This window comes from Mercenaria mercenaria, chromosome 12 (assembly GCF_021730395.1).
Source record: "Mercenaria mercenaria strain notata chromosome 12, MADL_Memer_1, whole genome shotgun sequence".
NCBI classification, from domain to species: domain Eukaryota; kingdom Metazoa; phylum Mollusca; class Bivalvia; order Venerida; family Veneridae; genus Mercenaria; species Mercenaria mercenaria.
The window spans coordinates 63,365,963-63,436,493 of record NC_069372.1 but is presented as its reverse complement, the minus strand read 5'-3'; the positions used below and the strand labels follow the sequence as shown (position 1 = coordinate 63,436,493).

The following is a 70,531-nucleotide window of genomic DNA, read 5'->3' as shown; positions in this document are numbered from 1 at the left end:
GTATGCGTGTGCGTGCGTTTGTGTGTGTGTGATTTTCCTTATAAAATCATATTTAATATTTTCATCCTAGCATATGTATTTTTTTTAAATAAACTATAGCTTGTTAATTTGTATGTTTCATTGTTAATTTTCTCAAATGTCACAGATGCTGAATTACATCGTTTGTCAATTATTATTATAGCATATGCACTGTCCATTTAATTATGCACATGTGATTACAAAACAATAGGAAAATAAAAGCAACACCGGATTTGACTAAATTTAAAAATACTATAAGTACCACACAGTATTATGGCGTTTTTATTTTTAGCAACATGTAAATAAACAATCAATTCTTAAACTCTCTTTTAAAATAAAAGATATAGGAATAAGTTACATATTTGGCTTGATGGCGCAGTAGGTTGAGTGTAATCATTTTACAGTGATAGTTTTGATGGTTCGAATCTTGCATCTGTCCAATATTTTTTAACTTGCATTTTATTTTACATAGAAATCTACTTTGTGTAAGTTTGGTTTTCTTTAGTTTCTAATTCATTCACGAAACAAAAATGTTAGATCATGTTACAGATGAAGCGTATTTCAACATAATTACGTGTTAACAGTGATATTTATAAGTTAGTGTACAAGTTAGTACTTGATTCACCAACTCATGTTGTTTTCGTTGAACTGGAAAAAAAGAAATTAAATACAGTTTTAAAAATATTTTTACGGGTATGGGAATCGAACTCCCGACGAACAAGTATAACACGGCCAACGAGGAACTAATGTTTTCATCATAAACGTAGTGTATTGGCATAAATTTATGCTATTGTTTTTGTTTGTTTACATTTCAAAGCGCCTTATTACTGTACGATACCTATAGATATGTCAATACATCAATACGTGTACCATAATTAATTCCAATGTTTTGGCTATATTTACATAAAAATCATTCTTCTCGTTGATAAGAGATCAATTTTCATCTTGTTGTATAATTTCATTTGTTTATTTGTATTGTTATTTTTCTGACAGAAAGGGTTTTACAGTTTGCAAGAAGTCCTTTGATTTAAGTCCTTTATTCATCAAATTACACGGTCATTTATTTCACTCTTGTTTACCTTGAAGACTTTTTATGGATCCATTTTGAACAGTATGAAGACACTAGTGTGTAGTGGTTCGAATTAACTGTCTTTGCACATAAAGAGAACAGATAATTTTCTACCATCAGTACTGGGTTCGAGATTAAATTAGAGATTTCTGGGTCCTGGGTTAATCTCAATATCACTGCCTAATAAAGTACCCAAGTCAAACAATACATCAAGTATATTGATACAAAGTAAACTGAATTATATTTCAAAATAATTGCATGACAAACTTTGGATTTGGAATCCAAAATGTCGGAAAATACAATTATATGAACACATAAAGTTCCATAAGACTTTAATTTTTGTCGAGCCCGCTTGCGGAAGCGAAGACATAGTTGTCCAAATGGCTGTTCGGTGTATGTGCGTGCGTCCCTCCGTGCGTGCTTCCGTCCGGATTTGTTTGTCCGGGCCATAACTTTGACATGCATGGAGCAATCTTGTTTATATTTGACATGAATGTTAACCTCAGTGAGACGGAGTGTCATGCGCAAACCACTTTGTTATTCGAAAGGGTGTTCACTGAAAATTAACTGACTAAATAGCAAACAGTGCAGAAAAAGATCACCATGCACGAATTTTGAGGCTGACCAGTGGCTTTACTGGTCGCAAAGTCAGTATTACTTGCTGCCAGAAGTCTTAAAGTTAAAGACTTGATGATGATTAATATCTACGAATATTTTTTTTTATTCGCAAGTGGCGAAATCCGTGAATATTAGCGAAAAAAGAAACATCGTGCATCTGACCAAGTCTACAGTTTCTGGGAGATCAATACATGTCTGATTAACTTTGTTAAATTAAAAAGATTAAAAAAAAACATATATTGCTGTGCATCATGTTATAATTGAGGTCACTTTAATGCAAGACTTAACATCTTATAAAGATAATATGTCCAAGAAATATTGCAAAAGTTGCAAAATATATTCATTCAAACATCTTCCATAGGGAAGTAGATATAATAATTCTTGTTAAATATCATTCTTTAAAATTTCAGTTTACTACAAACGTGATAGAACATGACATATTTTGTTGCTATTTACGTGTATATGCTTAATCATATTTACATTGGTTTACGATAAATTGTTGGGACGTGTAGAATGGTCATTATATTGGATACACAATTTTAGCCTGTATAAACGGCCACATTTTTAGTTTTTAACAAGTTTTAAAACTATAATAAATTATTGAAAACTTTCTATACTCATATGTGTATTGAAATGACACAATATTTTGAACATGTCCCCTTTAAACGTTTTACTACGCCTATGTTAGGCATGAATATTTTCATCTCGAACATATAAGTTAAGCTAACAAACTTTCATTACGAGAGAGCTCGCCTTTGTGTTGTTATTGAGAATTCTGTTTTCAATTTAGTTCGAGCACTCTGAGAAATATGTTGCTCTTTGTGCATCTGGTAATAGCAAGAGTTATCTAGATATTTATCAATATATTGAATATTAAAGGTAGAATAGACTATAAAAGTCAAATGTAAAATACCATCAGAATATATCTTAACTATGATCAAACATCACAAATTCAACTTTCTCCGAATAGGTGGACTTCATTACAGGCCAAAGAAGACCAACGAAACCGAGTTTCTCAGAAAACTATACAATGTCGGCTGAAACAAATACAATCAACGTGTTCGGAAAACTCTTAAGGAACCTTTAAGTCTAATAAAAATGGACACTAAAATAAAAGCAAATTTGGAATCTTGTCATTATTATTATTATTATAATTATGTAGCGTAGCCGCTCCTTAAGTCCTCTGGATAAATAACTCAATACACTGTTTTTCGTTTCTATCTATTTTATTTTCCGTCACCAATGGTATAACTTCTAACTGACAGAGCTAACAAAATTCCGTCTAGCACAAAATAGCCTTTAAGCGTTTTATAACTCTCTGTCTCCGTCTCTTCAGTCCTTTTCGGGCTGTGCACAGCGCAAGGCCTTAGCCCTGGCCGGTTTCCGAGCCACCACGTGATTGCTGTGTGAGCGGGCGTCCCCTTTCAGCTTAGTCCGACAATACACAATTTATCTCCATATTTATACAGATTGGTCAAATACATCATTTACATAAGCAAAATTAATGAATTCTGGTACAAACCGAAAGTAATAAACAATAAAAATATTTCTCGTAAAATATAGATAAATTGTCACTCAAGTTACACCCAAATGTCCATCATTTTACTGCAAAATAACACTTATATGACCTGACTAATAACTTTAGATGCATTTTATGTGCACTTCGTTAGAAAAACATGTTTCCCTATAGTGACACTTATTAATTAACCTTGATATTAACCTGTGTAGTCTCGCCTTTTTGTAAGAAAAGTGTTTCTTAACTTATGAAAAGATATAAGGAGAGTGTGTTTTCTTTCAACAAAAAGAAATTATATCAATTTCTTTACATCTCCCATTGAAACAAAGATTTTAAGTTCATTTAAATGAAGTTAAATTCTAAGCCAGTTAAACTGTTACCTAATGTGCCGTTCTTAGTCCCATCCTTTAGCTGAAAGGAATATTATTGACCTATGTAAAATTGGAAGTGTTTTATAAAGAAACTGTACTCATTTCTTTACATATATTATACCAGATTTATATAGCGCCTTTTTCATGATCAATTTCACGTTCAAAGGCGCTTTACATAGTTCAAATGCAGCCACACAGGGCGCATAATTCATCCTTTACTAGTACAGACACAGAGCGATCTGACCAGAGGGACAGAGTGAGACAAAGCCCCCATGACAGAGAGATCAGAAATCAGATACAGGCATGTCCGGCTAACTTAGCCTAGCTCGTTGCGAATAGACAGTCTGGTTCTTTAACGTGCCCAGTGTATAGCACTGATACACGCAAGGATTGCCTGGGTTCCTGACCAGTACACCTCTAGTTGGGTGGGAAACACTGAAAAGCGTTTCTGAAAATTCCCGAGTAACTGCCGGGTATCGAACCCCCGACCTCAGGATTGGAAGGCCAGTGTGCAAACCACTGAGCTATCCGTCATTAATCGAACAGGCACTAATCAAGCAATGATATTAAAATGATTAAATTTGGAGAATTCGAATTTATAAATTTACATTATTGTTACGGGATGTAAAACAGTTTAACTTTCCTATGGTGTATACAGATAAAAGGTCAAGAAATACCGAGTCAGCTGTCGTCAAGATATCGCTATATGACTCAAGGGAGTGCCTACGCCTGTTATTTCTTGAGTAATGAAACGGGTGCTGTCGTTTAGATGACGAGCTGGTTAGAACTATTTACCTGATAAATAGCCTAGCGTTAATAATTCCGATACCGATGATTTTCAAATGATTGTGAACTCAATAATTTCAGGCAAATCGCTAAATATTTTAAACTACAAATAATACAAGTAATCAATGATGTTCATTTTATTATTTATTTTTGAAATTCTAGTCAGACGATGTCTTTAAATAAATATCATGCGATTCATATCGTATGGATGTTCTGCCATTCTCTTCTTATTTAAAGTTGCAACTAATAGATTTACATTTACCCTGTCTCCTTGACGCTTAGCTCATTTATGCTATCACTTAGACCATTCAAGTACCATGGTATGTCCACGATGCCCTTGGCTGCACTTCGCCAATAATGTTGAACCTTTTATCCTTTGACCACCGGACATATTTTATACACGATCGCAAGACATGTGTATGTTTATGACAAACACAATATTACGTTAGACGACCTTCATCCTTCACGGGAAGTAATGAAAATGAAAGTAAACAAGCTAAACTTGAAAACGAAAGTATGATCTTTATAAATTTACCTGAAGTTTATGCGCAGGGGTCTTCTTTTTTGTTTGCTGAGGAGTCAACTTTAAGCGCGTTCTTACGCTTAAAAATATCTTGGTTGAGCACGACATGTTAGCTTTTAATCTATGAAAAATATTTTGCACGCGGAAAAATGTACAAAAAGGGTCCGTAACTGAAAAAGGTTGTATGGAGACTTTTGAAACCTCGTCCAGTCGTTCTTAAAGCTCTTTTTGATGTTGCCGAAAAGTGTCAGCATATGCGTTTCTGTATTTGAGGGCCACCGACCTATACATCTCAACCAAATTTTCAAACTGACTTTCATATCATAAATGTTGATTCTACGGTTGCGTGAACGGGTCATCAATTCGCGTTATACGTTTAATTACGTTACAGGTGCGGAAAGGATATATAAAAGCTATCCTAAATGATTGAAATCCCTTCATCTTGTCTACGCTATCGCTTATAGCATTTTAATAGCAAATATGTCTGGTCTTACGACGTCTCACATTAGTGATGGATCTATCACTCACAATGTTGGATATCTGCTATAAGAAGCTACACGATTCTATTATGTCATGTTTACAACAAAGTTTGTTTTAGGTTGACACTCTACAGTCAGGGTTCCGAATACTTCCAAGTATCAAGTTTCTATTACCTTTACGATTAAAGTGACCAGTTTCGTACTGACTGTGGCGCGGGTAGATGTATTTTGAAGGCATTTATATTCAACTTGTTATTTATCATGTTTATACAAGTAAGACTTGCCACGGACTAGTACCGGTAATTGTACATGAAATATTTTGATCAATTTTCCTAGCTCTGTGTAGACGGTTTGGTTTAAATTGGAAGTCAGGCGAAATGAAAATGGTTACCAATCTTTCTAGATTCAACCTTAATTTGCGAAAAAAAGTAAACGGTTATGAGACATTTTTCTCACAACCATTGTTTTCGTCTGGTCACATGCGTCAAGGATACATACGTTTCAGGATAAGAATTGGACAGGCCTCGATACTGGCTAGCGACCACCAAATCCGGACGACTATCAAACCGGACAGTCCCGTAAATACTTTATTTCGATCTTTAACCTTGTCCATCTGTTTACAATCAAATGGACGCTTGATTTTCAACAACACAGCGACATTACAACGGTTAAATTCAAGTATTTTACAATAAATGCTACATTTCATTTCGTTTGCATTCAAGAAGCACATTTACATGTTGGGGAACGTCGGAAGTTGCGTGATGCGCATGTGCAGTATTTCCGTAAGGTCCCGCCATTAAATCTAAAGGTCCCATGCAAATTTGAGGTAATTTTATAAGCAGACGAGACGTTAAGTAAACATATAAACCGGAGAAACTTTGATAATTTAGTGTTTAATACAGCCTAAATCACATTTTCATATCAAAATATCCACTTCGAAAAGTGATTTTTAAAAGATTCAGTCGGGAGAGATACGATCAAATTATCGATTCAGGAGATTTCTTTGTACAATTCTATGACTCAGACACTGTACCACTCCTTTCCCTTTGTTGAAAATAACTTTAATTCAATATTGAACGTAAATTAAAAGTCAATGAAGTGACAACTCGCTGCCCATATATGGTCCGGAAACATGGTAGTGTTAGACCTTAAAACAACGTGATTCGATGGCCCTACATTAGGGCCTCGAAAAAGTACTTGACCTAAATTCAGAAGTAAACAAATTAGCTCTTTAGTTGGGAGGAGAACCCAGCTTAGTTCACGTAAAATTCCAACCATTAGATATATCTATTTCCCGAGTTATCGTGAAAAATATTACATAAGTGTCCGGTTGTAGGACTCTAGCCAGTAAATGTGTAATTTTTATGCAATACTTGCGCTCTACTCTTTCTTGACATTTCTCAAAATTGTATTTTTTTCTGATGTTTTCTTTCGCACTGGTATCGACGCAAATTTGTGGAAATTTTAAAATTGGCTGTCCTATGGCCCCTAAATCAAATTCAAACTTTGGCCAAACGTACCGACTATGGCAACAGATCATGACCCTTGAACAATATTTATTCATATACCTGAGCTTACTTTCCATTGTAAAATTAAGAATTGATATGACTTCGCCTGTCGCTGGAAACCGAATTATAAATAATACACCTGTTTCTTTATATGAAAGGGCGACTCCTCCAAAAGTCTGTTAGTAATGTTAGTGGGTGGATAGTGCAAGAAACAGAAGACGCTCCAGTTCCATAAGCTTTGATGTAAAACACCCATACAACGGACTCTTATCCCAATGCTAGTTATGTTAGTTGGAGGCTTAGGCTCGAACTTTCGACCCTGATTCGTAGTAAGACTGGAGTACCGCTGGACCACTGCACCCGCTCTAATGATACACCTGGCGGCTATCCTCCTTCTGTGCTATCAAAAGAATTGCGTTCTGATTGATGTTATTTACAGAAGATGTTTCGGTTTGGTTTAATTTCGTAAATAGTATTTTGCAACAAGTATGTTCTCCAACACTTGGTTGATAAACTGAAACTTATGTATTTAAAATCATTGGGCTTGTTTACGAAACAATAAACCTCTCTGCAGGAGGCTCGACTTTATATTTTCCTCGGCTCAACTTACAAATTTAATTTCATAACAACATAATATTCTCATCGCTGGTTGCTGTTACGTTGTTTGGTTGCGTTGTATGCTTCCATATGATCTTTTCACATATTTTATTATCTAACATAAGAGCAGTTTTAAGTGCTGTACAAGGTCACCCCGTCCTTGGACAGAATACTTTCTTGTCTTTTGTTTGTTTGTTTTGGGGTAAACGCCGTTTTTCAACAGTATTTCAGTTATGTAACACGCGTTCCTGGATTTTATACCAGTACAAACCTGTTCTCCGCAAGTAATTGCCAACTTCCCCACATGAATCAGAGATGGAGGACTAATAATTTCAAACACAATGTCTTTTATCAAGTCGTCACGGAGAACACGCGCGCCGCCCAGTGATCGAACTCACGACCTCTGCGCTCTCCCTATTCAGCTAAGCGGTCTTGACCTTTCGGATTAGTGAGAACATTCATTTTCACTATAATAGAGTTTCTCTAAAACTGGTGCTTGGAAATGGGACGTGGGAGACTTTCTTTCTGATACGAAAATTAACAGAGACATTCGATCAGAACCTAGTTGCGTTATATGCTTCTGAATGACCTTCTTATAGATTTTATTAATCCGAGCGATTTTATGTAAAAATATGCGAAATATTTACTAAAGTAAAGAGAAAACACTAATAAAATAATTAATTCAAGAAAATCGGATCATACCAGAGTGTGCACCTTGATAGAACCATCGGCCTTCCGTAAACCAGCTGGATGGCTACCTCACATGACGAATTTCTACGCCACAAGTAAGGCTCGAAACCACATAGTAGAGAGACAAGTAATTTAAAGCACTTGGCCGTGGAGGCCCCTATTTTTTATGTAAAACGCCTCCAGGCCAATAAAACACTTGAAATATATAGCCTGAAAACACTTTTCGTTTCACACTGCTGTTTTATTCTACAGCATAAAACCGTCTCGGTAGCCTAGAGGTAGAGCGTCCTGTTTGTGTACGGGAGGTCGTGGGTTCACTCCTTGGCTGCGATATACCAAAGACGTAAAAATGGTACTAGTGGCGCTAAGCTATAAGACGAGAGTACCAGGACTGGTCAGCATGGTGTTAGTATAATGTGACGGATGGGGGTATCATGTTACGTGTCTACGACGTGATATTCAAATGAGGCAGCACTATAATACTCACTGCTATAAATAGAAAACTTCATTTATAAGCCCGAAAACTTGCTGAAAATGACGCTAAACCCGAACACACTCGCACCCACGCACGCACACGGTACAATTTAAACATTTGTATCTATTCACATCTTTATTTTTCTAGCTAAAGATAGGAAAATTACATTGCACAAAAGTGATTGTTGTGATCATTGACTTACTAATAACTTACCCTGGATGGGCTTTTTCTTCTGCACACGAATATGCAAAACGCTCATTCAAGTTAATCCTAAAAAGATAGCTACTGTGCGTTTTTAAATTTTTTAAAAAGACGGCGGGCTGGTTTCTGCCACGTGGGAAACCCACTTGTGGCTCTCATGGGGACATAATGTGGCTGTGGAAGACAAATTAAATGCCTCCAGAACCTTAAAATAGCCCATGGTAAAATATTTGGGGGCCGCGATCGACACTGGTCGCAACTTTTGTCTATGCTCGATCTTAGTGGTTTCTCGGAAGGCTTGCTTACGGAGGAAAAGGTGCCTGCTACGAGAGAGACGACTGGCGCCGGACCAAGGGATGGCTATCCTGCTCATTTCTTAATATTCTCTTAAATTGATAGTCATAACATTAGTCGCGTTTTCATTAAATATTGTTATCAGAGACAGGCCGCGAAGTCTGGTGTGCATCCACGCTGGTCGCAAACCCACTATGTTGGTTTTCTTCATGGCGGGGCTCACTCGTATGTTGGTTTTCTCGTGGCGCAAGGCTTCATTTCTTAGCCATTTAAGAAATGCAGCCGTTTGCCACGAGAAATCCGGCATAAAGAAATGAGCCCCGCAATGAGGGAAGGAAAACCAACATAGTGGGTTGTGCGACCAGCGTGGATCCAGGATCCAGCCTGCGATCCTGCTCAAGTTTTTTTGTAGCACTCATTTGAACCTTTCAGATTGCTGTCAGCGAATAGGAACATGCATCGCCGTAAACTGGGACTGGCTGGCCTGCTGACGAGGAGAAGACGGACTGGCTGGCCTGCTGACCGGGGGAGAAGACGGACTGGCTGGCCTGCTGACCGACTGGTGGAGGAGATGATAATAGCACCCTGCTGGCACATGATGGTAGAAACACAATAATAATATCCTGCTCATTTCTTAAGTAATTCTCTTAAATGATAGTCATAACATTAGTCGCGTTTTCATTAAATATTGTTATCAGAGACAGGCCGCGAAGTCTGGTGTGCATCCACGCTGGTCGCAACCCACTGTGTTGGTTTTCTCATGGCGGGGCTCATCTCTTTATGGTTGGTTTTCTGGGGCAAGGTCATTTCTTAAGCCATTTGAAGAAAATGAGCGTGCCACGAGGAAAAACGGCATAAAGAAATGGAGCCCGCATGAAGGGGAAACCACCATAGTGGGTTTGCGACAGCGTGGATCCAGACCAGACTGCGCATCCTGCTCAAGTTCTTTATGTAATCATTTGAATTTCAGTTGCTGTCAGCGAATAGGACTTGCATCGACCGTAAAATGGTACTGGCTGCCTGCTGACCGAGGGAGGAGAAGACGGACTGGCTGGCCTGTGACCGAGGGGAGAAGACGGACTGGCTGGCCTGCTGACCGGGGAGAAGACCGGACTGGCGGGCCTGCTGAACCGAACTTGGTGGAGGAGATACTTAATAGCACCCTGCTGGCACTGATGGTAAGAACAACAATAATAATATCCTGCTCATTTCTTAAGTAATTTCTCTTAAATTGATAGCTCCATAACATAGTCGCATTTTCATTACTTAATATTGTTATCAGAGACAGGCCGGCGAAGTTGGTGTGCAATTCCACGCTGGTCGCAAACCCACTATGTGATTTTTCTCATGGCGGGGCCTCCCATCTCTTTATGTTGGTTTTTCGTGGCTTGGCTCATTTCTTAAGCCATTTTAAGAAATGAGCTGTGCCAGAGAAACCGCTAAAGAAATGAGCCCCGCCATGAGAAAACCAAACACATGCGGAGTTTGCGACCCAGCGTGGATCCAGACCAGCCTGCGCCTCCTGCTCAAGTTCTATATGTAGACTCATTTGAACCTTTCAGATGCTTGTCGCGAATAGGGACTTGCATCGCCGTTAAAATTGGACTGGCTAGGGCTGCTGTCAGTAGGGAGGAAAGACGGACTGGCTGGCTGCTGACCGAGGGAGAAGACGGACTGGTGGCCTGCTGACCGGGGGAGAAGTCGGACTCTGGCTGGCCTGCTGGTACCGACTGGTGGAGGGCATAATAATAGCACCCTGCTGGCAACTGATGGTATAGAACAACCAATAATAATATCCTGCTCATTTCTTTAAGTAATTCTCTTAAATGGATAGTATAACATTAGTGCGTTTTCATTAAAGCTTGTTTTCAGAGACAGGCCGCGACAGTCTGGTGTGCCACAACGCTGGTCGCAAACCCACTATGTTGGTTTTTCTCATGGAGGGGCTCATCTTCTTTATGTTGGGTTTTCTCGTTGGCAAGGCTCAGTCTTAAGGGCCATGTTAAGTAATGAAGCCAATGCCACGAGAAAACCAGCATAAAGAAATGAGCCCCGCCATGAGAAAACCAACATAGTGGGTTTGCGACCAGCGTGGATGCAGAGCAGCCTGCGCATCCTGCTCGTTTCTGAAATAATTCTCTTAAGTTAATAGTCATAACATTAGTAGAGTTTTCATTAAATATTGTTATTAGAGACCGGCTGCGAAGTCTGGTGTGGATCCACGCTGGTCGCAAACCCACTATGTTGGTTTTCTCATGGCGGGGCTCATTTCTTTATGTTGGTTTTCTCGTGGCATGGCTCATTTCTTAAGCCATTTTAAGAAATGAACCGTGCCACGAGAAAACCAGCATAAAGAAATGAGCCCCGCCATGAGAAAACCAACATAGTGGGTTTGCGACCAGCGTGGATCCAGACCAGCCTGCGCATCCTGCTCAAGTTCTTTATGTAGACTAATTTGAACCTTTCAGATGGCGTCAGCGAGTAGGACAATGTACATATATATATTAAGTGACTGAAAACACAAGAAATACTAGACCTTGCCACAGCTGGTACATAAATGCCAAAGAATACAGGAAATACCAGGCTTCTTCACAGCTGGTACATAAATGACAGAAAATACAGGAAATACCAGCCATTGTACCAGCTGGTAAATAAATGCCAAAGAATACAGGAAACACCAGACTTCATAACAGCTGGTACATAAATGTTAGAAAACACAGGAAATACCAGACAGTGTAACAACTGCTACATGTACATAAATGACAGAAAATACAGGAAATACCAGCCATTGTAACAGCTGGTACAACTGAAAGTAAAAGCTATACCAGCCATCATGATAGCCGGTACATAAATGACTGAATATACATGAAACACAAAACACTGTTACAGCAGCTGATAAATGACTGAAAATATATGTATCTATCTTGTTCCGGAACCACTGTCAGTATATTTAGTAACGACAATGTATTTTGTTTTATGCCCTCGCTGTATATTTATATGTACCAGGGTTGAAATAAAAGAATAGTTGAGTTGAGTTGAGTTGGTTAGTAGGCTTGAAAACTGGAGAAATTTAAGGACTGGTTAGTAGGCTTGAAGACTGGAGAAATTTAAGGACTGGTTTGTAGGCTTGAAGACTGGAGAAATTTAAGGACTGGTTAGTAGGCTTGAAGACTGGAGAAATTTAAGGACTGGTTAGTAGGCTTGAAGACTGGAGAAATTTAAGGACTGGTTTGTAGGCTTGAAGACTGGAGAAATTTAAGGACTGGTTAGTAGGCTTGAAGACTGGAGAAATTATAAACTGGTTTGTAGGCTTGAAGACTGGAGAAATTTAAGGACTGGTTAGTAGGCTTGAAGACTGGAGAAATTTAAGGACTGGTTAGTAGGCTTGAAGACTGGAGAAATTTAAGGACTGGTTTGTAGGCTTGAAGACTGGAGAAATTTAAGGACTGGTTAGTAGGCTTGAAGATTTGAGAAATTTAAGGACTGGTTTGTAGGCTTGAAGACTGGAGAAATTTAAGGACTGGTTAGTAGGCTTGAAGACTGGAGAAATTTAAGGACTGGTTAGTAGGCTTGAAGATTAGAGAAATTTAAGGACTGGGTAGTAGGTTTGAAGATTGGAGAAATTTAAGGACTGGTTTGTAGGCTTGAAGATTGGACAAAATTAAGGACTATGCAGCAGGCTTGATGATTGGAGAAATTTAAGGACTGGTTAGTAGGCTTGAAGATTGGAGAAAATGAGAAAAAAAACTGGTTAGTAGGAAAGAAGATTTGAGGTATTTAAGAACAGGTTAGTAGTATTGAAGATGAAAGAAATTTGAGAACTGGTTAGTTAGATTGAGGATTGAGAAATTTAAGAATTGGTTAATAGGGTGAAGATTGAAGAACTGGTTAGTAGGATTAAAGAATGGAGGTAATTTAAAAACAGGTTAGTAGGATTGAAAATCAAAGAAATTTAAAACTGAGGATTGGAAACCAGTCTCAATATAATACTTCTGTGTCATTTGTCGGTTTCAGAGTGAGCCCAGAATTAACCAATCAGATGCTGTGTTTGAAGACTGATCTCGAAACTTAATTAGCTCCTAGCAGTACATTCAACAGTACTAGCCTTTAACCTGCTGACCGCAAGTGATTCTGCCTTTGCGACCAGCATGATCATGCTGCATGTCTGTGCAGGCTGATCATGGTCTGCACTGTCTGCTATTCACTTAGTAAATTTTCAGTGAACACCCCTTTGAATAACACATGTAAATGGTACTGTCATAATTGAATGACTGACCAGTCCAGTGCAGAAATTTAGCAAAGTAAAGGTTGTCATAAGATGGTGGTCAGTAAACCTTAACAGTTCTTGGATTCCTGACCAGTACCTGACAACATCATGAAATGAGTCAGTGATGAATGATTAATTATGGTAAAAGCAGAAATTTTCAGGAGGGTTTAATTTTCGCTATATTCTCAAGGTCCCTCACTTTGCAGACATTAATCTTTGCGTGAATATTAACAATTGGTGTAAAACAAATCACGCAATTTCTTCTTTACACAAACCTTACCCAACATACCAAATGGAAACGGCCATATGATATTTACAGAAATTGGCTTTTGTTTAGTGTTTCTGTTGTAACTGTGGGATAGTATAATTTTCAAATGACCAGAACAAACCACATAACTGTTAAATTTAGAGCGTTATAATCACGCCCAGTAATCTCCAGAATCATAACCTTTCAGTTACGTATAGAAATGCTTCTGTTGTGATTTCTGGTTATGATGGTTTTCACGTAAAAACAGTAACACAGTAAGGAATTCGTACGTTTTCTTTCTAATTTAACTATAAATGAAAAATCAGCAAATGTTATTCGATGCACGATTGAACAATGATTACATACACACAAGATTTCCTGTGCAGCGACCAACAGTTTGCTTGCTGTTAACTTTAGAAGTTGAACACATGATGACATTTCAGCATTTTTGTGCCACCAATACTGCTTTCTTCTATTGTTTTCAAACGCATACGTTTTCTTGCTCCAAATAGTCAGCACCAGCCGATCAATGGTACACAAACGTTTATGGTATTAGGCCCATAATAGAGTACCTTCTTTTTTAAGAGTATTCAATTCCTACCATAATCCTACTTTGACTGCAATTTTCAGGGGTGCGTAGGTTCAAACCCCACTGGGACCAAAATTTGTTTTCCTTATTTTCCATTTTTTTCTAGTAAGTTTTACTTCTTTCAATTATACAATTCTTGTTAATGATTTTTTGCATAAAAATGGGGAAAAAACATTTGATAAGCGATTTCTTGCTGTTCAAAGTGAATTCTGCAACAGAAGGGGTAGAGTTAGACACTTTTAAAATTACTGAGTTACATACGGTAAAAGTTCTTTATTTTGCCTTCAATCTTTAGATTACATATTGTGGAAGTAATGTAGGTAGGGTTTACTTCTGCCCCAAGGTTATTTTTGAATGAAGCGAGCAAAATTCAAAACAGACTCACAGCATTTGACCTTAATTTTTCAAACTTGGAGTTAGAGTTCTGTCACATTAAACCCGTTTACTTGAGGCACCCTAAAAAAGATGATATTGACAGTTTTATTTTAAGTTTTATATAGGTTTACCAATAGTTTGAAGTTTATTTTATAAAAAATAAAGGTAAAATGAATTCTCTGTAAACGTTTTAGATACAGGCCATCACTTTGAAATTTGTTCCCACTTGAGCTTGAGGAAATACCATTAATTATACAAAATTTATAAACAAGAGGGCCAAGATGGCCCTAGGTCGCTCACCTGAGAAATACACCATAACATAAAATAACAGTGTAAACATGTTTGTCCTAGTGATTTCATGGAAATAAATATTCTGACCAATTATCATTAAAATTGGAGCTAAAATCTTGAGTATAAGTGAGTATTTTCGGTGATTTGACCTAGTGATCTAGTATTTGACCAAACATGAAATTTGGTCAGAATAATTGCATTGATGAAATATAGGTCAAGTTCAAATATAGGTTATCTGGGATGAAGATAAAATGAAAAGTACAGCCTCTATCGCATTACACAAGGTTTTTCTTTGATTTGACCTAGTGACCTAATTTTTGACCCTAGATGACCCTTTTTCCAAATCGGTCTAGATTTCATCAAGGATATCATCCTGACCAAAATTCATGAAGATTAGTTGAAAAATACAGCTTCTATCGCATATACAAGCTTTTTCTTTGATCTGACCTAGTGACCTACTTTTTGACCCAAAATGACCCATATTCAAACTCGACCTAGATTTCATCAAGGCAATCATTCTGACCAAAATTCAAGAAGATTAATTGAAAAATACAACCTCTATGGCATACGTAAGGTTTTCCTTTGATCTGACCTAGTGACCTACTTTTTGACCACAGATCACCCATATTCAAACTTGACCTAGATTTCATCAAGGCAATCATCCTGTCCAAAATTCATGAAGATTAATTGAAAAATACAGCCTCTAGCCCATACACAAGGTTTTTCTTTGATTTGACCAAGTGACCTAGTTTTTAACCCCAGCTGGCCCCTTTTCGAACTCGGCCTAGATTTCATCAAGATAATCATTCTGACCAAAATTCATGAAGATTTATTGGAAAATACAGCCTCTATCGCATACACAAGGTTTTTCTTTGATTTGACCTAGTGACCTAGTTTTTGATCCCAGATGACCCTTTTTCAAACTCGGCCTAGATTTCATCAAGGTTATCATTCAGACCAAAATTCATGAAGATTAATTGAAAAATACAGCCTCTATCGCATACACAAGGATTTTCTTTGATTTGATCTAGTGACCTACTTTTTGACCCCAAATGACCCATATTCAAACTCAACCTAGATTTGATCAAGGCAATCATTCTGACCAAAATTCATAAAGATTAATTGAAAAATACAGCCTCTAGTGCATACACAAGGTTTATCTTTGATTTGACCTAGTGACCTACTTTTTGACCCCAGATAACCCATATTCGAACTTGACCTAGATTTTATCAAGGCAATCATCCTGACCAAAATTCATGAAGATTAATCGAAAAATACAGCCTCTAGCAATACACAAGGTTTATCTTTGATTTGACCTAGTGACCTACTTTTTGACCCCAGAAACCCCTATTCGAACTTGACCTAGATTTATCAAGGCAATCATCTGACCAAACTTCATGAAGTTAATCGAAAATACAGCCTCTAGCAATACACAACGTTTTTCTTTGATTTGACCCAGTGACCTAGTTTTTGACCCCAGAGGGCCCCTTTTCGAACTCGGCCTAGATTTCATCAAGGTAATCATTCAGACCAAAATTCATGAAGATTAATTGAAAAATACAGCCTCTATCGCATACACAAGTTTTTTCTTTGATTTGACCTAGTGACCTAGTTTTTGATCCCAGATGACCCTATTTCGAACTAGGCCTAGATTTCATCAAGATAATCATTCTGACTTAGTTTCATGAAGATCAGTTTAAAAATACAGCCTCTATCGCATACACAACCTAAATGTTGACAGACAGACAGACGACAGACGACAGACGACGGACGCCGGACATCGAGCGATCAGAAAAACTCACCTGAGCATTGCTCAGGTGAGCTAAAAACGGGATGGTAAAAGTTTTTAAAAATTTGCAACACAATGTAAAGCACAATCAACTGTAAGAATATACCAAGCAAATGCCATTTCTTAAACATTACTATTAGGGGCCTAATACCTTAATTTTTACACCACATAAACATGCGAGAGCATTCTTTACGAAGGAAATGTTGCAGTTTATTTGGTGTTATGATTCGGTTGATGAAGTTATGATTCTTCAAAGGAGGTTATGATTCTTTGTAAAACAATATCTGCCGTAGGAAATCCAGATTGTTCTGTCATGAAAAGCAAAATAAAATCATGGATGTGCGGATTACCATGTCTGAATTGAATGTCTATTTGTTGTTGCTAATATTATTTCCATTATCTCAGTTGTTTAACGATGAAGTCGCGCTTTAAATTTTCATGTTAGAAATTAAAGCACAATGGCTTTAAAAGCCTCGTTTCGTCTTGCCTATAGAAGGGCCCATTCTGAAACAATGTATATATTTTGTAACCATGGTGATACTAACCTCAGGCCTCCTAGCAGGCCTGAACAAAAATAAAGGTTTTTATAAAGGCTCCAATCTATGGAAATAAAGGCCTTTTAATGTAAAATAGTAAAAAATAAAGAGTAAATAAAGGCTATTTTTGTCGGAATTCTCGTTGAAAACACATAATATATATATATAGGTATTTACTAAAAAAAAGTTAATTTATATATGGAAACCCACACTCTAAAACCACAGATATCAGAAATAGGCATGTTTGATATTATCTCATACTGTTTGAATTATACATTATGATTGATATACATACCTAACTTAATTTGTATACCTACTTTCACTGCATATTTATATCACCTATTTTTGTATATGGTTCCTGTTTTATACATTGTAGTGTCTACATCAACTTTGCTCAGAATGCTGTAACTTCACCAGGCCTTGTCCACTGTTACCATAGTGTAAACATCATGTCACCAGACCATTTCAAGCATTCAGCTCCATGGTACCTTATGCTGAATACATGGAACACCCATGGTCTGGTAAACACTACTGCAAACATCTACATGTATGTGGTCTGGTGAACACAACAGCATTCTGAAAAACTCAAGATGAAAGATACACAAGCAGTATCCTAATAACAACACTTAAAAGGGGGGAAGAAATACAGCAGTATAACCATTACTTGCTTTAAACTGGCACGGCAAGCAGTCTGAGCAAAAATATAGGTTTTGAGTGAAAATTACAGGCTATTTGGCCGTTTTAAAAGTTTTTCAGAAGATTTAAAGGTTTTAAAGGTTTGCTCTGAAATTAAAGGTTTTTAAAGGTAACCTCTAATCTCTCGTCAGTATATCATACATATTATACACTAAATGCATGCAAACATGCAATAATTTGCACATTTTTGCCGTGTACACACACGTGACATTAGATGATCACTTCTAGGCATGCGCAGAAGACTGCTCCAATTCTGCAGTGAACAGGCCAAAGACCACAGTTATTTTTACTATATGTTCTATATAGGCACTGGACACTATAACAATTTTGCATGCATTCCATCCCCTATAAAAATACCTGAACTCAACAGAACTATTCAAGAGAAAAAATTCCAGCCACAGTAAACATTGGGTTGACCGGCTCTTTTTTCCACCATTTTGAACCAAATCACATGCGTATGAAGACTTCTCTCTAGATGGCCGCACACAGGCAAAACAGGCCCTATCAAAAAGTCATGTTATGCATATTCTGACATTCTCATTCTGACAAATTGTACATGTACCTACTATTTCATATCTCCTCTATTAAATTATGCCATTTATTGCAGGTCTTTCACTCAAAAATTCACCATCAAACAGAGGAACTATTTTCCGCGTAACCCGTGACTTCCATATTGTGGTCAACCAAGGGCAAATAACTGTGGTCTTGTGCCTTAGCACACTACACAAACATCAGTTTTATTTTCCAAAAATCAAAGCTTTAAGAAACCTGATGGGGCGGAGCAACTGTTTTGCTATGGTTATGCAGGTGTAATGATATTTTTAAATATTATATTCATGAATTTTGTGTAAACTGACTTGAACACTAGCGAATTTGCATGTCCGTTTTCATTTTACAAACATTCCTAATAGTTTTTTTTTCTAAAGACAAATTTATTGTTGATTTAGGGTTTATTGTCGTTTCAGAAGTACAGCATTCTGAAAGACTGGAATATATTATTGTCCTGTGGACAGAAATCACGATCACCTTTTAAAAAATTGAAATGTTTATGTTTTATCCTCAACCGGAAGTACGGAGCTAGGAATTTTAAAACACCCGCCATGTAGAATCATTAACCGTTCCTCATTCCCCAGATATATTAAAGAATTAATAATGATAAATAACCAGTAAGATAGATATGCCTTTATATCTACCCTGTCCTGTTTATACAGAAAATCGACGGGGCCAAACTACGAAACCGCTCCCCTGCCACCTTAATTTTTAAAATTACGTTTCCCGCAAATACAAAAGACTATATCTAGCGGAAATGTAACACGTGCGTATCAATCAACCAAACTAATCAAGACTCTATCCAAGTAAAAGTATTTTGTAAACAAAATAAATATCAAAGATAAAAAAGCAGAAAGGCAGTTTACTCCTGCAAACAGCATCATAGTAATACTTACATGCAAGAAAGACCACGTTTCTACCACTCTGTCTTTGTTAAATTTAAAGCCGCTGGAACATCTTGCCTAGATAAAAGCTATCGCTGCTGTAGCTAATAAAAACGAAATGTGTATAATAAATTACACATGATTTTATAAACGACTAGTTAGTAAATTTCATATTCTTTTTCTAATAGGTCCTTTTTATAAATAACATATGATAACAAACTTAATATAATAATAATGATATCTTATCTCAGTTAAGACTTTGTTATCAATGCTTATTCAATAACAAACAGGTGCAAATAAAACGATAACTTCTTCTAAAATGGAAAGGTTGCAATACATAGGAAATGTCTTATCAGATCAGAAGAGGTTTTAATTTCTTATATCAGCTTTTATCATAATACAACTGTGATCTTATATAAAATAAGAAAATTATAATCTACGATAAATAAGCACGAAACAGCAAAACTACGATCATGGTTTCTGTATTATACCTAGGGGTAAGGTATAACATGTACATATGCATTTTCTTTCTGGTCTGGTGCCAGTGGAAAAATCCAAACCAAACAACCAATTGTCGGTACATCTAGTGTACATTTAGATTGAAGGATTTAAATACATGTACTTTATTGCCTTTAAAGTTTACCTCTCTGACATTTCTAACGCTATACCATAAGCCTTTCTATCAAATATTCCATTTTAGACAATTGATAGAAACATTTATATGTTTAGAAAATACATACGCTCGTATCGGAAATTTTAGAAATATATTTTTCAGGTACAGACGCTTATTTCAAGAATGTTCCATTTGCTGATCAATCGAGGACATCATGTGCCAGTAACATATGACATATACTTATGCTTGCAGAGGTGAAGCTACAATATCACCATGCAATGGAGCTGCTCTGAATATGTATTAAAATTCAATACCAAAATAACGTGTCTTATGTTGATACAAAATTTGTTTAATTGAATGGTGACGCCTGTTAACTGTTTCCCGCTACCAGCAGATTATGGGGATTCGGTAGTGTTGTCCGTCTGCTTGTATGTCACTCCTTTTGTCCGGACAATTACTATGAGAAACCTTTTGATCGAATGAAATTAAGTTTTAAGTTCGAAAACTGAACACAATTACCATAACTCTGTCTTGATTAAGTTCGGATACTAATGCTTCAGTTTTCAATATTATACAAACCAGAATTTATGACAAGAGGATGATTTTAATTTTAGTATTGTGAATTTTCCCCATTTGGATGGGGATCTATCTCAGGCTACATTCTATGGGGTATATTCCTCTATTAATTCAGTTTGCCAGAGCAACATGTGCTGAGTCAACAGTGAAAAATCTACCAAAATCTAAGTACGCAAAATATGATTTTTTGGGCAAAAAATCTGGAAACTGTATCTAAAATCGCGATTTTCTGGAATATTGATAATACGCCTATATCTATGAGTAAATTGGAATTTTGAAGCTTAAATATGTTGAAACTTATCTGGTACATTGTTTTCAAAGACTTCTTAACATTGCATGTATAAAAAGATAGACAGAAATACCATTGATACCATTTTATAGTGCATTTTAAAGTACATTGTACTTTAACTGTGTTGCAAATATTTTCGTTTTAAATTTGCGTATCAGATTTGGAAGAAAAGGATTGGAACCCTATTAATTTCTTTAATTTAAAGAATAACTATATGAACTTTATTTCAAAGTCAAATACAGGACCGTGGGAACACATTATGAAAATCAGCTAAAACTGACTTGCTGTCAAAAAATTGCTATGATAATTACCATAATCAGTCCCCTGTCCACCCACCCCCATCCTACGGCCCTGAAATACACACTTAGGCAAGTAAGCATGCGGGTAAGAATGCATCCTTTTATTGGATTACCATGTCTAACTTACATAGCTACTTCCTGTACATTTGTAATCATGGTGTCTGCTAAACTTTTAACATTCAGGAAACACTATTTATCAGCAAAACAGATATTTCTGAATTATGCTACCGACCTACTCACCAGGAGATATTCTGCAAGTATGTTACCCTTTATTTCTTCAGAAATAATCAAGCAAGTCATAATTTCTGAGCTATATAAAGGAGATCATTCAGAGACTGTATCCACTCATAATCTTAGCACTATGTGTGTTAGTGCAGATTCTTTACTTAACCTTTCTCGGAGCGCCCCTTGCAGTTTAGAAAATACGGTCACCATATCAACCCTTAATTCCAACATTCAAAGCAATCTGGCCAGTAATACAAATACTGTATCTACCATTCTGCCCAATGCCACGTGCAATATAGACAATGCGGATACCGTAGTAACCCTCTAGTCTAGCACTCATATGATTTGGACAACGTTACAGATACTGTACCTACCCTTCCTTCCAACGCCATATGCACTATCACAAACTCTAGCACCCCATATGCCTTATGCCTTATGCCTTATGCCATAAATCAGATACCTTACTTACCCTTTCTTTGGATGCCCTAGAAAGAATGGATACTGGAGTCACCCCTGTTTCTAGCGCTCAATGTGTTCTGTACAATAATGCAGATACTATATACTGTGAAATCATTTAATTTCGTGGGCATTAAATTTCGTGGTTTTGATCAAAACGGCAATTTCGTGGGGATATGAATTCGTGGATTTCAACTTTTGAACATAAAATTAATGGGAAATTTACTTCTTCGTTGGGATTAAATTTCGTGGATTGACTCAACCACAAAGAAAAGTAGTCCCCCACGAAAATTAATGATTTCACAGTATCTTACTTTTCTCCTAGTTCCATGTGTGCTATAGACAACGTGGATGCTGCATTCATCCCACTTCTGACACCAATATAGCGAAGATGGCCCTTCGCTATACTGGGGCCGACACAGGGGCGGAAGAGGGTTAACAGACAGATATAAAAACAATGCAGTCACTTACTACCCAAGATGGCCTTGGATTTCAGTTGATGATACAGAATATGTGTAGATTCAATGGAGTCTGGAAGTGAAGCGCTGCTGCTCGTCGATGATTGGTCCTCCTGGCCAGGTGATTGGGATCCTCCTCTCTGATTGGCTGTTTCTCCTGTGACCTCTTACAGTGACCTAATTAAACTTAACTGAATTCCCACTACAGAACTTTAGATTGTTAAAGATTTAGTCAGCACTAAACTCCGGTACAAACGATTTTATCACAACTAAGTCCTCTGCTCTGAAAGTTGTTTGCTGTACTTGCCAATCAGGTTGTAAAACATTAGCATGTAGTTGCAAAAAAGTAGGTTTGGAATGTAGTTCCGCCTATTCGACATGCAGAGGACTTAACAGTCTAAAGCTCAGTACATTTACAAAGATAATAGCTCAGAAATCAGGACTTGTTTGATTATTTGCATTGATATTGAATTGGTAGAGATACTAGCTAATACATGCCATATAGCATTTAAGTAAAGCTATGCAGTGTGATAACTTCTTAAAATATATTTTTTGTGAATTTTAGTAATTACCCTTACAGAAATAATTGGCTTCCCGCTACCAATAGCAGCTAGGTAGATCTAGCAGTTAAGTATCTGTTGCCATACTGTTACCAGTAGCCGCTGGCTAGCTGCTATTGGTGATGTTTCGTATGCAAATTAGTTTTCCTGCTTCTAGTAGCGGCTAGCTGCTACTTTTTCCAGATACCTTGCTGCTACTTGTTACCTGTTTCTATAGTAGCGACCAGCTGCTACCTTTTCCTGCTACCTAGATTCTATTGGTAGTGTTTTGCTCGCAAATTAGTTTTCTTGCTACCTTTTCATGCTACCGAGATGATACCTTTGAAATTATTGTAGCTTATTTGGTGGATGTCATCTAATCTACCCAGGGTAAACATAGTGAAGTATCATCAAGACTGGACAACAAATGTACTACCCCCACAATGTTCAAAACTGAAAAGGTTGACCTCGATATCATGACTAAGACTCATGAAGATTGCAAAATATATGGCCTCTAGAGTGATAACAAGGAATATTGTCTATGCCTATGATCAGAAGATGGGCTGACAGATTACGGACAAATCATTGGCATATTTGGAGACATAATTATGACTAGATCTAGATTTTATTTCATAGGTCTGTCATTGATAGAGAAGTTTGTATTGATATATCAAAAGTATCGATGATACATGTATATTGATATATAGAAAATATCAGTCGACTGTCGTTTGATATCAATGTTATCAGCTCGAGGTTGATATACGCTGCCGAGACCTGATAACATTGGTATCAAAAGACAGTTGTATGTTTTTCTATTTATCATGTAAATCACTCAACCTACTCAGAACAACATATGCCTTCATCTCTTGTTTTGTAAAATTGACTTCTGAAGCAATAAATAAATAAATCTATATTTTACGGATTTGAAAATTCATCAGCTCCTTGAATATCTGAATGAAACAACATGGCAGCGCCATCTTGAATTAAATTTGGACAATGTTTTTTTTTACTTTCTGACATTCTTATAGAAACTAACAATAAGAGAGACTCTTACCTACGTGAAAATAAAAAAATAATCGCTCTTTTGAGTAAATCAGAATATACTTTATTTCCACTTTTTATTAATTTGAATCGGGCAACTACATAACATGTCCCAAACACTGAACATTTCATTTCCACCTACAGACATTATGATATCATGATAAACGTTAGGGGGGTTATACAATGACATTATATTAAGTGCTACTTTATTGCTATGGTAGCAGGTAGCTGCTGTCATATTAGACTTAATGTGCCACCAAACACGCTTTACCGCTACCTTTTGTCTATGCTAGCAGGTTCCTGATACCGAAAGTGGGAGGTCTCTACTAGTAGTGAGTAGGTAGCAGGTACATAGAAGATACCCGTTACCACCTGCTACCTTCCTGCTACTAGTTCTTGCTATCAAAAACAGAAGTGACTAGCTAGCAGCTTTGCTTGCTAGCCGCTACCTTTTTGTTTCTTTAAGGGTACTTGTTAATCATTTCATAAAGATAATGCTAAAATTGTTGGTTATCATGTTGTTTAAGGCAGTCATATTGGACATATGATGTAATATTGGATTAAAATGCTAAAGAGATTATGTCTAATGAACGTTGTTTTACTTTTCAGTTATCATATGGATGTTTGACACACTCAGATGCAGCATAAAACATACTATAATTCAATTCCAGAAAGTTATGGCAGCCATATTGGATTTGGAAGCCATATTGGATATATATTGTTTCAAATATAATTTTCGGTGACTGTTAATAGACTCTGCTTATATCCTTTAAACTTTTGACATGTTTAGATAAGTAAATATGAAGTTATAATGGAATTCCAAAAATTCGCACTTTCGTTTCATTTTTTCAACATTTTACCCCAAAAATAGGGTGATTGCATCATTGGATTTTGGTAGATTTTTGATATGTCATTCCTGATATGTTATAGATCACACGTGCCAAAAATCATTTCTGTGCAATTTTTCCCCCTAAATTTCATATTTTACTGGATTATAAGTATGTCAACAATGTGGTCAAAAGAAATCATGAACACAAGTGCCTTAATCATTTTAAGGCCTTTTTAAAATGTCAAATGTATAATCCTACCTAAACCATTCCTCGAAAATGATATGGATGTTTTTTGAACACATGCTAGTTGCATATGAATGTTTCAAATAACTTTATTTTGTTTTGTTTTGATGGATTTAATGTCGCACCAACACAATTATTGGTTATAATACATACATTGATAATGTCATTCACTGCTGACAACTAAGGATGCTGTTTGATAACTTTAGTGCCTTTCTTTGCATTTAATGGGAGCCAAAAGGACATGCATTCTGAGGTTGGTTGCTTTCTTTCGTACTAAATTTACGTCGAAATATAAAAACAAACATTACTTTAATCTGTTAAGTTATGTCACCACTTCTTGTTCCTTCTCAAAAAATGTTGGTAAGTCACACTTGACTGAGCAACTGTTTGCGAAAACTGTTGTCATTACAAGCTGGCCAATCAAACTCCGTGACCTTAGAAATAACGTCTGACGTTAAAATTATTCTTTCCAAATTGGAATTGAGGCAACTCTCTCACGGATTACATATTACTAAACCCGATAATGGAATGGTGGTGTTGTTAAAACATTCCAAACATCTTATTTGTCATACAGGTTAACAGATGTTGTTACCTCCGAATGCATGGTCAATATGTGAAAACAAATCCCATTGTTGCCCTCTCATTGTGCGCAATAAATTCACGCATCGAATGCCCGGATGTCACACTCACAAGATTTAAGACAGATACTACTAAGTAACCGCCATGAATTACTTAATCAGCGATTACTTAAGCTTGTTGTGTGCAAGGACGTAGACTGTTAAAGCACCAAATCACTATATTAGGAAGTTAAATATACATTGTATGTCAAAGCTAGTGGCAAGGATTCCGGTTACCGGATATCTAGACAACCGCCTCAATAACTAGGCGGTAGAATATCCATTTCGAGTGCGAAATTTAACTTTTCAAACAGATAGTTAAGTGCCAGTCCATTGCACAACTAAGTCTCAGGAGCTAAAAATATAATTCTTAACTTAAAACTTTAAAAATCTTCTGAAACCACAGGGCCTAGGCATTTTATGTTTGGTATGTAGCATTGCCCTGATGTCCTCTATCAAATCTGTTCAAATTATGCACCTGGGGTGAAAAGAGGTCCTGCCCGGGGTCCCAAGTTTTACATAGGCTTAATGAGGAAAACATCTTCTTGTCTGAAAGTACAAGGCCTAGGCCTTTGATATTAGGAATGTAGCATTGCCTAGTGGTCCTCTAACAACAATTTTCAAATTATGCCCCCTGGTGAAAAGAGGCCCCGCCCGGGGGTCACTTTTTTACATAAAACATAAAAGCCCTTATAACTGGGCAATGCTTGGGCCTAGGACTCTTCAACTAATAGGGAGATTAGACATGAAGAGTAGACGACACTGAAGTCAAAGGTCAAAGTACCTGTAACTTTTATTACCATAAAAGCGTATAACTCTGCAATGCTTATGACTAGGACCCTCATAGTTAGTAGGGATTTAGGTCCTGACCAGTAGATGAACCCGAGGACAAAGGTTTTGGTCCATTTCACCATGACCTTTAGTACCAGAAAGCTTGATAACTGTGACCTTCAAACTTAGTAGAGAAGTTAGTCCTGGCCAGTAGATGACCCTTCAGGCAAAGGTCAATGTCACCGTGACCTTTAGTACTAAAAACCAAAAACCTTATAATTCTGCATAGCTTCGGTGTAGAACTCTAAAACTTAATAGGAAGGTTCTCCAAGTGGTTCTGACATTTACCATGACCTACTGACCTACTTTCTGTATTTGAAGCTAGAGCTATTGAATTTGAACCACTTGTTATCTTTTTGCATGATAAGAAACAAATTCCAAAATTATCCTTGGCCCAACATGGTTTGAACCTAGGACCTTGCGTTCTCTAAGCGGACACTCTACCACGTCGCCATAAATGCTAGCTGATAGGCAAGGGAGTAAAAGTGTGGTATTATATTTCTACTTCACCTGACCCTCTTGTTATCTGCAGTTCTTGAAATCAGAGCAAAACTTATTTGCCTTACAGACATATCTATTGCAGTCATTAAAATGTCTTCATACTTTGTGTCCTGCATATCCTGGACTTTACTTTTTGTGCACAAACCACTCGGTATTTAATTTAGTCTTGTCCTTGCGTCCAGTCCCGGGGTGGTTCCATGCACTGAGACAAATGTTTAAAACAGACGTTGCAGCCGAAATTTTACAAGATGACCATTATATATTGATATAGATTTGCCCAAGAAAAAGGAACCTTTGCTATGCTTAACTTGTACAAAAATGTATTTTATTACGTTTCCCTGTTTGTTAATTGATAAAACTTACAAAACATTCCGAAATGGTTACTGGATAAGTATCAGTTGTTGTACAGAAGTACCTTTGATATATATTGTGACAGGAAAGGCCGTACCGGCGACAGTAACCATCAGAACAAATCAACACCCTTTACAATATTTACAAATTTATTTACATAAGATGATTATTTACAATGAATAGATGATATGAAGAAAAAAAACTGATTATAAGAAAAAAAAAAAAAGTTCAGTATCACCAGATACAAAGTTCGTATAGTTCCATTCTAACGTGACGTGGTACAGTTCTTTAATTTAATTGCGAACTTTAAGTAGCACAAACAAAACGTATCTTGAAATAATCCAGTCCCTTTAAACCGTGAATACGTTGATTCCGTATTGGCTCCCTATGGTGGTAGGTGATTGCATCCCTGAGCTGACTTCAGAGGATAACAAAAATCATCGTCTTTGCGGTTTACGGCACAACCATGGGACGAAAGCTCTGCGCTGGGAATATCCCATCCAGGCGAGTGAAGACAAGTAAACCTCGGGCATTGTACTTCCGGGTTATGGCATCACCAGGTAAAATCGTGTGGCGGAAAAAGCTAAAATATATAACATATGGTAAGCACCATAGCAAAACAAATAAGTCAGGGCATATAACTGCTCCTTTGGGTACACCATACCTCCGTAGGCTCCCATAAATAATACGTGCTACTTATACAAATATATGTGCTACTAAGTTCAGACGTCACATGATTAAAATACGTCACTAATTACTTCCATTATTACAAAAATTATTTACTTAAAAGACTAAAATTAAAGTATGAAAAAGATATGAAAAGTATATGATGAAACATTATAGATACGGACATGATAAACTGCAGCTATTATTTACAACTACAAATTAGCAAAATTCAATATAAATCAAACGTTATATCATAGTTGGCATCCATATAATATCTAATGCCATACACTACAACGGACATTAATTAGATGTGCTATAGACTGGCACACAATTTCATATTACACTAATATATTACATACATGGTACTAGACTTGCCATATAGATTTATACATAACAATACAGTGCAGTAATGGCGTTCCATAATTAACAAAATGTTTGACATAAGTTTTTGAAACAGTGCTTTACAATTATCACGATACAAATTTCAGTATAAATCTAACATCTTATCTAAACGAAACATTTTAGATTCCTCTTTCGAAATAATTTACAAAAGTCTGAAAAATTTAAGAAATTATTCTGACATACCGAAACTAGCCAAAATCACATGCCGAAAAGTAAATGTTACAGAATTCTGTAGAATGCACAAAAATTTACCAAATAAAAATCGTTATGCAAAAATCATACAAAAATCTAACAAGTAAAATTTCTTACCTCGATCGAGCATAAATTTCTAGCAAGAAAATAATTCAGACATAGATTCGTCTATAATGTCGGAAGGTGGTGTGCGCAATGCATATCTAGTCCAGTCTATTTAAAGGATAATGTCCCGCCAAATACTAAATTTCATAGGATTCACGGCTAAGCCGTGAGCTATGACTATTGTCATTTCCACGGGATTCACGATATAGCCGGGGAATCTAACTACTTTGGCGCGGATTTAAATTGACAATTTAAGGCCCGTTATAGAGGTTTTGGGGATAAAAACATAAATTACTGAAGTTTATAAAATATCAACTTTCTTATTACTGAACAGAATTTAATGAAATTTACATGGAAATTTATGTTATGAAATACAGAAAAACATGAGAGGTATTTTATGCGTGAAATCTGACATTTACCTCAATAACTCAAAAATTTACAAAAAGATGATGCAATACCTGCATTTACACTACAGATAAAATAAGGCCCGTATGTCAATTTGTGACATATATATCATAACAGTTGAGGGGTTTGCACAGGGAGATTCACACCTGCAACCAAGATCATGTTTAAAGTTTTATGATAAAAAGTAAGACTGGTACGTTTTTAACTGATTAAATATACATACTCGATTACTATGAAGATATAGATATAAAATAAAAACGATTCATAGTTTTAAATACAAAAGGGGATAAGTTGACGGTAAATTGTTTACGGAGAACACTCCGTGTCAGAGTTGCAGAATTGGCAGGCGTACAGCAGTTTCACTACCGAGGGGATTCAGGTTTATGACGCAAGCTTTTTCCACAAGAGTTTTGCAACGGATTATAATGTCTATCAGTACAGCTCAGAGTACCTGCACACCTCTTTAGAAACTATTATCTATTCCATTCGAAAACCTGTGGAATTTTCCACCCACCAATCAAAACGTACAATTATAAACAGCTGTTAAATAAGTTTTACCCTAGATATTAACAGAAAGTAAAGTACAGCCGGAAAAACAATGGAACCAAGCCGGTGTCAATTTTACAGTTGTCTGTATACATTTATGCAGATATATGTATCTGTTCTTGAGTTTCATCCAAGAAAATCGACCGATTCGTACGTGACTTTGCCATTCGCCATGTCGACGACTTTAACGCGTATTTCAAATAATTCGCAAACTTTTCAAAAATAAAACAATCGTCAAATCGAGGTAATTTCTCTAACCAGATGGCCTAATGATACAAATATGTTAGAATCAACTTACAGCGTCAAAATATTTTGACTAGATTCTCCTGGCATTACGAATAGATCAAGCTTATACCGTCTTGGCAGAGAATCTCCAAACTATTTTTAAATGTGATTAGTAGCAGAACAGACGGACAGACAAACACCATGAATAAAAAGTATCTCTCTCACACCTTCTATCGTCCATCTTAGTTGCACGTCGACGTCTGGCGCGAAACGTTTAAATTTTAAGGTAATATGCGCCACCTAACGAAAGTCAACGGACCGTTATGAAATTTTGCCGAATCAAAATTGACGATATTTCCGATTGACTGGTATTTTTTTCATTTTTCTGTTTTTCTCCATTTTGCTGCTGTAAATCTTCAAACATGACCACTAACGTCATTTTTTCAGCAGAGCGCAAAATGACGTACTTGATTGGTATTTCGATTATCGTTTTTATATACAACTAAAAAATGGCAAAAAATCTTTATTTTCAAGTTTATATTAAAATTATCTCTCCAGTGATATATAATTTGTCATGTTTATTTCAACGTCACATCAGAGGCAAGCGATTTATGAACGCATAATACGAAAAACTGACGTTGAGTTTCACCCAAAATTTCGCGTAAAAACGCCTATATCTTAAAAACTGTGAGATAGCTTTTTGAATAAATTTCAACAGAAGTACAAAATTTCAATTGCTATCGATTCCTTAAAAGAAAAATGGGGGTCACCGATTTAGATTTCGCTCTATTTACCGTTGCGCTTCCCCTACCCCCAGTAAAAAATAACGACGTTTTCACACTTATTTCGTAAATTTCCATTAATTCAAATTCAGTGTCTTCTTCTGTTGGTGGATATAATGAAATAATATCAGTTTCTGCTGTTGGATATAATGAAATGATATCACAATAATGATAAAATGAAGACGTTTTTTTGTTTATTAAATTTTTCAAACAGATGAATGTTTTCTAGAAAATGTTCTATACATGACAAACAGACATGTTTTATTACAGACAATTTTGCCTAAGTGCCTGTGCACTCTATATAGTATTTCGAAGAGTGCGCAGTTAATGATTCCATCTTTACATAGAAACAGTTTACAGAAATTTAGATTACACATACAGTACTCTAATGAGGAGAGAAAGGAATTTGTCCCATAAGTTTATTTAGGGTGTTAAGAATCACATGTACCTCCAAGACGTTCACACTGCAAAGTTTCGCTCGTGGTACTTTTGATTAATGTTTAGTACTTTAACAAAATACTTGTTTTGTTTATATATCCCGGTAAACAAATGTTACAAACAACACCGAGGATAGTATGCGCCTGATATCAGAAGACGCAGGTTCATACATGTGCTATATATCCCGACAAAATTATAAACATCTGCTGGAAATTAAGCAGTAAATTGAATAAAATGCTCACAAAACGTGAGCACGGCTTTATATATTACCCTATTTTATAATTTAATTTTATACTACAGTCTCCATTTTATTTTCTGGCCACATTTGGTTAATTAAACTATCTACCGTGCGCATGCTTTCAATGCCTTTAAAATAATACATTTAAAATTGTGGCATTTGTATGGTTTGAACCTACGTCTCCTGATATCAGACGCAAACTTTCATCGGTGTAGTCAATCTAGATGACGATCTTAACATTTGAGCCAAGCCATGAGAAAACCAACCAAGTACGTTTGTGACCAGCATGGACCCAGACCAGCCTGCGCATCCACGCATTCTGGTCATGGTTCATGCTGTTCGCTAACAGTTTCTCTAATTGCAATAGGCTTTGAAAGCCAACAGCATGGATCCTGACCAGACTGCGCGGATGCGCCTGCTGGTCGCAAGGCCACTATGTTGGTTTTCTCATGGCGCGGCTCATTTATGTTTTGACGTTTAAGTGACAGATATTGGACAGTCACTGTAGTAGCATGAATGACAAAGCAATTAAAATATAAAAAAGAATGTGTAAGAACAAAGAATCAGTCTTTATATATCCAAACTGCACTTTTAGACCCGATAATCTATTGTTTTAATAGAACCTATGTAAAAACTGCACTCATTTATCGAAATAACTGCATTTAAAGACCGCACCGTCTTCTGTGTTTTCTTATAAACCATTTTATCTTGTTTACCTCACACGAACCGGCCAACTGAACTTCCGGCGGGATAGTTCGAACTTGTACCTGTTTCCTCTCCAGATAACGGTTTGTGTACACAAGTCACGTGCAGAATTATTTTCTAGAACGGTTCCTTTTGTCCCTATCATGCGTTCGACAGAATACCAAAGTAAGATAAAAATACACTGACATGGAAATATCCAGTACTGGCATGAAGCATACCTGCGTGAACATAAATTTAAAAGTCAACGAAGTCTAAGATGAACACCAAAATATCCGGTAATAGAATCTCTTTAAGATTGACTACACACATTTTGCTTAGAACTTTAACATTTGATGTGCTTCACTTTTCTGCTAAGGTTTTAGCGTTTTGACAAATGTTTTTAATTTTATTAAATTTAAACAAAGTTTGCTTAAGAATTGAAGCTGCAACTACAAATAAAAATCAACGTATTCTAGGTGAATACAACTTTCGGCTAAAATGCACTTTACCGATACGTATATCCTGTTTCAATAAAAAGGACTCTTTGTGTTTCTGTGTCATGTATAGTAGAGCAATTTCCTGAAATTATTCATTTATTTCAATAATTTCATTTAATCATATCTTCTTTTTATCATTACTGGAATTTAATAGCATTATCCACTAACAGAAACAGAAACGGAATTAAAATTTATGAAAATTTACGAAATATGTATAAAAACGTTGTTATTTTTTTACTGGGGGTAGGTGTAGCGCCACGGTAAAAAGAGCGAAATCTAAATCGGTGACCCCCATTTTTCTTTGAAGAAATCGATAGCGATTGAAATTTTGCACGCTTGCTCAAATTTATTCAAAAAACTATCTGACAATTTCTGAAATATAGGCGTCTTCACGCGAAATTTTGGGTAAAGCTCGACGTCAGTTTCTGCGTGTTTTGCGTTCATAAATCGTTTGCCTCTGATGTGACGTCGAAATAAACATGACATATTATATATCACTGGAGAGATAATTTTAATATAAACTTGAAAATAAAGAATTTTTGCCGTATTTTAGTTGTATATAAAAACGATAATCGAAAAACTAGTCAAGTACGTCATTTTGCGCTCTGCTGAAAAAATGACGTTAGTGGTCATGTTTGAAGATTTACAGCAGCAAAATGGAGAATAACAGAAAAATGAAAAAAATACCAGTCAATCGGAAATATCGTCAATTTTGAGTCGGCAAAATTTCATAACGGTCCGTTGACTTTCGTTAGGTGGCGCATATTACCTTAAGTCATAACTCATTAGTATTAACTGCTAAATGTTAACTCATAAATGTCCCGTAGATGCCTTACCAGATTTATACTGTGGTATATGACTCACTGCTCTGGCCAATAATTACATATGCTGCCTCAATATGGGTTACAAGAAGGTTTTGCTGTATCGAGGCAGTCCAGAACAGGGCTATGCGCTTCTTTCTGGGGATAGTAAGGTATACGCCAAACTCTGCTGTTGCTGGTGACATGAGCTAGGACTGTACATTTGCCAAGCAACTAAAGTGTGTTTCCAACGTATAAATGATGATAGAACAGTTAAGCTTGTTTTGAATTATTGTCAGAGAATCTCTGACAGAAATTGTAATAATTGGAAATTTGGAATTTTTATTTTGTAGAATTTTCAGAAAATATCAATGTACAGAATATATTGGTGTTGAAAATGTGACTTTATATAAAAGAGCATTGTTAGATAAAGTTCAAAAGCATGTTATGAATGAACATTTAGATCAGTGGATAGAGTCTCTTCATACACGAAGTTGTACAAGTGGTTTAGGTTCTAACAAATTAAGAACCTATAAAAATGTTAGATTTGTTTATGACACCGAACAATATTTTAAAGTTTTAACGTCATATAAACACAGGTCAGCATTAGCAAATATCGTTGTTTTGTAGCGCCTCTCAGACAGGAGACTGGGCGTTATAAAAGGCTTTCGGTTAATGACAGGATATGTCCAGTTTGTAGTAATAGCGTAGATAATGAGATACCGTACATGTGATACCACACTGTCCAGCTTATGATATTATCAGAAGTGAACTTTTTGAAAAAGCAACAAAGATTTGTGATCACTTCACAAATTAGTCAGAAACTGCTGCAAAATACAGCTACTATATATAAGAAGCTAGAACACGACTCTTATACGAGGGGCGTTCAATATGTAATGTTACTCCGTATGTAGTTCCATAACCGCCGATTATTTTTAGATGCAGTTTTCGGCACGTTATAGAGCAATTTATTGGGAACACAATGCTATATAAATTATAAAAATCGGCAGATTCAAAGTAAAAATATAATCATTTTAGTGGGGTGTACTCCGGTATACTGGACCATAATTATAATTTAGGTTTGTCCTGGGCATCCAGAGTCTCAGAAAAATAGAATAACTTGTAAAATCACAAAATTCTATCATTTTTCTACGAGGTACAGCAATTTGTGAAGACTTTGCGTTTGTTTTAAACTATTTATTGCATTTTTAATTTTACAACACAACTAAAAAATCTAAACTCGAGGTTGATTCCATCTGGAATGGGTGTTGAGAGCGATTAATCAAAGTTGTAAGAACTAGTTTCGCAACCGAGAATTAAGATACTAGTATCAGCTTAAAATACAAGAATTTTTTAAACGATGATTATCGCGCCTGACAAAATTGCAAAGGCTTATTGTACTCACCTTATCATTTTTAAGTTAAAATATACACACTCAATTTAAAACTGTTATAAACTTCTTTATTTTAGTTTTAATATGTTTTTTTGAAGATCATGATTTGTTTTATCTGTTTAAATTGAAAATTGAACTATAGTTCTAGTTGTTGAATAGTAGAATCAAGGAATTGCATATTATAATCTTAATATTTTTTTGGGCATAAAATTGTCCAGTATACCCGACTACACCTCTCTCAAATGATTATATATTTATTTTGAATCTACCGATTTATATAATTTATATAGCATTGTATTGTCAATAAATTGCTCTATAATGTGTCGAAAACCGCATCTAAAAATTATAAGCGGTTACGGAACTACATACGCAGTAACATTACATATTGAACGCCCCTCGTATTATATTATAGTTAGCAAAACAAAGTTCATTCATGATCTTTACTTCTTATGTAGTAGATGCTGTAAATATAAAAAGTTATATTTTAGTCTTGCGTTTGAGGGATTCTTTTCCTAATTGTAATGCTGTTATATCCTTTTGTGTAAGTTAAGGTAAGCATTGCTAGTCATTTCATCCCTAATTGGATCAGGGCTGATATTTGATGTCATAAGACTTTTATAATGCTCATTATTTATATTATTATTATTCATATCAGATCAACTTTTCGAAGTGAGCGTCTATAAAAATGTTTATTTATGGCAGTTTTAGTAATAGATTAGCAGTGTTAATCTAACCTTTAATTAATGTAATTTATATATGATATAGTCATATTGTCATCATTAACAGTCTCTTATAATTATTATATAAAATGCCCATTTACATTTTTATCTTACTTAATGTATAAATGATTTTATCTACTGTATTAATTTAAGTGGATGAGACTTAAATAAATAGATTTATATAGCTATTATTATACTGGGCCGATGGTCTAGTGGTAACACACTTGACTGGCAATCCAGAGGTTCGGAGTTCGAATCCCGATCCAGGCACTGGAAATTGAGATGCTCTTAAGTGTCTCCCAACTAACTTAGAGGCCTGTATTGGTACTACCCAGGAAGGACGGCTTCGCGTTTATCGGTGCTATATACGGGGCACTTTAAAGAACTAGAGTATCTATTCGAAAAGAGCTAGGCTAAATTAGCCGGACAAGTCTGTGTCTAAAAATGATTTCTCTCTATCTGTTGCGGGGGCTTTGTCTCACTGTCGCTCTGTGTCTGTACTAGTAGAGGATGATATGAGATGAAAATGATAATACATTTGTCGAAATGATGTAATTGGATTGGTGTCATATTTCATTGACGCAGCATCATAATTAAAAACAATCTAAATGAAAAAAAGATGCAAGTTGGCAATACATGAAGAATTGAAGATACAAGTAAAATTTAGAGTGATTTTATTTCTTTTGTATCGACCCAAGTTGGCACTTATACAATTTATACAGAATACACCAATATATATAACTTTCGTTTCAGGCGATTCTTCGGGTGGGATGGTAACTACCAACATGGATGATGAGTTTCATATTTGTCAAACTGGTTATTTATAAATAACATCTAAATAGACATGCTTTCGAGAATGACTTATTATGCCAGCAACAGGCCTAAAATTCTTGTACATGTCCTTTTTCTGCCATAAGACAGACACAATTTTATCTGTCACACATGTATTTTCACATAACATTTGTCCCAGTGTTTAATTCAAACGATAAGTTATTGTAAAGAATTTCATTTTATCCTTCTCGCTCGAATTTGCCTGTGGTGCATTATTTCCATGGCTGCCAAAATCCATTTCTTAAAGAAGGATCTGCAAGCGGGTCTCCTGATGGGTAGTGACACTTTACCATGCCTGACTGGTAATATTCAAGTCTTTTAAGCATATGTCGAGTGATATCTGGAAACCTTTCTGACATATCAATTTTCTCATTTGGATCTATGTTTATGTTAAATAGCAATGGTTTGTGTAAAGCTGTCGATGTTTTCGTTGATGCACTTGGTGCACTTGGTCCTGAAACTATTGTCAAAATAAATACAATATCTAAATGGACAGTCATTGGTGGGCTGGCAATTATATTATCCAAACAACTGGAAAATATGATTTTCACCTGTCAAAAATTTCAACATGAAAAATATAACAGTTCTTCATTTTTGTTAGTTAATGTTAGTTAATAGGATAAAATCTTCGTCGTTACTATAGCCAGTTTAAAGACGAACAAGCCCAAACTTTATTTGAAGTATGCATCGGAACTTTCAAGTTCCAGAAACGTAATGCACTGCAAATGTATTGTTTAACCATAATCAAACCATGTTTAGCGGATGGCCCAGTGGCTAAATTTCGCGATCTCTTGCATTTAATGGCGTTTTCGAAAGTTGTTACTGTGCAACCTTTGCGGTTATTGATAAATGATTTTCGGAATGAACCTGACATTTTTTGTCAATCGAAACAAACTGATGTTTAAATAAAAAAAAGCGTAACTGTCGGTGGCTAAGGTGATGAATAGGTAATGCCTGTTAACAAGTAACACATAAAAGAATAAGGAAAATGCAACCAATAAGTGAAGCAGATGTTAGGTTGAATTCATGTCCATGTTTTAACGTCCTATTTGTTTTGTGTGTTGATGATGAATTTTCTGAACCAAACAACTACAAAAACAAAAAAGGCTGATAGTTGAACATGGAGAAAAATAGAAATATCTCTGACAAAAAAAACCGCATCGTTGCCCAATCTTGTATTAGTTTCATTCTGTTATATATGATGTAATGTAATTAAACAGTACAAAGGAAAAATGGTTACTAATAAAATAGAAGATAAAGATAAAAAATATGCATTTTTGCACAGAAACTCTCCGGCTGGACATAAAGCCGCTTTGATTATTCGCCATGGTTTGACCGTAATTTCTCATACTTGAAATTTGTAGTTACCAAATAACCCAAAACTTTCGATTTAAATGTTTCTTTAAACTATTCAGAATTTGCCGATGATATTCCAAAAAGACAAGGCAGCTCTAACGTCATTTTTTCAACCAATGGATGTGGATGGAATCCGGTGTTGCAATGAAAACGACAAAATCCGCGAGGACAGGTAAATACGAAATTTTCCGGCGTGCGAAGGCGTTTTCACTTGATAGGAGGAACTTAAACTTTGTAAGAAGGATTATTGCATACATCAACAAACACAAATGCTAATATAACAGTAGATATTTCAATGGGATCATTTCCACCATCTGCTTAAAATTCAGGTTTTAAGTTACTGTATACCTGAATATCCGGTTATAATTTTCCAGTCTCCCATTCTCAGTGATGCTCGCGTTGTTGTATTGAATGTATCATTATAAAGTGGTTTTCCAGGGGCAGTAACTCTTGGATTGATGTCATGAAGTATTTCTTTCCTAGGGCTCTGTAAACCGTACCTGTAGAATTAAAATGCTTGCTAAAGTAGACCATAACATATTATTACAAAACATGTAATATTAAAACGTTCGTTTTTATTTCAATTTATTTTAGCGCTCCATCAAAACTATTTGATATATAACTTCTAAGTAGGAAGTGGTCGTCCATTGCTTTTTAATTGATGGGTCATACTAGACTTAATGTTGTTTTGTGCCGTAGTTAAAAAAAAAACGTACATGGGATGATTAGTAGTAACAGTCATACTGACATTATAATGACTTTAGTGTAGTCTGACATCTAATTTTCTTAAACTCTTATAGCATTTCTGTTAACACAAAAATATTTTGAACTATATTTTGAATATTGAAATTATCTAGTACAATATAGAAATTTACACATTTTTATCTTCGATATGACCTTTGCCATATTACAAGGCTATATATAGTGTTAAAAGTCATGTACAATCATTTTCCTTTGTCACAAGGATGGTTCTATTAAAACAAGTAAGCTATTGCAGGAACAGCAGACTGGCTCACTGTTTTTGTAATTTAAGTAGTCCAATGGAAAAGACATCGGTTAGCATGATTTTGAGCATGGCACTACAATATGGATACTAGTAAAATATATTTTTGTATTCTTCAGTGTGATTCATGGTGTTCTGGTCTATTTTCATTAGTTTTTTTTTTATATTTCAATATTATCAGTAACTAAGAATTGTCATGTGTTTATCAATAATAAACATTTACTTAATTGTTTTCCATTGATCAAATCCGTCTAAAGGGTTGCTACCGCTAACGTTCCCCCCGGCAAGGTTTAGAAGCGTTGGGAACCAATCAGTTACATGCATGAGTTCATTTGAGACGGAACCAGCGACCTGTTCGCCTAAAAGAGGACTGTTTACGAATCCAACAGCACGTATTCCTCCTTCGTATAAGCAGCCTTTTTCACCCTTCAGTGGCCAGTTACTGGCGCCACGTTCAATGTCCCCTCCATTGTCTGTCACGGAAACATGTGTATAGACATTTTAGAAAACTGATTTGAAACGAGTATTAATATTCTATTGGACGAAACTATCAGGTATATAATCAAATCTTTTAACGCAGCTTTATAATTATTCGTCAATTTCTTTAGAAAAGCCTAAAGTATATTTATGTTAATTAGAATACTTTTAGCAAACTATGTTGCAAATAAACTAAATGTGAACTAAACAATTTTAGGACACACCTGTTGTGAAGATCAGTAATGTGTTGTCCCATAACCCGCGTTCTTTCATAGCGTCCACAACGTTTCCTACTGATTCATCCATACATGTTACCATTCCTTGTTTAGACAATACTCATCATTAGCTTGCAAGATATATCAAGTTCGTCTGTTATATATTTCATAGCTTTATGAGGCTAGAATTATTTCTAAACACCTGTTTTAAAAATATCTTTAACAATAAGTATCAGCTTAAAAATGAATATTAAATCTGATAAATATATCTATAAAGGTAAGTGAAACAATAAAATATACTCATTTTTCATAAGTGATCAGCAGACAAAATATGATTATTAGTCAGCTTAAGGGATAGAAACAACAGATAACAATTCATCTTCCTTCAAACCAACGGCAAAGCTGAAAGAACTTTTTTTTGGTATCGAATCAGGTTTAGAAAAAATATGAGAAAATTTTGAACAATGGAGGCATGTATATTGTATTTCATTAGTGTCACTGCCACTGTAAAAATGCTGTTTCTCTACCTAATTATAGAAAGTGTCTCTATGTTGTTTGTTTTAACTATACAACATGCTTTCTGCGAGAGAGATTTTTGTCGAAATTCTCTTGTACTATTAATTAATTAATGAATTAATCGAACTGGTTATCTGTCATTTTGTTTTATGCTTTGATGCTTTTTAGAGTAAAAAAATTAAGTTCTTCTTCTCTGATCCTTAATTTTGAACATATTTTATAAAATCTTCTATAATTGTAGATTGACTGTCATCCCTTTTAATATCTCACATATTTAATTACATATCGTTATTGTATTTGATTGGTCGAAAAAAGAGCACGCGCGGGTGCGCAAAAAGCGATATTGACCTGCGAAAGTGATAATGACTCTTGTGATATCACTTTTTCCTAATTGAATGAAATATGGGCCAGTCAAATGAGTGCATTTGATAAGGGCATATAATATAACAATTATAGACTTGTGTCTGCGTACTCGGTCAATATCATTTTTACACATATTGACCTCAACATATTTAAAAATAACTGTATAATATACATAGACGCCATTTTGAATAGATGGAACAAGACATCGTTATGATGTAATCAGAACATTGTCAACGAAGGCAATATAAACCATTTTAGTGAAGTTTGTTTGGATAATTTCAGCCATTTATTAAAGGCAACATTAAACCATACAATTTGTAATGAAAAAGAAATACACAACGGTATTTTTCATAACGATATTCCAAACTGTAACTAGCAACAGTGTCATCATGAATTGAGTATGTGTTTGGACGCATTTGAACAAAGGTACAGTAAGTATTACAGGAATTACAAGTTGAGAAATCTACAATTACAGGTACAAAGACATTCGAAAATTTAATGGAAACTTTTGTGTCCGAACAAAACAGTTTATTTTACCTGCATATTGCCTTCTTATTTTCATTCTTTTATTTATATTTTTGTTAAGATCCACGTATCGTTTAGGAACTTGCAGGGGTGAATGTACTGCTTGGTATGACAGGTAGATGAAAAGTGGCTGTAGAGAATCATGAACAAATTACTTGGTGAATAAGATATTTCCAAAATGTATTTTGTAAATTTTAGTAAGTGATGATATACGAGAAATAAGTCATTATCAAATTGCATGTAATAGTATCTGCTAGATTGATATCAATTATACATTTCGCTAATTACATGCTCAGATTCAATAAACAAGTTAAACATTCTACAAAATATGAGAAGTGAATAATGCGTACATCAAAGTTTAATGCTTATATCTATTCGAACCTTCTCGGTATTGTGATTTTGTATAGTGTCCCTCACTTTCTCCGTAAATAGGGTAGTTGAGTATGAGCCGGTGTACTTGCTTATATTTGCAGGATGATCATTCTCAAACAAGTCGTACCCGTTCATGTCTTTATATTCTACACTATGGTTGTAGTAGTCGGAATGTCCGTTCAAGAACCCTAGAAAATACGTACAATGTGTAGACAGTAGTTGCACACTACTAGAAAAGGCTACCATGCAGTGCAATAAAACATGATGTAAAATCTACAGAAATCAGCGATTGTTATTTTAAAGAACTTCCATTTTAAGTACTGAACGAGAAAGTGTTTCTTGTGAACTCCTCGCAAAGATGAATAATTTCGGGCTTAATTAAAATCATCGAATTAATTGATTCATGTATAACTGTATATAATACATGTAATAAACATATCAAAGTCAATAACATAATTGTATATAAATAAATAAACGTTTTTTAGTTTGTTTTTGACTTTTGAGAGTTCACTTAATGTTCTTCTTTGCCAAAATGATTTGCTTTGCCTTATTAAGGAAAAACCCTCTCTTGGTTATAATTACCTAGGATGTTGTAGTGGTTGCGTGGTAGTTTGTCATATCGTTGATTCAGGTTCAATATCCAGACGATTTTTTCAGAGAAAAGGTTTGATATGTAATTATATTCATTTCATTTTCAAATTATATTTACCATAATTATTGCTATGCACATGTAAATTTCATTTTAAGGCAGGGTACCGTTCATAATGCTTCGTTAGCGGTACGTTTCGCCAGCTGCGTCAGTGGATTCCTGGAGTCCAATTTCACGTTAGAAATGTTTCTAGCCAAGAATTAGATACAATTATAACTTATTTTATTTGCACATGTATAATGCACATTTGCTGTGTGTACAATACATTGTATGAAAAAAAGATATTACAATACGATATTTTCATATTATTTTACTTTATCTGCATATAACAACTTCCTTCCTTTGAGGTTACCTTACTCCTTGCGGGAAATCAGTGCTTAGATCTGTGTGAAAAAGATATTAACTGTACGTAGAATCATTTAAAATATAAAGTTTAATATGTTATTGATTAACTTTAAGCATCAATATAAAGTTTAATATTTTTATTAGTTAACTTTAAGCATCACAATTTCCGATTTCTTAAGTGTTCATTCCACATCTTAGGTTCACCAAGGGAGATAAAATTGCTGTCCTTTTTATATTGATCTTTGATCCCTGTTGTTAGAATTGAAACGTTTGCGATAAATGTATTTATGAAATGAGTGGTCGTATCATTATGTGATTGATATGCTAGTAATTGGGCACTTGTTTAGTGGTTTAGTGACTGTTTAACACTCCAATTCCAAGAATATGTGAGGGTATTAAGAAATATACTAGTTGCACGCCTTTCATGATTAGACATTCGGTGTTTGTTGAAGGCAGATGCCCCGCCCCATATGATATAACCATATTCAAACAGAGGATGGATGGTGAATCTGCTTATCTCAAGTCATTCCTTATAGATTCTTAGTTTCTAATGTCAGGTGTACCGAGCGTTACTTTATAAAATGTATATATATAATTGTTCTCAAGATATCTGCTTTTGATTAGTATAGAACTTGTATAATGAATTTTCCTTAAGCTGCCTTTCTTCTGATTAGTTTAACCAATGATTTGTAAATGATTGTTTGAAACATTAATCAGCTGAAATCAAGCAGATAATCAATTCAATATGTGGTCCTTTTTGTTCACTTACTGTTATCAAACTACCTAAATTTCTGACCTTTAACCAGCTGTTTCAAACCGTACAATTCAACACCTTGTCTCCAACCAATCGACCTAGAATGAGTATATGGATTGGAAATCCCTTCAAGTATGAGCATACGCTGCAAGGATAAGGCACTGACCTTTCCACAACCCATCTAGGTCCAAACCTTAACTCTATTCCAAACCAGAGGTCTCAAACACTTTTAACTGCTGTCTTGGACTTGAAGCCGAACAATTTTCTCCCAAAGCCTGTGTATTAAACCTTGTCTTTAAACACTGCCAAAGTTCAGCACTATAACCTTAAACCATCTGCTTATACTGCGACCCGGACCAATATAATAATATAGCTATCAAGAGGTCCCAGCGAGGATGAGCCGAAGCAGCTGCAAATATGAGGGTGCATCACCTAAATTATTTATTACCAAAGTCCCAGTAATAATCATGGCTTATTATCATTTTTCTCGATCTGAACTCTTCGAATTCTGTCGACGATCTGCCCAAACTGGATGTTCAGTGTATAATTATATGGCCGTATGACGTCACTTGCATACGGAATTACTTCTGACTTTTACATAGACCGCCTTATATAAATATTTTCAAATACTATTTTACCTGTATATACTTACATCTGGACCTTATCATATACATCGAGGTGAGATTTCTAATTTCTGATCACATTCGAACATTAAACAATTTACATTTTCTGTATATAAACTGGTAAAGACCGTGAATGTTTTGCAACTCTAGTTGTAAACAATTCAGTTGAAGAGTACCTGATTAATTAACCGAAACGTATATAAAGCGCGAAAAGGACCAATTTCACGACATTCATTTCTGTAAGTAATAGTATTTTATCATCATATGGGATATTATATTTTTGTGATTTTGCGGCTTGTTGTATAGTACCTTAATAATTCAGTCATGACAGAATATTTTTCCTACAATAGCTATCATATTGCTTTAACCACACCATTGTTTGAATTCATATGCACATTACTCTGTAGATTTCTTTCGAGAAATGTCTTGTCTTTCTTATGGGTGTGTATCGTCGTGCCATTAGAAAACATGCCAGTATCACAATTGTTCAAATCAAATTAATCCTTTTTAATTGTAAGTCATTTATGAATATTTAGAAAAGTACAGGTCCTAAAGCAACAGCAACAAAAAAAAATGGAAACAACAACAACAAAAATATTGCTACGACCATTGTCGCTGAATTCAGCTAATTAACCATTTTTAAAGTTGTTCTATAAACTCAATTTTGGGATAATAATGATGACGATAACATTTTTTTTTTAAAGTTTAAAACAGATTTTATCATTTTATTGATTCTACCTTATTCAAACTCCATAGGGATTTCCTTTTAGCATACGTGACAAATTACACATACCTTTGCCTACCCAGTACTGCCGTTTATAAAATTACATGAATTACAACTTGAGTTACACCATGTCTTGTGACATTATTAAACAAATTATTTTGTTTTTCAGGATATTTCGTATCTGATCTAAATTTTATGAACCCACCAAAGAAACTGTCGAAGCCTCTATATGTTGGTAAATACTCCTTTTTGTAGAACCCCAGGTGCCACTTTCCTACCATATGTGTAGCATAGCCAATCTCCTTTAACTTATCGGCGATTGTAGGGTTGTCCAGAGTCAAACCAAAAGGAATTGTAGGCCACAACAACCACTGAAGTCCTGTGTGAATCTTTGAACATTCTCATTATTATAGTTAATGTTGTTAGCGTAATTATCATTATATATATTATTAAATATAACAATAAGATAATTTTCGTCTATGAATTCGTAAATGCTACATATTTTTCAGATATGATCTATGATTTTAAAGGATCTTCTTTTAGTTTTTATTCACATACATTATCGCCATGCACATGTACCATTATGATAATAAATTTTCTGGCTAGAATTGCCATTTACGTATCAGATTTCCATTCAAAACTGTACATATTCGATGACAACCTGAAACGTGCAAGAGTGGATACAGTGATGCAGTGGGTAAACGACGGACAACATCAGATGACGTGAGATTGAGCCATTTTTCCTCACACTAAAATTTCTGAATTTCCTGATCAGAGTGTCATATATGGATACTTTACACCTTGCATGATAAAGAATAAGGGAAGCGTCTTGAATCGTGGCGTCTTCTACATTATAAACATTTTTTTTTGAGAAATCACCCGTATAGATAGCAGGTGGTACCTGTAAATAAACTTAAATGCACACACACTTAAAGACTGTAAGAACAACAAGTTACATACTGATTTCATTGCAGAGTTTTGAAGTTTGACAATAAATGGAAACAGTACCAGTATATACCACAAATGTATATTTCATATAAACAGAAATTCTTTACCTGATACCGTCCAGTCAGCAGCTGTCCTCTTGTCGGTGTACAAATAGGTTGAACATAGTAGTTCTCAAGTCTCACACCAGACAATGCAAGTCTATCAATGTTTGGTGTCTTTATACGGGACCCATGATAGCCGACATCATAAAAGCCAAGGTCATCGGCAACGATTAGTAAAATGTGCGGTTTTGTCGTTAAAGCAGGCTGCTCCTTTGTGAGGAGCTGGTCTCGCATCATGTGTGTTATGTAATATCGCCTGCCAACATGTAAGTTTGTATTCGTTGAGCCATTGTATAGTAAAGTCAATATCAATATTATCAACTCTATTATCGATATCGTTATGAAGAAACGTTTTATTTTGTCGGTCCTTGAAAGAAGAAAAAAACAACAATATATCAGTTAGTACACGATAGCCCATTATTCTCGACAACTAATGAAAGAAAACTATTAGAATCTATTCAAATATGTGAATACGAGAACAATGTATGATTAAAAATTACGAGTTATAGAAATCTCTCTCTCTCTCTCTCTCTCTCTCTCTCTCTCTCTCTCACACACACACACACACACATTCTTCCCTTGATGACAAGCAATTTGTTTCTTATTGAGTGCCGTTATAAAATATGAGTATAGATTTCTTTGTATTAAGAAACCAGCTGCTTTCTGTTGGTAGATTTGTGTCGTACAATACTCTTACAATCGCTGTTCACATGTATCCTTAAAATGTATGGAATAGCGTTACAATATTTATCCTGATACTGACAACGTAAAATAAGGCTTGCACTCCTAATGCGTGAAGGAAAATCATTTCATGAATTAAATTGCAACAATTGGGTAAAGATACCAAAACGACAAAGTTACTGTCTGTCTTAAAATATGATGTAAAAATAATTACAATGTCAAATGATTTTTAAATGAGGTCCTAAAGTCAGCTTTAAATGCGTGGATCTCATCCATCATGGGAAAATATCTCAGACACAAACATTAATACATCTTATTTCATTATAATATAGAGCATATGTGTATTTACCACTGTGAAAAATTTCAGTTAAATCTATTTTGTAGCAAAATTTGTGTTTGCGAAAAAGCCATCAATTATTTCTTATTTTCTCTCCCGTGAGATTCAAACTTTTCAGATCAGTACTCAACAAAGCAAGCTACCTTTTTTTATTTACCGAATTGGCTTAGTATATTCTGAAGTTCTGAAAAATTAGGTTTTTAATGTAGAGAAATATTGATCCAAAAGGTGCACAACTACTTAATCTATATTATTATTATTATTTCCTTAAATATTAGTCCGATTAGTAAAATATAATGACGCTTTCTCCGTTGTTTTTTTAAGGTTGATGGTAGCTTAATGATTTCTGAATACGCACAGACAACTAAGCGAAAATCAATATAGCTTAAATAGTAGTCGCCATTTCAAAGTATGATTCAGAAAACAACATGTGACCTTACTGATTAATTCGAATATTTAAAGGTCAACCTTTTTAGCAACAAAGAAGTTATATCGGAATGTTACGAAAGACCGGTGGTGACTTCGCACTTCATACTTCACAGTTCAAACTTCACACTTCACACTTCATATATATAATGCTTAATACACATACAAATAATAGGAAAGTCTGAAGTGTGAAATTTAAAGTGTGAAATGTGAAGTCTGAAGTTTGAAGTGTGAAGTTTGAAGTTTAAAGTGTGAAGTAGAAAGTATGAAGTTTGAAGTGTGATGTGTGATGTCTGAAGTGTGAAGTCTGAATTTTGAAGTGTGAAGTCTGAAGTTTGAAATGTGAAGTTTGAAGTGTGGAGTGTGAAGTCTTTTTCGGGCGTTTTTTTCTATTTTCAAACTAACCTGGAATTACCGAGATTGGGCATAATGAAGTAGAATAATGATGTTGGCTGAGTTACTTTTGACTCCAGAGGCGTAATTTGAATGAATATCGTAGAGTATAATATACTGTAAGAGAAGAAGATATTAAAAAGGTTTTCCTTTATAAGTCCGTTTAAATGTATTGTCCCTCGGATGGGATAATTTTGAATCCAGTGGCATAATTGGAATACCTTTAATACAAGAAGACCGCTAGGTAATGCAACACACCATATATCTAATTTCTATGCCTTTCTGTCTTACACATGAAGATTTTTAAACATATTTTTCCTTTCGTTTACTATGGCAACCATATTTCTGCATTGAATGAAATTGTTTTAGCAATTTGTATGTGCGTGACCCATGTATCATTCCCGTGAGATTGTTTAAAAAATTATCACAATAGTTTTTCTAAGGAAGATTTTGAACGGACGGACGACAGACAGTGAATTTCCCCTTATTTTTCGAAGATCAACAAGTGATATAATCTAAACTCGAAAAGTCGTTTATTTTCCTAGAACATTCAAAATGTACACAATCAATAATACTTAAAAAAATAAAACTCAAATAAGAAATAGCATACACATCTATGCCAATACACAATAAGCAGATCACGTGAAGTCACGTGATGTTTAATCTATGAAGTGCGAAGCGTGCAGTGAAGTCTGAAGTCTGAAGAATGAAGTTTGAAGTGAGAAGTATGAAGTGTTAAGTCTGAAGTTTGAAGTGTGAAGTATGAAGTGTGAAGTCTGAAGTTTTAAGTGTGAAGTATGAAGTGTAAAGTGTGAAGTTTGAAGTGTGCAGTATGAAATATGAAGTGTGAAGTTTTAAGTGTGAAGTCACTACCGGTCTTTCGTACGTTATAAAACTTGCTTTTTGCAAAAGTGGCATTTAAAGTAAATCTATTTAAAGATCGTTTTGAAATATAAAACGTAACTAAGGAAATTTATATAGCAGTCTGTTCATAAGACCTTTCATTTCCTCACCACTACCCAATCCACACCGTTCCCTCACGCAACCTAGTACACATAGAACATAGTATTATAAAGAGCATAGAATAGACTTCAGAACCCCATAGAACCAAAAATATACTCATGACATTTATGTTTCTCCACAACTGTAAAATATATGGTGGCTGATATCGTGTTGGCTTGTTGGTGGCAACACGAAAAGACGATAAATGTTATACTTTTTGAAAAAGAAAAACATTGATACACAATTATACGATAATGTAATTGTGTAAAAATATTTTTACTGGTTACATGAACAAAACGGATAACATTGTGACAAGATGTAGTTTATAAAATTCGGAAAATTAAACATACCCCTTATTTTAATCATTTTTTTGTAAAATTGGTTAAAAAGTTTATCAAAAGAGGATACGATGCGAAAATCGTGAAGCACAGTGCATGTTTAGTGATTGACTCCTCTCCAGTTAATTGCTACGCTTTCCTATTTGATGGTGCGATGACTAATAAATTGGAGGACTCCATGATGCTTTTCTCCTAAATCCTACATACAACGGACGAAGGGAGTTGATTTTTGTCTTAAAGTTTTCTTAGTCGTGCCCTTAAAAGTTAGGCTCTTGTTGCTCTGACTTCAGACAAATTGTTGAGTACATTGGTGTAATTGTACCTTAAATTTACCTTAATTTTAAATTTTGCTTTATTTATCTGTTACTTTTACACTAATGTTAGAGGATTTTATTTACATTGTGTTGTTTAACTTGTTGAAAATAGGGTAAGTGCGAGGTTGGCATGCCCTAAACGCGTTTAAACCCCCAGTTTCCTTTATTTAGGTTACTGACCGTTCCAAGGCGGTGCCCCTATTTTCAACAGGTCGTTTTGTATGTCTTGAATTGTGTGTTGCGTATATTTTCTTGTTTGTTGTAAGCGTTTTTCCTCCGCCCCTCTCCTACCCCTAGCATTTACGCTACTTTTTGCATCCCCTCCCTCTTTACTTTTAGTACGTTTTCCTGGATCCCCTTTTTTTTGGCAGCCGAATCCCAAGACGGTACTTGATTGTTTTTTCCTACTTGTGTGGGTGTGTTTGTATGCTTGTGAGTCTATAACGGTGCCCTACTGTTTTCTTATGTGTTGCTTGTTCGTTTTTCTGTTATTCAGTTGATCGTTGTTGTGTGTTTATCTTTGGTACATGAGTGTCTGCGCTATTTGGGTTTACGTTGTAGAGCGACTGTTTAAAGAACATGGCATTCCCTTGTATATTCGTCCTTGTTCAACTTTCCCCTTCGGATTCCTCCCCCCACCCCCGACCCCATTTCGCCCCTTACCATTTCCTTCCCCTTTATCGATATTTAGCTTAAATTAATATGTACTTGTTGGAGGTTTGAAGCAACCCGTCTGAAATATTTTTCCATTACAGCTTCTTTTTGTTGTGGGCCTACTATGTAAATGCGTGGCTCTGGGGCTGTGTTTTTGGTGCCCTGTGCTTCCAAGAAATCTACCCTTACCTATTATCTTTTACATTAATTTCTGCCCTTGAGTATACAATGAGACAATACTACATATGCTGTACTCATGATGAAGAGATTTCGATCTTACACCAAAACAAACAAATACACTCTACATGTTGTTGTATAAACGTAGACATTCAGTATAATAATGATGAAATCTGTTGTAACACGCACTATATTTTGACTGTTTCCTTACAGAAATATTCAAAATATGATATATACTGGGTAAAACATGTTCGATTGATAATTAGACAACAATTTCTGTGTATGAGGTAAACATGAATTTAAAATTTCTTCAAATACGAATGTTCAAAAAGACACCTTACTCACATGTTTTGTGTACGACTGTTTACACCATGAACGAAGTAACTATTCAGTGTTACATGTAAAGTGTTCACAAAGGAAGCAAACAAGAAACTGCATATTTATCAAGATGAAATAATGTAAAGAAAACCTTACTCTTATTCAATATTGCTATTTTATAATACGGTTAAAGGTTATAAATAGAAATTATACTCACATATTTTGCTTTCAAAAATCCAGTTTCATATATATTAAAGCCGTTTTTTGAAGTATTGTTTAATCGTCAGCTGCATCTTCTGTCCACACATTTTTAGAGGAACAACTTTCTAAGTCCATATACAATGATTGATTGTGACCATTTCATATTAATACAAGCAATCGGAATTACATTTCCCGAAAATACAAAAGACTATATCTAGCGGAAATGCAACACGTGCATATCAATCAATTCAACAAATCGAGATTCTATCCTAGTTAAACTATTTTATACACAAAATGAATACATGTATTAAACATAGAAAAAGTTGAAAGGCAGTTTACTCCTGTAAACATCATCCTAAACTGAAACTGTTTTATTTGATTAAACGCCTATTTTTACGCAAAACATATTCAATGGCGTTTTACAAAGCTTGAAATATACGACAAATTAAGATATTAATGCATAACATAAATGAGCATAAATATCATTGTAAATAAACTATTTAGTAAGCATTAAAAAAAGATCAGACATCAGATATGATTAATAAAATATTAGAATATTAAGATACAGATCCTAAGACAAAGCATGACTAATGCAGATTGCTCAGTGCAATGTTTTGGCATATTAAGTAATTAATCAGACGGGAATTTTACTAGGCTTGAGATTATAGCAGTCAATTAAATATTGTGTTCAATTTCTCTGTGTTTACGATTTTGCGTCTGCCTCCTGGAAATACATATATATCTTAGACTGATGTCAGATATTGGTCTGAGAGCTCACAGACTTTTATTGCAACAATTGAGACCAAAAGAAGTTTATACTTTTTTGGAAAAATATTTCATATCCTCCATGAAAACCTGTTTCTTTAGTATCGAAGCCGTGCCTATTTCTATTTTGTTTACTTATGTTTTTAATAGGGGAGGTAAAATTGACTTGTAAAAATATTAGCGGGTAGGGTAAAGTTTACGTCTACCAGCTTTTTCATTGTTTAATTACAGCAACATTTTGATAGTAAGTAAATGTACATATGTCAGACAATGACAGCGATAAGAAATTCCTCGATGGGCAAACTTGATATTCAAGGTCAAATGTCAAATTTATGTAAAAATCACAAAAATTGGCATATTTGAAATTCATTTTATATCTTAAAAAAATAGATTGTTATCATAAGTAATTCATCTATCTATGTAATGTATATATATCTGCAAAGGGTAAAGCTAATATCAAAGGTAAAAGGTAAAATTTGTGTGAAAAATCGCATGAATAGCTTCGTGTTTGAAATACAACATATATTTTTAATCATTATTAGTAATTGCTAGTGATTTATTTTAATGTATATATGTCCCACAATGTCTGTAATAAAGATATCATCTGAAATGAGACGGGTCCGAAATGAGTCAAGTTCCAGTGTGATATTATGGGTCAAAGGTCATTTTCAAATAAAAGAATGAAAAAATAGCTCTTTAAATTTTCTCTTTGTTGATAGTATCTTGCCGATATTAGTCAATGGTATCATTTCATTTTAATGTATAAATGTTAGGCGCTGTCTGGTTTGCACATACAATTTCAAAACATTCAAGGTCAACTATATTATCAAAGGTCAAAGGTAAAAAAAATGAGTAAAATGTTGCAAATATCAAACCTGGTATTAATGGTCAGGGGTCATTTCTGTGTGAATTTTCACACAAATTTGACCCTTGACCTTTGATAAAAGGTTTGCATTTGACTTATTGGGATAAGACCTACATTGCTGACCGTACTTGACATGTATACATTAAAATAAATTGCTAACAAAGAATAATAACAACAAACTAACAAAGTAATGAGTTAGTATGATACATTTTGATCTTTTACACATTTATTTAATACTTAATTAGATACATTTGCATGCCATGGAATAACACTTGTTTTCCCGAACAATATTTAACGTTTAGTGCTCAACACATCACTATTATTTGAACGTTATACAGCGAAATTCATCGTCATTAACAGAAAATGGAGATTACCGAACATTTTAATAATCTCAAAAGAAAAATACGCAATAGCTTATCAAACTCACTCGATTCAATTAAGAGTTCTGAATTTTGATATCAGTTCTTTTTGTGTGCAGTACATGTGCATGTATTCAATACGAAAATAATTTGCAAAGTATTTTGTATAACAAATGCTATAATAATTTAGCACATGCTAGACTATGTTATCGGTGTTTACTCACTGCACTATGCTATACAAATAATACGGGGAAGGCAGTAGATATGGTGGTTTAAATTAAAATGAATGTTGGCAATACAGACGAAACGGCATTAAAGGTTTGAATGAAACAATCCGTGTAGATATAATTACATCTCAACAGTTACTGTAATCAACCGTAAAGGTAACTAATTTGTTTTATTGAATTATTAAACGTGGCGTTTAACGTATTACAAAACGTGTAACTAAAGTACATTTAGAAAAAATGCAAAGTAACGATTTTATTTGTACTTTTATGACATAGGATGTAAATTATAATCGGTATATATGAGCCGCACCATGAGAAAATCAACAGAGTGCATTTGCGACCAGCATGGATCCAGACCAGCCTGCGCGTCCACGCACTCCGGTCAGGGTTCATTAATCTATTACAATTAGAGAAACCGTTAGCGAACAGCATGGATCCTGACCAGACTGCGCGGATGCCCAGGCTGGTCTGGATCCATGCTGGTTTCAAATGCACTATGTTGGTTTTCTCATGGCCTGGCTCATATGTAAGTTAAATTTCACGAAGATGACGCTATTTTCGTTAATCGTTTCACGAACCATGAGTATAATCATTGAACGAAATTAAACTGCACAATTCTAAATTTTATTTTATCTTTAAACAGCCATAACATGTGTGGGAGTGAAGTGCTTATTATTATATTTGGGACTATCATCATTTTTCTCCTGATCATTGTGCTGGTCTGTTTATTTTGGATATGCTGCAGAAGGGACAATCATCGCGATGGGGTTATTATCCGACCAATGGACCAAATGCAGCTAGGTAACATCAAGAATATATTTCTTAATTAGTCCAAGTAACTTCACACAATATTATATGATTATCTTCTAAGATAGTATGTAACGCTGAACAGTTCTTAAAGTAATTCAATAAAAACAGGCTCTATTTCTCCGGACACTATATACAGTTTTGGCTGTGGAAAGCCATATAAAACCCTCGTTAATACTGTATGATTTAAAAATACATGTGGAGCATTCGAAAATTGCGACCTTCCCCTTCGCCGACTCGTAGTAGTTCAAATCCTTTCCTCTTCCCTCAGTAGAAATGTATAGAATTTCCGTTCCTCCAATACATAGCATTTCCGTTCATCCGACACATAGCATTTCCGTTCCTCCGACACATTAGCATTTCCGTTCCTCCAAAAAAATAGCATTTCCGTTCCTCCGACACGTGGTATTTCCGTTCCTCCGACACGTAGCATTTCCGTTCCTCCGACACATAGCAATTGCGCTCCTCCAACACAGAGCATTTCCGTTTCTCCGACGCATAGCATTTCCTTTCCTCCGACACATAGCATTCTTCTGCTTTTTCATATATAATTTAAGCCAGCGCATTTAATAGCACAAAAACTGATTAGTGTTGGAAGAGTAGGGGATTTGAATCTTCTATACTATATAACTATGCTGCAATAGCGGGATCTTGTAAAACTTTCTATACTATTATGCCAGAACTTTGTTGATTTTATATACGTCACGTTATAACGTGAGAATCCGGCATTTGGACGTGGGATGCATGAAAATTTGTGCCGGTGCGCTAAGGAATACCTTTTTGAAAAATTGAATTTTTAGTAAAAAATAGATTTTCTACTGGTATAGTGTACCTTAATTTAAAAGATAGTTATTTAGGGTAAATTCTCCGTAAGTTATATTTTTATTCTAACTAGAAAATATTGAAAATGCATAATCACAATTGTTTCATTTTTTTTTCAAATCGGAGTACATAACAGTCTACTTTGAGATACAAGTCATAAATATAAGCTGAGTAATTCCATTGGGTATGACCAACAATGCTGCGATTTAATTAGTATTTAATTAAGTATTCAATTTATCACTCTCGACTAAGAAATAAATGCAGCAACTTGTATTTTGATCTTTTTACTTATCATTTAGTCACTGACTTTAGTTGTAGTTGTGGATGTCATATTGAAGATTGCGAGCACTATTTTTTTCAGTGTCCTACTTTTATAAATCAAAGAATAGTTATGTTTCAGTCAACCAAGGACTTCCACCCTTTAAGCACAGAAACTTTACTTTTTGGTAACTCTTCTTTATCAGCTAACGATAATATTAATATTTTTAAAAGTGTTCAAAAATTTATTAAAGATACAAAGCGTTTCGAGAATTGAAATACAGCAGCGACTTTTGTGTCCAATTTCATCTAGTTCTAGTTCCACGGCGGAGGAAGTGTTACACGAAGGACGGAGTTCTTCTGATAACCTGTCATGTTTTCTTCTGATGACTGACTTCAAAGAAGTGGCGCTGATTATTAAACTAAAAAGCTTTTTCTGACGCATAGCACAAAACATTAGGCAACCTTGATCATCAAACTTTACTTTTTCACCCCATTCACTCTTTTTAAAGATAAATAATTACCATTTTTGTTTTGTCATACATATATCAGAAGAACTCTGTAACGTTTTCCAGAAACTCTGTAATAGTTATCAGAAGAAAAAATGACAAATTATCAGAAGAACTCCGTCCTTCGTTAAACACTTCCTCCCCCGCCCGTGAGTTCTGCAACAACATGACAAAGAATAAAAATCTACAAAGCAATAACTAAAATATCAGTGCCACACAAAATATAAAGAATATGTTGTACTTGATCTAACTATATTTCGTCTAACTATCTTTTCTTCCCTCTTTCCCTCTTCTTTTTTACTATAATATTTTTTTTTCATAGCTTTATGAATAAAACATTTTGTAGCCGAAGGGGAGGATATGTTATAATGTTGAGAGAACTTGTTACCCAACCCTTTTGCATATACCGTTGTTAAAACAAAATTTGTATTTGAGATGTAAATATAAATTGATATGCAATAAAATATGTTTAAACCATTTGATTAGTTAAGTGCACCCGCAATGACAATCTGCAAACTACGTATTCTACATAGTATTAGGCGATTGATTTCAGCATTCTCCAGTTTTTAAGGCCATGGGAGGGGTAAGGTCTTGTACGTTTTGAACTACCATTTACTCGAAGCATGTCGAATTGTCTAACAGTGAAACGTAATCAACGTAATTTGCCGCGAGACATTTTGGGTAAAATACATGATGACGCAATATCGATCACCATGCAGATGATAATAATGGTCGACAATGTTATTATTTGCAGTATTAAGTATCAATTTGCAACTTTCATAATTCTACAATACCTCGGTTGCTAAATGTTTCTGTTAATTCGTTATTCTAGGTACAGTCGCTTACTATAGCAATGACCACCTACTGGCTAGCCGAAGTCCACATTTACAGCAAGTGCGTAGTCAACAACATCTACCGCCTATTCATGCTTGCAACAGTCAACAGTGTACGGCTACAGCATAAACATCTTACTGAGCAGTTTTCTGATAATACGCAGTAAAAATTGCCAAACAGTAACATCGAATATTTTATGTGTATCCTGTTTGGACAAGAAAAACTAGAAATTAAGGTTGTTAGGCATGTTTGGTTGAAAATTTGTTCTACAATGTAGAATTTGATTAATTCTTGATTTTTCAAAACTTTAGAATATACTAAGAAAATTAGGCAAATCGTGTGCTTGATTTTATTTTTGACAAACTGATTTGAAAATTTTGAACTTCACAAGTATTTCATAGTAGAAGTTTTGATCTACGGAAAAATCACAATTTTGATGAAATTTTCACGAACAGAAATATTTGTACAATGAAGATTTTAATGAAATTTCTCACATTCGAAAATAAATTTATGGTCTATGATATTGTGAAATAAAATGTATACGTCCATGTTCTTGATTTTGAGATATTTGTCCATGGTTAAGAGATATACACATTTATGTATCAAACGTTAAAATATCATATAATGTCTTTTAAAAGGGCAGTAACAATGCCGTTTTAATAAATGTACTTATGGGTTATTTAAAATAATGTTAGCGCAAGTTCACCGTAACCTTGTTTCTTTCATTAACCTAAATTTTGTGATTTACACGTATTAGTGCAAGTTAAACAGTTTATGTTTGTTTGTCAGTGAAATATTTGTACATACTCACTATAACATCCCGTCAAGTTCCGATGGAATCTCGAACGTCAAAAATTTTCTATACTGACGCTTAGGTTACATGTTTGTGACATAAGTTCCATGTATGTCTTAGAGTTAAAAAGTTTATTACCGACGATATTTTCAATTTCACTTTGCTAAAGGACAGATTTGTATAATTCATATAATAATTTAACTGTAAATACATATGTTATACAATGATTATAAGGTCTGCATGATTAAGCAATTTGTATTCATTCTTTCGCGGAATAACGTTGCATTCCTGAAGTTCCTCCTCAGATTTGTGTATATTTAATTATCTATTAATATCAGTGGTAACAAATGATATCCTCACTGTTTCAAAGCAACTTGCATCTGGTGTTCACACGGGAAATGCAATTTCTACAAACACATTTTTTAGTTTTCATATTGATCATGAACCCGTGTAAACATGTTATGAAGTATAGACAGAAGCAAAGTGTAAACTAATCAATTTAAGATATTTTGGCTATTCAAATAAGGTTATAACTAAGTATTACTTAGATGCGGATATTTTCATGAAAGAAGAATGGTGCTGTAATAGGATCGTCCGCAAATGTTGTTGTACAACTTGTTAACAGCTTAAACTAGGTGAAAGAAGTCCGATAAAACTTTAGAATTACGTCACTAGAATAATAAACCTCTTAATGTTGCATGGTGCCGGTAGCGTCCATTTTAAAGAAGCGTCAGTTTTTAATATTTCGCTGACAAATTTCAAATCCGTGATATTTTATGTCGAAATAAAATAAAATATTGTGGACAAGAGAAACTCTCAGGTTTTTCTGTAACACTTAAAAGTCGTGAATTACATACGAGACCGTGACATTTTCTGTCTACTTAGTAGAATAAGCTACGCAAACATATCCTTATTTTAGGTAGCCGATTGTGGCCATTTTAATCTGAGATATGAGTATCTTATAAAAAGTCGAGTTTGTATGCCTAGAAACGTCTCTCATACATTATCGCGGCCAAAAAGTCGCTATTTTGTGATGCGACATTTTACGAGACCGTTATGAGAAAAAAGTCGCGGCTTAAATTTTACCCTCGACTTGTTTTTACGAAAACTGCATAAAATGTCGCGGATTTTTTTCCCTGTTCATCGACAATTATAGATTGACCAGGGATAAAATGTAGAGTCAAACCACGGACGAAACCACGGACGCTACCGACAACGAAAGTCAAAATGTTCCTTCCTGTTCCTGACAATTATTATAAAATATCGCGGTTTATATGCTTTTCGCGACATTTTGTACGATTTCGACAGAAAACTCGCGGATTTGTGAATTGTCTTCGACAGTTAATACACAGACGATAAAATTTCTATTGGGTTTAAAATTGCCGCAACCGGCCATCTAAATTTTGTCTTTTATTTCGCAAAAAAATATAATAAACCTATTCTTTACAGTCTCAGTAGATTTAAATTTGATCTATTGCAATTTTAGTATTGACATCACCGGAAGGCACTAGTATTGTTTTCGGAGTTAGTTCCCTGCTTTAATTGGTCAAACGCATATGGGTTGACGGCTTTTTGATTGCTTCCGATGTCTTTCTTTAGGGAAGATCTTATTTTTACGAAATCCAGTTTCGCTATCATTTTAGGACCGATTAGAAATGCGCACAGGACGCACTTTAAAATTTTGAAAAGTTGATGTTTTACTCTATAAATTATCATAAAGAACTTACTTTTTGTGTTTATTTGGAGTGATTGAGTAAATCACTAAAATTGACCATTTATTCTTATTTGTTAATGTATTAACAGGCCATATGTGATAACTTGCAGCCTCACAACCTGATGTCAAACTGATTTATATATAAAATGATATTATGATGAAACAAAATGCCCGTTCCGTCAAATCGAAATCGGGTTAGAGATACAGTAATGGTTGCGGTCAAGGTTAGAGTTAGCATACGAATTATGATATTTTCGAGTGTATTTTCTCAATATCAATAATTGTAGGCAAATTGAGGACTGGATCTTCAGTAAAACAAGATTAGTCGTGACAAGCACGCTGTCAGAAATATAAGTTTTGTTAACCTTACATTGGCCATCGTTAACCTGGAATCCATTAAATTTATTCATTCGTTGTAGCAGTGCAAAGCATGCACGTCTATCTACAGTACGTTATATAAAACGTATAGCTTCCCGCCATGTAGGGATTCATGGGTCAAAGCTTACAGTAATGTCATCTTTTGAAGTTCACTCAAATCATCCTGACATTGCAATGTGTGACCAGACCTGACTTGTAGAATTATCTTGGTCAAACTGTTACCCCCACACACATGTATATTATAACTGCAACTCAACCCCCCCCCACCCCCCACACTCCATGTATAACACTATTTACCTATGTATGTAATGAACACGGAAGTTGAAAATAATCTTCATTTTTTCATTGAACCAATGGTTCTTCAGGACTTTATAAAGTGATGATGTTCCGTGCTGCCTCGTTTTATCAGTGTTGTGCTCAACCTACCGACATGATTTATCTAGACTACGGAATACTGTTTTCGCCAACGTCTTTTTTACACGAAAACATCTAAACGTTTTAGACTTAAACGTTTTATACAAGATATTACCCTCTAATAAATGACCAGTCGCCGCCTGTCGATCAAACTTTTCTATGATCTAACCAGATATCGACGTGTGTATCACTTTACGCCGTCATTTTCTCTCGACAAGCTGATTGTCGATCTTAGCCGATAAGTAATAGCCCGTTCACAAGATCCGTACGCGTAGGTTTTCTGTCGAAATTCGGTAAGCAACTCGGGAGCAACTCGCAAGAGAACCGTACGGGAACTGCACGGGCCCCGGAAGAGCTCGTACGGGCATCGCACGATGGCCATGCGGATTTGGAAAACTTCGAGGCTTGCCAAAGCTCGCACAACTTCCGCAGGGGACTCGTACGAGTGCCGTGCGAACGTCCTACGAACCAACGAGCACCGTACGAAGTACGACCGGGCGCTTTGCGAGCTCCACACGACTTGTCTGCGATGTCCGTGCGGATATCTTACGTTTGCATCCTTTAAAGACCGTACTGATCCCGTAGGTTCTGTGACCAGACGCTACGATTTTACAGAGACCACAAGGATTCTAAAATTGATGGACTCGTACAAATATATGAAACCGTACGGACATCGTACCTCACCAAAAGGCAATAATTGTATATTATCGTTCAATCGCTTACTTTCTCTATATTTGTCCTAGGTACAGTTCTATACATGAATCATGATCAAGTACAATTAAACCAAAGTCAAATTCGAAGTCCAAATGTGCACCACGCACATATCCAGCAACCGCTTACACCAACACATGGAAGTAACGTTCAACAGTGCACAGCTACCTCGCAATCATCTAGTCAGGCAGCTGGACCAGAGTATAATAATTTAGCGCCACAAACCACTCGCGTAACGGAGTAGAAATCTTCAGTGGTATGATTGACCATAAAAACTGTTTTCTTTAATTTTTGACTGTACATGTAAAAATACCACAAAAGTTGAGACTGGATATTAAGATTTTCAGATATCAATATTATAACTTTCTTATGTTCTAAACAATTTCAGATCTCGTTCTTTTATTAGCATAGTAAGAATCGCCCTTTGTTGAATTGTACTTGGAGTAATGAAACGACATTTTTATATTATTCAGTATATTAAGTTGTTTGATATAATAAATTAATACATAGGATTTGTTTTGACTTTTCAATTCTTCATGATGTTTCAGTAGATACATGCTTAACCTGAGTGTGATAAGAAGATGACATTTAAATTTATAATTATATTTTTATCCTGAAAGTGTACCAAAGTGTTAACACAGCCAATGACTCCTAATAAAGATATACCATAATTCATTTGAAGACACAATCTATCATATGTGATTAGATAGCCTATGGACTTACGATATCTCAGTAGCGTTACTTTATCCTGAAAAATAAAAACTTTTATGCGTTAATTAACAGAGACTTGCTAGCAGTTACATGTAGCAGTACATGCTCAAAGGTTGTGAGTTATGTTCATCTAATTTCAGTGTAAGTTTTTGAATTAAAAATAATAAATTGACCAAGATAACCAGACATAAAAAGTTGAGTTAATTATCATGTAGCAAAATACTTGTCAACGTGACGTTTACATATGCCAACGTGACGTTTACATATATGAACATTTTAAAAAAGAAGGCGTGGCGGTTGATATAAGCCTGTTATACTTTCGGTGACTGTCACCTAACTTTGTCGCGTGAAAGTGCTCCAATATTACTTTTAGCAAGTGATTTAAGTTTATAACAGTTTAATATGTCTGAAAATTCGTGCAACTTAAAGTGACATTGCGACTAAAGAAGGAATGATCACATGCATATATAAATAGAAACAAAAGATTAAGTTTTTAAATGGAATGTAGTAGCATACGAGATGTTACATAACAAGTAACACATTGTTTTTGATGTTTTTTTTTTTATTTTAATTTTTCAATACTCTAACAGGAAATGTTAATAGTTGTGCATGATGGGATATGATGCCCATGTAAATGTTTTAACAGCTCACTTCGAAACTTTTATCAGTTAATTAAGCTAACGTTCGAGTAACATTCCAGGTTATATTTATACATTTTAGATGATTCAGAAAATTCTTTGAGTAAAGGATAATCAGTACTTAAATGTCTTTACAGCCAATCAAATCGTCATACAAGTTTTTACCATCAAGTGTTTTAAAGTTCTTTTTTCATTACTAAAAACTTATCAATTCTTTCGGTAACGAAAAATATCGAATTTTAACAAACGTTAAGTTAAAAATAATTTAAATCTACAAGCACCATTACTTTGTAAACTCACAAAAGCGCATATTTTATCAAAGCTTACGTTATTAAAACCCACTGAAAGACTTTAGCAGATAACAGGTTTATATCTTAGGATACACTGAAATGTTATACATTTGACACTAAATAAGACACTGTTACATCAAAGAAAGTAGTTTTAAGTGCCGTATGGCGCCTGTTAAAAGTCTTCCAGTACTCGGACTCGGTATTTTACATTTCCTGATCTTTCGGGATCATGTAGTACATTCAATTTTACTCTAATAGCATTCCTATTATGCCAGTGCTAGATGGCGTCGGGAGATGTTGCACATTTCATTACCTCTCCCGAACAGACTGCTTTATCATGCTTGGTTGCGTTCTATTCTTACAAAAGTTATTGGTATATCTTATCAACATGAGTTGGACATGCGCATATTGTCGTGACATTATTTCCAATAATTGTCTTGAATTAAGGCTATTTTTTAAAACTTTAAACGAAATGCTTTTGTTTAATCATAGTTTATTTCAAACTAATTGGAAAGATTACAACAGAGATGTTTACATTAACAATGATACAATCAATTTGAAATGGGATACGACCGAAAGCCTACCTTATAGAGGTCTTCTCCCGACTGAAGTGAAATTACTAATACATCTGCCGGACAAGTATATAATGTTTGATATATGAGTTTTGAACAGGAAAAAATATTTCACTGCGTATAAAAACTGTATGTGTATATGTTATTTGAACAGATGTACAATATTGTAATTATATGCAGAAATAAAGACAGTTTCCACGGACTTGTGTGTGACTGCATGATCAATGTAAGGCGATTATTATACACTATGTGATTGATGCAATCAACAACAAGAAAGATATTGTGAGGAGCATACAATCATACACAAAGAAATGTGCAGATCTCTGTACAACATTCAAACAAATCCAAATCAAATAGTGGCTGCAAATATGAAACAGAGATGAAAAATCTTTTATGAAACATCGATGAAAAAAAAATGAAAAGAAAGAAACTCATAATTGTTTGATATATGAGATGTAAAAGATATGATGAAAAATAACAGATTACATTTACTGCGAAAGTTTTACAAGTTTACTAGAAAGATAGTTGAAATATATATACATTATAGGATATATCCTGATCGTAACAGACAACAGTGGTCTAATTTGATATCAATATTGCTTATAAAAGTTTCCTGGAACTAATATTAAATAACGATAGCCTTGTCTGATGGAATTTTACACAACTAGAAGACACGTGCAAGAAACAATCAGATGCAAATTAATTACTTCCTTTCAGTTTTTTAACGATATCGAGTCAGACTTATGAAAGTCTAATACTTCATAACATTTTATCCTATAAAATCAGCATTCCCGAATCTTAATTTTCATCATATTTCTTCGTTTGTGTTTGTTTATATGAAATTGTGAACCGCTATTGTCGGAAGCGGAAGTCAAACGTGAAAACTGATATCTTTCATCGACATGAAGTGGACATAACAATATGACAACTAAACTACAATTGAAATTGTGTACTCAACCCTTCTACAGTTTACGTTCAATTAAAATAAAATCTGTTATACCTCCATAACATTAAGTGGACATGCAGTTATTGTTTGGAATTCCATGTCTGTTTCTGTTTTTCCCACTTTTATGAACTTAACAATATAACAACTGCATCTATACCTTGTATTTCAACTCTACGTATAGTTTGCATTCAATTCAAATGAAAAAAATGCTATGATACATCATCAATATGGAATGGATATGCGCACATTGTCGGGACACTAACAATAATGATGATAATAATAATATACTTAGAGAAGTTAACTCACTAAGAAATCTTATTTCAAACGTGGCCTTCTAAATCAAATTAAAAAAAAACAAAAAAACACACATACACAAACACCGACAACATACATGTACCATCAAAAATGAAATATCTGTAGTCACTGAAACAGAAAACGCAGAATTGTGAGACATAACTACAGAGAATAAAGACAGGACTATGTTAATTCACTACTGAACCACTTCTAATGTGTAGTACAGTTTATGTATATTTATATAAAGCATCATTTCAACAATAGCATATGTGCTGTGGGAAAGTCTTGTATATGTGCTGAATAATTTATAATATCCATATATGCAGAGCCTACAAATACAAGAAGTTGTGTAAAAGTTTCACATGTTTACGTTATTTCATTGATACAAGCAACAGATTTTACGATTGTTTATTTACGTTTGTGATACTTCGTTGCCCGATGACGACGTCATTATTTATTAGCCTGATATTGGAGAAACCGGCCGTGGTTTTAAACTTATATGTATACTTACTGTATAAAGCTTCATTAATAAAGTCATACATTGCGAAATCAGTTTAACATTTTTTTTCAGTTTCAATTAAATGCACACATGTAATCAGTTCACAGATTTAAAGGATATTTGTATATGTTATGAGTACGTATATATACTCGAGCAGATTGAAAATCATCAAATTATTACTGCTTCGGGTGCTCAATATTGGCATTGGTAAACGCTAATTTCAAACTTTGCATTGATTTCAAAATTAAAACGGTAGATGTAAATTTCCCTGAAGCACAGAGCACAGTTAACTCAGTAAGATCCATCCATTGCAAGGTAGGTCAGCCGCAAGAAGAAACTGTAGTGGAAACATATAGCAGACGGATTGCTTCTATTTCAAAAACAGTTGAATTTTGATAATAGGAAATATACTAAAATTGTGGACGGGCTAGAGAAAGGGCAAGATATTTTAGGGGAAGAGGAAAAAGCAAGAAGTATTAGCAGGAAAAGATACACTCCAAAAACACAGCCTCCCAGGTAAAAACTATTTAAGGAAGGACGGAGGTGGGTGGGAGAGACGTCGGAGGTGTTTCAAGGGTTTTGTTAACAGTTATTTATTAGCTTATATAATACATTTTGGCTTCCATAGCCTCCCTAGTTATCCCTACAACAAGTTTCTCAATCACAACGGCATATATTGTTCTCTAAAAGAGAAAAAACTTTGTGGTTCAGTAAATGATTTTCTGTGAAAAAACGCAGATATACATGAATTACATGATATAGATGCATGAAGAAATTAGAGATTGCTTAAAATATATAATATTATTTCAATACCATTTGGTCAGCGTAGAACGACATATAACATTTTACAATAATTGGATCTACATATATTTAAAACCAGTGCAAAGGTATGACTGTGATCTTTTACGGGAGCTTAAAATGAGGACTTGATTACTAGTAGCAGATAATTAAACGAATTGCGATCAATCCAATTTTAATTAATATATATACAGGACTGAACGTATACATACGTACACGTAACATTTGTAAATATCAGCAAAATCTGTTTGACATTGTATTTGCAATATTTCTGGAGTGTTTCATTTTTCAAATGAAGCTGTATATATAATATCTAAAGTTAGTATATAATACAACTGACGAAGTTAAAAATAACTAATCTAGTTATTACAGGATAATTTCATTTGTAAAACGTATTCGAGTCTAAATTTTGTTTGCTTAGTGTAGTTTTGCTCGATGCCACGTAGACCGAAAGAAAGTTAATTTCTCATTATCTTACGGAAAATGTTATCAGTATTTGCACCAACTTCTGTCAAGGCGTTACGCAATTCCTCAAACGTAGCTCTATTACCGTTTCTTCTTTTCCACTCACACAAAATAACTGTTGTTCTGTCAACCGTTACGTTATGGTCCAGACAGATCTGATCAATTCTTGCCTTTTCTATACCTAGTTCAAAACTAAGATGCCTGTATTCATTGCCAGTACTGCTAGCAACTTGACTTAAATCTTTTTCAGTTGACTGTTCATTCTAGTTGTAACCTAATAATTAGAAAATTAACAAAATACTTTTCAGTCATAGATTTTGTAACCGAGTTATCAGAGATATATAAACTATCTTAGTTTTTTTTTGACAAGGGTAAGATTCTTATAACATCAACATATTTCATACGTTATACCAACTGCAAAGTGAAATCAATATTTAAGCTACGCAATGCTTCCCCATAAAAGCTTAAAGCTTTTTACGTTGAGACTTATCTTTACTTTGCAAAAATTCAAATTTTTATGTAATATCCGATTCATGATATTCTTATTATATCAGTTAATAGAACCAGCAAGCGACAATCAATTTTAAAAAAGTCTGTTGATCTGTTTACCTTGTGTAACCTGTGTCAAATTCACTTTACCTCTGGTTCCTATTCGAAACACTCCGAGGCCTTTAACTTCCATTCCTACAAATCAAAAATAATTTGGACAATTACGGAACATCTTTTGGCAGCATGGTTTTAAAATTGGTTTCCTGCTTTCATAAGCGTCCTGGATAAGAAACGAAGCATATGTGCAGTCCTATGGTCAAATAAAAGACTGATAAGTAAGTTTGCAGCACATGCTGCGAAGAAAGATGTAATTTAAAATATTCGACATTTTTAGTATATATGATCACATTCGAGACCAAAACTAAAATATAAAAAACAAAATCCAAAATAAAACTGCAATGTGCATAAATATCAGATGTAGCAAATTTGTTATGACGTCAAATTTATTTATGTCACGTGCATAGCATTACGGTTCATTATTGTATTACTAATACTTTTACGTTTCATGAGTCTTAAGTCTTTAATGCAAACAGAAACTTAAGACGTTATTTGCACCTAAAAGGTAATTTCAAAATATGTGTCTAGTTGGAAAGGAAATTTTATCACCATTCAGCAGAAGTACATGACAAATACTCTATTCAGTACAGGTTGTGTTCTCACTCAGTTGAAAAATGGTAAAATGGTTCTTTTTGTTGTTGTTTTTTTTTTTTTTGAGAAAATTTTACCATAAAGATTCATTCCTTTAAAAAGGTTACATGTCCATGTTTTCATAAATAATGAATGGTACAAACATGTGTGTGAATAATTAAAATACTGTAAATATGAGTAAATCATATCTTGCAATACTTTTTTTCGAAAATAAGAAAATATATATAAATACGAAACAACAACATAGGAATTATTTGGACTTTTGTACATTTTTTGATAAATTAATGAATACTAAAAAATCGTTTGTTGGATCTATCTGTTTAACAAAATATATTAACTTCAGCTTGATCATTTCGGCGAGTGGTTTCGTTTTGCTTAAACAACACAGTACATTCAAAATAATAATGAAAATACATTCTTTTCCTCTTTATCTCTGAAATAAAGCAACAACATAAAGTTTTGCAGAAGAATTAGTAAAGAAGAGTAAAGAGTAAAATATTAAAAAAATAAAAATAAAACTACGACAGAATTTATTCAAAGACAAATGTAAGAAAACAAAGCACACATTTTAAGAAGAACTACACTTGTGTCCGTAGATCATTAGTGCCCTGTACAGTCATATGTCACTTGTTGAAAATATAAAACAACGTAAACGTTTATATAAACATGAGGTTGGGGGTATGAGTCATCAGGATGGAGGCGCGGGTGTTTTTACTTCAAAAAATAACATACATTTGTATCAAGAAAAGCAAGATGAAGTCTGGAAAAGAATATATTAGTAGGGTAGGGGAAGGGGTGTAATAGCGATTTAATCTCAAATACAGTCACGGGTGCACAACTTCATATGTTGAAAAGTCCTATGCAGTTGTATGACTCCAAGTCAAATAATTCTTTAGATAATTGCGACCCACTTTTAGGCCATTTTATGTCTATTTTTGAATAAGTCAATAGTCATAACTCTGGCTTGGCTTAATGGAATCAAGAATAAAACCAAGGTGCACGATTTTACATGCTGATCAACGATTCTTTGAAGTCTGATGACCCTAAGTCGCATACATTTTGAGATATGCACGACACAAATGCGGACGGACGAACGGAGAATTTTTGACTAAGTCAAGGACCAAATTTCTAGTATGGCTAAGTAAAATCCGAAACAAAACTCCATACGCACAACTTCATATTATGTTGATCAACAATTATATGAGGTTTGATGAATATATGTCAAATTAGATACACACAACATAATTTCGAATGGACATTTCAAAGAGAGCAAATCTAAATATCCCCTTCTCCCTCCAAAATTTGGTTGTTAGAGGCAGGGACCAAAAGGTTAAACAATAAACGATTAGCCTCTTAGTATTTGTTATGGGGAAATTGATGTAATTAATTCTACAATTGCTATTTTATTTAACAATGTTATTATTTAGAGACAGTCATTTAATCGAACTACCCCATAATTGTTCCATTACTCCATTTAGTGATAATATGTATTGTTGACTTTTAAATTTTAACGACTTTCAAGGTACCCAGTGACGGTCGTGAAGGGTAGCCGTGTTTAACTTTGCTCACGCTTCCCAAGTTATTTATGGACATAATGTAGTTGTTTCAATAAGTAAAAGTTTCTGGAACTTACTAACACTGGAAACTTAAAGATGGTGTTAACAACTTTGTGATGGATTTTCCCAAAAATGTGATTTAAAAGACAAAAATGGATATTTCTTTGTGTACATTTAGATACCTTGTCACCTGTGTTCACCTGTCTACCTGTGATCAGAAATATCAGTGCTATACGAATGTAAATCTGATCACTATTTACTGACAATAAAGTATTTATCTACTGAAAGAATCTAACGGATTTACTTGTTTATTGATACGCAGTGCGCAGTGCTTAAATGAAAGGAATAGTATATTACATTCCCAACTGAATATGTCATACAACATTACAAAATTTATCTACATATACCTATCAAATGAGAACAGCGTTCAAATGTCTCTTCATACTCCGTGGGTACAAATTTTATACCCGTGGGTACACTTTCAATATATACCCGCAGGTATGAGATTATACCTGCAGGTATAATTTTATTAGTACCTGTGATATCTGGAAACATTCGACCCAAATGTACGCCATATGTATAAACGATGCAGACGTTCTTTGACAGGACATTAATTATATTTGTATTTTCTACGTCTGGCCTCATGTCGTTTATAAATGCATATGTAGAGCTATATGTTTATTACATTTCATGAGTACATATAACAGAGTGCCGAAATTAATTCTTTCACCTCTTCGGTTACATTCTGCATCTTCTGTTCATCTGCCTAAAGGTAACAGTACTTTTTAAGACATACACCATCGATCAGCCTTTCTCCACTTAAGCTACATTCTGTACAATCATTTTATATTCCACGTACTAGTTTAAATTCTCCAGCTGTTTTTCGTAATAATCTACGTACTTGTCTATCACCTTTAACTTCTACTATACTGAAGAAATATAAAATAAAACATACTAATTTTCCACAGAGATGTAGAGAGTATCATTCTATTAACAAAATGCAATTCTAAGAGGTGCGGTTGTTGCAATCATTTATCGCACAGGTCTACAATTACCTCAAACGTTAACGGCAGAACTTTTAATGTGGTACTTAATTCTGACGTTGATTGAAATACGCCCCACATGATATATGTACTGACTTGAAACGCACCCAATTGTGGTATTCAGTATGTTGGCCAAACTGGGCGTTCTTTAAAAGTTCGTTTCCGTGAGCATTCTTACAAAATGCGTAGTCGGAACAAGTTTAGTACATTTTAATACCAACACTTTCGTAAATCTGGCAATACATTTGATCAGGTAACAATGCAGCCAGTAGAGCAAATCGTATTTGATATAAATTCCACATCTAGTTTTAATATTAAAGCCAGGCATGTAGCAGAATTCAAATGGATTAAAAATTTACAGTCACCGTTTCCGTTGGGCTTAAATGACGAAATGGTTATGTTAAGCGCAAGTCTAAAGTCAATATATCTGTTGCAGACCTCGATTTAATTCTTTCAAACTCTGGTAGACATTCAATGCTTTCTCGTCTCACATCTTTATCTGTTCAGTCTCTTAAAAAGCTAGACGAGGAAGCGGACCAGTATGTTATTCAAACAGATCCGTTTTACACTGTATCATATCTTATTCAAAGTTACACACAACACGTTCTCCGTCCACATATTGACACCCAATCTGACCATGAGAGACATTTTCTTAAAATTTATTTCATGAATAAAGGTATTGACTTCATTGATGTACCCAGTATATTTCGTGATAAACGTGTCATTGATTCTGTGCCTAAATATTTCAGAACATCCTAAGTTCCTATTATCTGTTATAAATATAAAACACCTGTAAGAAATGTTATATTCAATTACAATAACATTGTTTCCAACTTAGATGTTCAAACAAATACCCCTTCTTACTGCGAATGTAAAAACTCAAAATTTTGCTATTCAGATGCAGGTCATGTCATCACTGGTAATTTTGATATTATTTAAGACAAACGTATTCGTAATTTATTCTTTAAAGGACCTAAATATAGAATTTCTTCAACTATTGATTTTGATGCTTGTCGTGGTCAGATTGCGGAATCCATCGAAACTTTTTGTGTTAAATGGTGTCGTCGTGAGAATGCTGATCCCAATGCATTAACGTCTTGGAAACGAAATATTTTTAACATTGTTGATTCTCGAATAAAATTTTATCAAACTAATGAACACATACTTCCACCAAAACCCAAGTTTACTTTAAGACATTTGAAAAAGGAAATTCAAGAATTTCATTCTGAGTATGTCTTAGTTCCAGCAGACAAGGCGGCCAACAATATTATCATCATTTGACGCCTACATTATATTAATGTTTTACAAAACGAACTAAATAGCACTAAAACTTATACATTGAGTCCTTCTGTTGAAAATAAGTTGGTCACTGATCACATCACTAAAGTTTCTAATTTAAAAGTTCGTATAGATGATCAACAAATTAAACTACCAACCATGTACTGAATTCCTAAATTGCATAAACAACCATATAAAGCTCGCTTCATCGCTAATTCAAGCTCTTGTACAACTACAAATATTTCAAAACTATTAACATCATGTCTAACTGCTGTTAAAGCCCACGTGGAAAGATACTGCGATAAAGTATACGAAAACTCTGCTAAACATTTATTTTGGTCGATTAAAAATTCTGGCGAAATCCTGGATAAGTTTAAAATTAATAATTACAAGGTATCTACAGTCAGTACATACGATTTTTCTACTTTGTATACCACTTTACCACATAACTTAATAAATGACAAACTAACTGCCCTAATTCAAAAGACTTTTGCCGGAGAGAATGCTACATTTCTCGCTTGCAATTTTGATAAAGCTTTTTCTTCTAGCAATATTATTAAACATTATACAATGTGGACCTTAGACGAAGTTTGCAAAGCCCTTTCCTTTTTATTGAACAACATTTACATCAGGTTTGGGAATGCAGTTTTTAGACAAGTTGTTGGTATTCCCATGGGAACAAATTGTGCACCCCTTGTCGCAGATTTGTTTTTATATTGTTATGAAAGAGACTTTATGTTGAGCCTTTTTCCAGATACGCAGGCAGATATTATGACTGCATTTAATAATACATCACGCTATCTGGATGATATTCTT

General features: G+C 34.7%; 1 protein-coding gene and 1 long non-coding RNA gene across 2 annotated transcripts; one reads left to right on the top strand and one right to left on the bottom strand.

The window, feature by feature from the left end:
* Positions 1–35,986: 35,986 nt before the first annotated feature.
* Positions 35,987–50,257, bottom strand: LOC123534177 (arylsulfatase J-like). The gene is made up of 9 exons (XM_045316286.2): positions 49,989–50,257; positions 45,138–45,498; positions 44,288–44,471; positions 40,997–41,175; positions 40,628–40,745; positions 39,221–39,316; positions 38,743–38,992; positions 37,865–38,016; positions 35,987–36,620 (listed from the first exon to the last, which is right to left on the bottom strand). Coding segments are annotated over exons 1-9 (1,590 nt in total). The 5' UTR covers positions 49,991–50,257; the 3' UTR covers positions 35,987–36,372.
* A 1,948-nt stretch (positions 50,258–52,205) lies between these two features.
* Positions 52,206–55,959, top strand: LOC128547133 (uncharacterized). Its single transcript, XR_008366335.1, has 3 exons — positions 52,206–52,344; positions 52,832–52,989; positions 55,417–55,959. It is a non-coding gene; the product is annotated as an uncharacterized LOC128547133 (long non-coding RNA).
* Positions 55,960–70,531: the final 14,572 nt, after the last annotated feature.

Coding starts and splice junctions, on each gene's coding strand:
- LOC123534177 (XM_045316286.2), bottom strand. Junction 44,472..45,137: donor TGCTGACTGGACGGTATCAG/GTAAAGAATTTC, acceptor GAATGTTCAAAG/ATTCACACAGGACTTCAGTG. Junction 38,017..38,742: donor GATCAATGGAAAACAATTAA/GTAAATGTTTAT, acceptor TTAATTCTACAG/GTACGGTTTACAGAGCCCTA.